This window comes from Vipera ursinii, assembly GCF_947247035.1.
Source record: "Vipera ursinii genome assembly, chromosome: W".
Classification (NCBI taxonomy): domain Eukaryota; kingdom Metazoa; phylum Chordata; class Lepidosauria; order Squamata; family Viperidae; genus Vipera; species Vipera ursinii.
The window spans coordinates 25,681,144-25,736,227 of record NC_139522.1 but is presented as its reverse complement, the minus strand read 5'-3'; the positions used below and the strand labels follow the sequence as shown (position 1 = coordinate 25,736,227).

The 55,084-nt window shown below is 43.7% G+C and overlaps 1 protein-coding gene across 1 annotated transcript; it reads right to left on the bottom strand.

Moving 5' to 3' along the window:
• Positions 1 to 12,003: 12,003 nt before the first annotated feature.
• On the bottom strand, positions 12,004 to 35,563 carry LOC310648291 (NEDD8-conjugating enzyme Ubc12-like). The gene is made up of 6 exons (XM_083376060.1): positions 35,168 to 35,563; positions 33,966 to 34,060; positions 20,173 to 20,211; positions 16,285 to 16,388; positions 14,135 to 14,198; positions 12,004 to 13,618 (listed from the first exon to the last, which is right to left on the bottom strand). Exons 1-6 carry the CDS (start codon positions 35,274 to 35,276, stop codon positions 13,478 to 13,480), a joined length of 552 nt encoding a protein of 183 aa, XP_083232186.1. The 5' UTR covers positions 35,277 to 35,563; the 3' UTR covers positions 12,004 to 13,477.
• Between the last annotated feature and the right edge of the window lie 19,521 nt (positions 35,564 to 55,084).

Below are 55,084 nucleotides of genomic sequence, written 5' to 3'. Positions count from 1 at the left end.
TAGAGCACTTGTACCCCCTCCCTTTGGTGAAGGACCTTTTAGCTCATTTGGCTACGGGCCGGGTGTTCACCAAGTTAGACCTCAGGGAGGCGTACTACCGTGTCCGGATTAAAGCTGGTGATGAATGGAAGACGGCTTTCAACTGCCCGTTGGGGAGCTTTCAGTTTAGGGTCATGCCGTTTGGACTGCAGGGAGCCCCCGCGGTCTTCATGCAGTTGATTAACCAAGTCCTGCATGACCATTTGTACCGGGGGGTCCTAGTCTATCTTGATGATATCCTCATATATACGCCCACGCTGGAGGAGCATGTCGTCTTAGTTCGGAGTGTGCTGACCAAGCTGAGGGACGCCCAGTTATATGTGAAGCTCTCCAAATGTGAGTTTCACAAGCCCCGACTGGACTATTTGGGATATCGGGTGTCCTCCAACGGGGTGGAGATGGACCCGGGGAAGGTGGAGGCCATCCAACAGTGGCAGGCCCCGCGGACCCGGAAACAGCTGCAGAGCTTCCTGGGCTTCGCTAACTTCTATCGACAATTTATTCCACATTTCGCTTCCATTGCCCTGCCGCTCACGGATCTACTGCGGACTAAACAGATGGCAACATTGCCGCGGCCAGGGCAGAAGCTTGCGTGGACCACTACATGCCAGCGGGCCTTTGAGGCGCTCAAGGCGCAATTTGCTAAGGAGCCCGTCCTGCAACACCCGAACCCTGACCTGCCCTACGTAGTACAGGCTGATGCGAGCGACGTGGCTGTTGGAGCTGTCCTTCTGCAACAGCATGCAATGGGAGGATTGCGGCCCTGCGCTTACGCCTCTAAGAAGCTAACGACCGCGGAGAGGGCTTGGGCCATCTGGGAGAAAGAGGCCTTCGCGGTCCGCTGGGCCTTGGGGACTTGGAGACACCTTCTGGAGGGGGCTAGCCAGGAGTTCGAGGTTTGGACGGACCATAAAAACTTGGAAGCCCTGCAAACACCCCGCCGTCTGTCCCCGAAACACGTACGGTGGGCCCAATACTTTCAACGCTTCCGGTTCCGCCTCACGTATGTGCCCGGGGGAAGAAATTTCCTGGCGGACGCCTTGTCTCGGCTACCACAATACGATTGTCGGAAAGAGGAGGCATTGGTACCGCCGCCCCGCCTGGTGGAGGAGACGGAGCACAGGGCCACCGCCGTGACAGACGGTTTCCTGCGGACCTGTAAGGGAGCACTGGCGACTGATGAATGGGTGCAGGCGCACCCCGACACCCTCTCGTTGCGGGACGGCTTAGCCTGGCACGGGGCCAGGCTGTATGTGCCTGCAGCGGCACGGGATCAAGCGCTCTATCAATGCCATGACGCTAGGCAGGCAGGTCATTACGGGTTCGTGAAAACCCTGCATCTGGCCCGCCGCCAGTTCTGGTGGCCGACCATGAGACGAGACATTGAAAGCTACGTGTGGAAGTGCCGCGTTTGCGCAACCACTAAGCCCTCTACTAATAAACCGGCAGGCCTTCTGCAACAGGTGGCAGACCCCGTACGACCATGGCAGGACATTGCCATGGACTTTGTGGTCGAGCTACCGGAAAGCAGGGGATATAACGTTTTGTGGACAGTAGTAGATTTGTTCTCGAAACAAGCCCACTTTATCCCCTGCAAGGGGTTGCCTTCAGCCCGTCGGCTGGCCTGGCTGTTTGTCCAACATATATATCGTCTCCACGGGGTGCCACGACGTATCATCTCCGACCGTGGGGTGCAGTTCACGGCCCGGTTCTGGAGGGATTTCGTGCGTTATATTGGAGCAACACAGGGCCTGAGCTCAGCATACCACCCAAGCACAAATGGAGCTGCGGAACGTGCAAACGCGGCGGTGGAGCGATACCTGCGTTGTTATGTATCATACCAACAGTCCGAATGGGTGGACCTGTTGTCCTTCGCGGAAGTAGCCTACAACAATGCAGTACATAGCAGCACCGGGTTCTCCCCCTTTAAAGTGGTCTCTGGTTACGAGTTCGTTCCTATCGCGGGGTGCGACCAGGGGGCCCCGGCATCCTGCACACCTGGGGAGTGGGTGCACCAGTTGGAGGAGGTGTGGGGGATAGCTAAGAAAGCGTTAGAGCGAGCTGCAGGGTCTTACAAAGAGCAAGCAGACAGGAAGAGACGGCCGTTTGCACCTCCTAAAGTAGGTGATCTTGTCTACCTCTCCACGAAATACCTACGGCTACAAGTGCCATGTAAAAAGCTAGGGCCCAAATATCTCGGACCCTTCCGGGTTATACAGGTAGTAACTCCTGTCACCGTCAGACTTCGGCTACCTCCCCTACTTGGAAAGATACACCCCGTCTTCCACAGTAGCCTGCTGAAGCCTGCTACAACTGCCTCAGTGGCGGCGGGGGAGGGCGGCCCAGGGCCTGTGCACGGCGACCACTATGAGGTACAGGAGATCCTGGACTCCCGGAAACGGAGGGGGCGGGTGCAATACTTGGTGCTCTGGAGGGGGTACCCCATGGAGGAGGCCACCTGGGTACGGGATGAGGATGTGTGTGCACCACGCCTTCTCCGCGCTTTCCACCGGAAACACCCGGGGAAGCCGGGGGAGACCCAGGGGGGAACTGCTGATCATATTACAGACTGCTCACCTCTCTCTCCTTGCATTCCAGGTGGGCCCTTGGTAGAAGGGGCAGCATGTCAGGCCTCGGGAGCCCGACACTCGAGGGGGGGTCCCTCCACCTCCCCAGCAACCCCCGCCTGCCGCCCGCTCGACCTGCCTGCCTCCCCGGCGGACTGCGAGGCTCCTGGGATCGTGCCGGTTGGGGCCGGCTCTGTAGCAGCCCGGGAGACTCCAGGGGCCGCGCCGCCGCTTCGACCGCCCTTGTCCGTCGCCGCACAACAGCTGACTGCGCCTGGCGGCGCGTTGGCGGCCCGGAAGGCTCGGGAGGTCGCGCCGCCGCTTCAGCCGTTCTCCTCCCCCGCCGCACAACAGCTGACTTTGCCTGGCGGCACGGTGGCGGCCCGGAAGGCCCGGGAGGCTGCGCCGCCGCTTCAGCCGTCCTCCTTCCCCGCCGCACAACAGCTGACTTTGCCTGGCGGCGCGTCGGCGGCCCGGAGAGCTCGGGAGGCCGCGCCGCCGCCCCGGTCGTCTTCTTCCACACAGCTGACCGGCGGAGGTTCGGGCCCACTCACGGCGGACTGGGGGGGTTCAGGACCTACGGCGGGTTCGTTGGGAGACAAGCCCCTTCCCGCCGCGGTGCCTGGGTGGCTAGGAGCTGCGGGTGTGGATGACCACAGGGGGTTTCAGAGTTGGGCACGGCAGGGAGGTGGTGAGGGGGTGGAGCACGGTGACGGCAACGCACGGGAGGAGGCTTACCTGGTTGGGCGACGGGCAAAGGGACTTGTAGGGGTGGGGTGGGGAAGTTATAGGGAATGGGAGGGCGTGGGCGTGTTTGGGTGGAGTATGGGTGGGGGTTTCAGGTGTGTATATAATAGCGTTGGCTGCGGATAGCGGCCAACGCTGGCTTTGTTTCTTGTTGCGGCTGTTGCTCTGAAGAATAAAGTGCTTCTAGACTGCAGCAGAAGTCTCTCGTTCCTGTGTTCGGCACCTGCCCTGCTTGTTGCAGGACGAGTTTTGACAGTAAGGTTCTACATTTAGGCAGGAAAAATCAAATGCATATGTATAGTATAGGTGGTACCTTGCTCAATAGTAGTAACTGTGACAGGGATCTCGGAGTCTTAGTAGACAATCACTTCAATATGAGCCAGCAGTGTGCTGCAGCTGCCAAAAAAGCCAACACAGTGCTAGGCTGCATTAACAGAGGGATAGAATCAAGATCAAGTGAAGTACTAATACCACTTTACAATGCTTTGGTAAGGCCACACCTGGAATACTGCATCCAGTTTTGGTCACCACGATGTAAAAAAGATGTCGAGACTCTAGAAAGGGTACAGAGAAGAGCAACAAAGATGATTAGGGGGCTGGAGGCTAAAACATATAGGGAACGGTTGCTGGAATTGGGTATGTGTAGTCTAATGAAGAGAAGGGTGAGGGGGTGACATGATAGCAGTGTTCCAATATCTCAGGGGCTACCACAAAGAAGAGGGAGTCAAGCTATTCTCCAAAGCACCTGAAAGCAGGACAAGAAGCAACGGATGGAAACTAGTCAAGGAGAGAAGCAACCTAGAACTAAGGAGAAACTTCCTGACAGTTAGAACAATTAACCAGTGGAACAACCTGCCTCCAGAAGTGGTGAATGCTCCAACACTGGAGGTTTTTAAGAAGAGACTGGACAGCCATTTGCCTGAAATGGTATAAGGTTTCCTGCCTGAGCAGGGGGTTGGACTAGATGACCTCCAAGGTCCCTTCCAACTTTATTATTATTATTATTATTATTATTATTATTATTATTATTATTATTATTATTATTATTATTATTATTATTATTATTACCCCTACAGGGCAACTTTCAACCCTTTCCAGGGTCCCCAGCGGGACAAAATCAGATGCAAAAGACGGGGCTCGTCTTCCTGCATCCGCGGTGCTGCGATGGCAAACCAAAAGTTGGTTTGTACATAACTTTCAATGTCCTTTTTCATGCCTGGACACCAAAACTGCTGCCGCACCAAATGCAATTTTTAAAAATCCAAAATGACCGGCTTGTTTTGTATCATGACTACGTTGGAGGGCTTGAATTCTGAGGGAGGCTGGAAAGTACAGTTTAGAGCCCTTCCAGGCTAGATCATCTCTATAGGTCAATAGCGATCTAGTGTCGTTGAACCAAGAGTCTGTTTTTAGTTCCTCTTTGAGCTTTCACGTTAACTGACTATCAGGTTCATCGGATCTCCTCTGTTTGATCTCTTGTGGTTACTTGAGAGGCTGACTGGGGCAGAGGAATGATGGTATCAATGACCTCCTCATGGTGGCTCTTATATTGGGGCATTGTAGAAAGACCATCTGCCAGAAAGTTCTCCCCTCCCACCACCCCACCAGGGAGGTATTTGAGAGTGAAATTAAAATGGTTGAAGTACTGTGCCCACCTAACTTGCTTAGGGGATAACGTTTGAGGGGTTTTCAGTGCCTCTAAATTTTTATGATTAGTCCATACTTCAAAAGGCACTCCCTTCCAAGAAATGGCGCCAAGTTAATAAAGCCCATCTCACCATAAAAGCCTCCTTCTCCCAAATGGCCCATCGTCTCTCTGTTTCTGAAAGTTTTTGTGAAGTGTAGGTGCAGGGTTGCAGATCCCCCCCCCGAGGTTTTTTTTTTTGTAGGAGGACCGCGCCCACAGCAACATCACTGGCATCGGCTTGGATAATGAAAGATTCCTCGGGGTTAGGGTGTTTTAAGAACTGGTTCTGCTGCAAATAGTCTCTTTAATTGCTCAAATGCTGCTTGGCATCACCTCGCTTAGGCATCACCTTGACCTGGAAACTCCCTAAGGGGCAATTGAAAGCTGTCTTCCATTTGTCCCCCTCCCTGATTCACACTCGGTAATAAGCTTCCCTCAAGTCCAGTTTCGTGAAAATTTTGCCTTTGGCCAGGTGGGCTACCATGTCTTTCATCAGGGGGAGGGGGCACATATTTTCTACGCTGACAGCGTTTAACCCCTAAAAATCCATGAAGAGCCTCAAAGACCCATCTTTCTTTTCTTTAAACAACACAGGGGCAGCCACACACGATTTTGCAGGTTGAACGAACTCTCTGGCTAGATTTTTGTCAGTATAGTCCCACAGTTCCTCTAACTCCCTAGGCGTCATAGAGCAGGGCTTTTCAACCTTTTCACCCATTGTACCACTTTTAGGATATGGCAACATCCGAGTACCACCAGTCACCAAGTAAGGTGTCAAAAACTTGATGACCAAGAAAAAAAGAAAGGAAAAAAGTGATGAAGTACAGGTAGTCCTCGACTGACAACAGTTCACTTAGTGACTGTTTGAAGTTACAATGGCACTGAAAAAGTGCCCCCCAAGCCACAGCCGAGCAAGACACCTGCCTGCCTGCCCAGCAGGGCTTTTCCTCCTGTCCAAGGTTTTCATTGTTGAGGATTGGCAGCGGGGGTGGGGTAGGGGGGTGTTTGGTTTTTATTCCCCCCGTCTGCTGGGTGGTTGCAGCTGGTTTTGGTCACTTTACATGACCGTGGAACACTGTGACCGTCATAAGAGCCTTGGTGGAGCAGTGGGCTAATGCCTCCTTAAGTAACACCAGCTGCCTGCAATTAGTGCAGGTTCGCATCCCACCAGGCTCAAGGTTGACTCAGCCTTCCATCCTTCCGAGGTAGGTAAAATGAGGACCCAGATTGTTGGGGGCAATTAAGCTGACTTTGTAATAATGCCGCTTGGGGTGTGTGTGAAAGCCCTAATAAGCAGGCATATACATAGAATGAAGGCTACTGCTAAGCTTGTAAGCCGCCCTGAGTCTTCGGAGAAGGGCGGGATATAAATGGAATTAAAATAAAATAAAAAAAATAAAAATAAATATGAATCAGTTGCCAAGCATCTGAATGTAAATCACAAGACCCTGGAGAAGCTGCAACATTCCAGCTAATCGGCGCTTCTTCTGGGCTCAGAAGCACCAGGATCAGTGCCGAGCTCCTGCTGGAGCCTGGCGCTTCCACTGAGCTCTGACAGCCCCCAAGAAGCACTGATCTTGGCGCTTCCGCTGAGCCCTGACAGCCCTGCAGCTCTAGCCATCTCGCTCAGGCTTGTGCAATGCTGCCACCGGTTCAGCTCATTCCCCTCCCCCGCTACTTTTCTAGGATGGTCGCGTACCACCTGCCAGGTGCCAATGTACGACAGGTGGTACCCGTACCACTGGTTGAAAAGCCCTGTCATAGAGTACATTTTGGGCTTTGGGAGCTTGGCTCCTGGCAGTGTCTCAATTCCGCAGTCGGTAGCCCGATGAGGGTGTCACATTCCTTTTCACCAAAAACTTCTGTCAAATCATACTTGATGGGGATAAGTTGGATCCCTGGCAATTGTTCCACGGCAGCTTTTAATGTCTTGATAGGCTCCCCCTGAGCTTCGATGGCAGCAGCCCACTTTATCTCACTGAGGTCGGTTGGTGGGAGAGGTCCCGTGGCTAATCTCAGAGTTCGCACACCGTTCTCCCACCAAATATTGGGACACCACTTGTCAAGCCAAGACTAGAATCACAGTCTCTTTCATCTTAGGGACCACCACAAAGCGAATGATCTCCCAGTGCTGTCCCATTTCCAAATGCAACAGCCCTGTTAGGTGCGTTGCTGGGGAACCTCCGATAAGCGACCCATCTTCCTGTTCAAACTTCATGGCTAGGGGCAACAATTTGACGTGAATCCCCAACTTAAGAACTGTGGGCAAGTTAATTAAGCATCTGGTGCAGCCTGAGTCTTATTAAAACGTCTAAATCGTCTTGATAGGTTCCCCCTGAGCTTCGATGGCAGCAGCCTGCTTTATCTCACTGAGGTCGGTTGGTGTGGGGACGATGAGTCAGACTCTGAGGACTCACAGATGGACGTCATTATAGATGCTTTAGAGCAGGTCAGAGGGAGACAATACTCCAAGGGAGGAGGAGAAGGCATTGAGAAGCCACGCCTTGGGGCTGCTTAATAAAAACGGAAGGTGTGGGCGGTGCTGGTTGCTGAAGGCAACTGTTTGTAAAAAACTTCAAGAGAATCATGGTCTGTTTGTTTTACCAGTGAGATTCTTGTTTTGCTTTTTGAACCAATTATTCGTTGGAAAAGTATTCTGTTGTTTTTGTTTTGAGGAAATAATTATCAGGACTGTATATGAAATAAAAAGGGTTGGTTTTTCCAGCCTACTGATAAAAAAGGGGCTGTTCTTGTGACGCAACAAGAACGGTCGTAGGCTGGGACAGAACAGCGTCACCATCCAAACAGGCGCTTTTCAGGACCTCACCTTGGCTTCGATTTGATGGTAGTTGGTCTCTTGACATAATCCAGTTCGATGTCCAAGGTTACTGTCACGTTATACCACTCTTGCACCTGGCTCGGGATCCCTCGGTAGATGCATGCTTGGAGCAGGTCACGATTCAGCCCTTGTTTGAAATAGTGGATCAGGGACCTCTCTGGCCACTGTCCCAGGCAACCAGAGACTCTCCGGAACTCTTGGACATATTCTTTTGCCGGGTGACCTCTGCTTCACGCAATGGATCTCCTTTTCTGCTTGCAGGGCTTGGGATTCATCCTCAAATCTTGCCATCAGCTGTTCCATGAATACATTCGCATCCAGCAATTCTGGAGCCCCTTCATCATGAAGGTTGATCACCCACTTCGCTGCTTCCCCTTCCAAGTTGACTGTCACTGAATTCACCATTGTGGCATCATCAGGGTAGGCGTAGGCATAACGATCCAGGTGGGCCCACACTTGGTTTAGGAAGAACGGCAACTTCTCAGGGTCTCTATCGAGAAGTGGGCTTGATAGGTGGTGGCTCCAGGTGTTGTGGTGCCAGGTACACTGGTTGCTGAGCAGCTTGCTGATCTTGGGGCCAAGGCTGCACCACTCTCCGGAATCCTCTCTGTTGGGCACCTGGCTTGCAGAGTGAGGTTGCTGCAAAGGGCTTTGCTGGGATTGAGAGCTCAAGCCTGTGGCTGATGTAGGAGTGGGCGAAGCGGCACAGGCACCAGCAACAGGACTGGGACTTCGTCGAGGGGGTGGAAGCGATGGATAAGCCTTCGCCTTACCCCCCTTCGCGCACTCACATTGGGCTGTAGGAACCCCTTTTGACTTCCAGCCGGTCAAATTTCTCCTTTAGCTGCTCGACCAAAGAACTGTGAACTGCAGTCTGGCACTTCCAGTCAGCGGAGTTATCCCATCCAGTCGATCCCTTCCCTTTCTTCTGCACTGCAGAAGAACCCTGGAGCATAATTAACAACAGCTCCTCTTCAGCAGGCTTAGGGGTGCTTCTGCGCTCAGGGATCGGTTCCAATTGATAGAGGTTCACCAGGATGGTGGTTCCTTCTTGAGGCATCAACTTCCCTGACTGGATTATCCGGCTCTTAGGCCAGGCCCATCATCAGGGCCTTTTCGGTGGCCGGAGCAGTCGCTTGTGTTCAGATAGCTGAATCCCCGCTGTGACCAGCGGCAGATTCCTCTTTTTTCTCCATAGCAAGGTCTTCACTGAGTCTTTGTTGTCCTCCCAAAGTGGTGGGTAGGCAGAAAAGATAGCATTTTGAATGAGACTTGGTTTAATGTCAAGGTTCCGACAGACAAGACCAAATAAATCAGAATTCCGAGGCTTGAGATTTCCTCAAAGAACATGTTTATTGGTTACATAGTATCGGGACGGTGAAAAGTGAAACGAAGTCTGAAATCCCCTTCAAAGAGAGACAATATTACAAAGTTGAACTTCCCACCCCAATGCTATGCAATCAGCTACGTTCCCCAATAGAAGAGTTTGGTGGGCTTTCTAACCAGATGCTCATGCACCCCCATCTAACTGACAGAAATGACCTTGGTTTCCACGGGACAGTAAAATGTTTAGACTAGTAAAAATCGTCCACACCCCGTCCCATTCTTGTGGCAACCTAGAACGAGTAAAATGGCTGCAGCTAGGTTCGTTGCAGAGTTGACACTTACTTGGTGGACGGGGCTGCTGCTGCTGCCACCGCCGCAAGGCGAGGCGCGTGGCAGGGTGTGGGTGGCCTGAGGGGGCAGGGCGCAGGGGGCAGCTCCAGCCCCTCCTGCCTCACCTCAACTCTTCCCCCGAAAATAAACCCTAATGGGCCCTTTGTGGGGGACCCCACCCCAAATATAAGACCCTGTCTTATTTTCGGGGAAAGACGGTACGTAAAAGTTGAACGGCCCTCTCTCAATAGAGGGGGAGGGATACGACGTCATCTATCTCCAGTCCTTTCAGCAGATCCAAGAAGGCTGCACACCCATTTGCACCACTCAGGTGTCCTTGAGGACACAGATAAACCTCCAAGTGGCCTCAACGACTCTCTAAAAGAATGTAAATGACCAGCTGTCTGCAAGGAATATAAACCCTTCCATTCTCCACCATCCAGTCAGAGCTTCTTGGATGAGAATCAAAATGTCTTCAAAGAAAAACAAGCCCAGTTGCCTCTTGAAAATGCACCTTTGGGATAGCCATGACGTGGATGACTGAGAATCTCCATAGACGCTGCATTAAAATACACTCTTGTGATATTGCATATGGCTTGGATAGATAACATTTCTGGTTCCATCCTTGTCACTGTCAATTTTCTTTGAAAAGACATTACACTACAAGTCCTAACATATCCAGTCAGCTATATTGATAGCTGTGCTGGCTAGAGATGGTGGGAAATGAAATCTCAACTGCACCAGTCAGTCAGGCCTGGGTTATGCATAAACAAGAATACACATTCATAAGTGTACTGGCCCTGTATGTTTAAATAACACTGTTGGATCAAGCCAAGGGTTCAGGATGCACATAGGCACAGTGATTTCATTAGACAGGGCGAACAGGTACAATAGAGTGTTTTGTATGACTGCAGCGCTAAATGCAAGTATGATAATTAAGAGCTAACCAGAAGCTTTGGGGAATCTTGAAGCAAGGTGGTGAAGACAGCTGACTTTTCGCATTGTCCTCTTGGCTCCCAGCATGTGCCATAAAGAAACATGCCTTATACCGTACCATCACAAAAGGTGATAAGAATGACAACTGAAAGATGGAAAGTGGGGAGGAGACAGAACAGTAGCATTTCTGTTTTACCACCAGCAGTTAAGCAGCATCTTGATAGGGCTTTATTATGGCCATGGCCTATTAGCTACCAAGACATTCCAGGGCTGAATAGACAAGCATATTTTAGTCTCTAAATCATTTTTATAGGTTATAGGTTAGAAAAGTCTTTGCCTTTCTGCAATCCTGAATCCTCAACTATTCCCAGATTATGACACCTCTAGATTAGGTGAACAGAAAGTGCAAGTATGACTACCTCTATTAAAGCTGAAGTTTTAGGAGTTTGCTGGATTCCAACATTGAGGTGTGTGTTAACACAATACCAAAGAGTAAAGACTTCAGCAATAATCCTAGAGAAGCAATTGTTGCTGCCCATCAATCTGGAAAGGCTTATCAGGCCATTTCCAAACAATTTAAAGTCAATCATACTACACTGAGGAAGATTATTCACAAATGGAAAACATTCAAGACAGTTGCCAATCTTCCCAGGAGTGGACATCCCAACAAATTCACCCCAAGGTCAGACCATGCAATGCTCAGAGAAACTGCAAAAAATCCAAGAGTTACATCTCAGACTCTACAGGCCTCAGCATGTTAAATGTTAACGGCCATCTGTCCGACAGCTAAAGCTTGGCCAACATTGGGTCGTGCAACAGGACGATAAACAAATGCCCACAAACCTCAATGAACAGAAGCAATGTTGTAAAGAAGAGCGGGCTAAAATTCCTCCACGATGTGAGGGACTAATAATCATACTGAAAATGATTACTTCCAGTTATTGCTGCTAAAGGTGGTTCTGCAAGCTATTGAATCATAAGGCGACTTAGTTTTTCCCACATGGCTTCTCCATTTTGGCTTTCTTTTTGTAAAATAGATGACATGGTGTAATATGTCATGTGTTGTTGCTCATCTGAGGTTGTATTTACCTACTTTTAACAACTGCTAAAGACCAGGTGATTTTTACTATGTCCCGATATGTAATACCATAGAACTCACAGAGGGTGTACTTTTTCACATGACTGTATATGCTTAGAACCAATAGGCAGTATCACTGTTAGGTAGAGAAGTGCATTTTTCTAGAGGGAGATCGTGAAAGGGATCTTGTAAGCAAAACAGGATATATATTATGGTGGAAAGTCAGCACCTTTGTTAGATCCTACCATAGAACAGTCATACAGGCAGTTGTATTCGAAGGACTACACTGAGTTGTCGATATATGCATAGAGTATTCTGTATCAGTGACTATGCTATCCTGCGACCACAGTTCCAACCAGTACACATCACCTTTCCCTACCCTCTCCACCCATGCACCAACCAAGGAAGATGGAAACAGAAAATGAGAGGCAAAGGGCAAATTGGATATGCTAATATTCCCATTTAATAACCCAACACAGTAGAATTACAGTGGCTTTATGTTGGCCAGTCTTCCAGGAGTCACTGGACAGGCAGAGTACAGTTCATTGTTGGCCAGGCCCTCGTAGAGAACAATGGGATCAGTAGTGTCCGTTACTTTTATTACTACCATTAGCATTGGTGGGATTGGTGGTGTGAAATGGGACAACTCGCTGCCAGCACCTCGCCGTCGGACAGAGATAAAAGTCTCCAAGCTCAGCATGGTGTGGGTGTCTCTGTGTCTGTGGAACAATGATGCTTGCTGAGCCCGCCATTTGTGGAGTGTGCTGGAATGCGAGGCAAGAAAGCCTTCGGAGAAGGATTGCAGGCGGGCTATGCAGAGTCATTGTTCTGGACTGGATGCTTCAGAGGGAAGACGCTTTGCAGCAAAGACTGTTGGGAGCGAGTTGCCCTGTCACCCTCCCTGCTTGCCCCTCTCCCTGCCTGGGAGCCATCAGGGTCCAACGCAGGACACCGAAGGAGAGCTGCCTCTCCCCAAGCCTGGGCATGATTGGCAGCTCACCAGCTTGGGTGCGGATAAAAGTCCCCAAACTCGGAATGGTGTGTGTCTGTTCATGTAACAATGACTCCCACTTAGCCCGCCTTTCACGGGGTGTGTGTGTGCCTGGAAAGCAAGGCGAAGGAAGCCTTCGGAGAAGGAGTGCAGGCAGGTGGGAACTTTCGCCTCCCTTAAGCCAGGCCAGCTTTGGAAACCAGAGCGGAAGGCCCATGCTCGCAGTGAGTTGTCCCAGCGGCGTGTTGTCATAGACCCTTGGTGTTAGTGGTGGCTTTATCAGCTTTTCCTTAAAAACTGGACATACAAGTCAGTTGATCCTAAAAGAAAAGGCCTGATCCAGCCCCTCCCCCTTGAGTTGCAATGCTTGGGGTCTAGTGGAGGGAGAGGAGCATCTTGCTCAAGCCCTCAAGTGCCTCCCACATTTAATAGTTGCAGTCAGAAACCCTGGTGCCCAGCAGGGGAGGAAAGGAGAGGCAAATGGCCTGCAGATCCCACAGCTGAATAACACTGCAGTGCAATCAGGAAATGCCAGAGCACATGGGGAACCTTCTGTTCTTAGCTGCAAAACCACAGCTGTCAGAAAGACTGATGGGCACCAGGAATGGGGTCTCCCACACACAGGAACAGGTAGTTAACCCAACACAGTGGGTGAGACAAAGAAGCAACAGTAACCTCACCCCTTCGCCCCACAGCAGTACAGAGAGAGCAGTGAAGGAGGTACAAGGATCTGGTGAGACAGTGGCTGCTGAAGACCCAGGCTGGCAGGGGGCAGTAGGGTGGTGGGGGGAGAGAAAGATGGAAGGGGGCCTCTACCAATTCCTGACTCCTGTGCCCCCTTGATGGCTGATGAAAGCAGTGTTGGCAGTGTCCCTTAGAAGAACTAGAAGGGAGATGAGGGGAGGGGGAGCAAATTTGTGCCTGGAGCTGGTCAGTTCTATTTGAGGCAGCGCTCAAAGTAGGTGGAACCAATGTAGCCGCCCCGCATTGAGCGCTGGACGTTCTGCTCAAACAGGCGTCTGTTGTTCTGGAGGACTTCAGCAGCCTCTTTGTTCAAGGGGTCTTCAGGGTTTGGCTCCTAGAGAGGGAAGAGAACACCATTAAATGCCAGGGTTTTGTGGCAGTTTAAGGATGAGGACCTTGGATCCTTGGATGAGGACAAGGAGTCCATTTTAATCAGGCTGTAAGAATAAGTGACAGCATCTTACTCCGTAGATTCTTTATCCCCTAAAAAGTCAGTTTTCACCCACTATAATTTTGCCCTGTATTTGCCAACTAGCATAAACACTACTCTGAAAGGAGGGACCCTTCCCAAGTTATTGGGCTGTAAAAGTTAGGTCAGGAAGAATTGTACATTGAGACTTGCAAGACTGATGTCAGCCTCACCCGGTAGATCAGACAGGCAGTAATGACACCAACTTGTTTTTATTTCATTCACTTTCCTTCTAACATAGAACACTAGATTCCTCAGGAGCACACTGTGCTTTGCTTTCTGTATCATTTCTCCCCCAATCTTACATTCATTCTTCCTGCTCAGACTGAGAAGGAAGATAGTGCTCCAGCCTTAATGCCATGGCTTTCCACATATACTTACCAAGAAGAGATACTGCAGGCCATAAATTATAGAGTTTATTGTTAGTACAGGCTTCCAGTCCTCTCTGTGGGCCAGAAAAATAATGAAAAAAATGAGCTCGGGTTCAGGAAAGTTTACCCAACTAAAAAATAACTAATCTTGTTTTAGATTCACATTGTTAAAGAAAAAGCTTTATGAAGATTGATCCAAACTGAAATATGTTTAATATCCCAAATCCTTAAAAAAATGAAGTCAACAGTTCTTAGAATCAGACCTTTGAAATACCGTGTTTCCCTGAAAATAGGACCTACCACAAAAATAAGCCCTAGCCCGATTTTCACGCCTGTGCCAAATATAAGTCCTACCCTGAAAGTAAGCCCTACTTAAGGGCCTTTGCAGCCGGCCACCTGCCCATTCTGTCTGCTTGCTACCGAGATGAGAGGGGGATGCGGCCATGAAGCGAGGCGGGGGGGTTGAGGACAAAGCGAGGCGGGGGTGTGGAGGTGCCCCACACGCCCAGCACGGACTGACAGGGCCCCGCAACCAGACTATCAATGTGCCGACAACTGCCCGGCCTCACAGCGGCGGCTCCAGCAGCCCCATGTAGGATTGCCGGCCTGCTTCTTCTCCTTACTCGCCGCCGTAACGAAGCAGGAGGCTGAGCAATGCACCCGTGCCGTGACCACTAAGTGAGGTGGGGGGTGGGTGGAGGACGAAGCCACCTGGCCTTCAGAGCCAATGCTGGTAGAGTGAGGCAGCGGCGGTGGCCGGAGCAGCCCCTTTCCTGTCTCCCCTCGCTTCCCCAAAGAATCCCTTCACTATTCTGCTTTCCAGCTCGTTCTCCGCCACCGCTTGCAGGGCAACAAAAGAAGCCTGTGAGACTACTGGTAAAAAAAAAGTTCAATCAGACCTTCCAACTTTGCAAGATCTTTTTTGTTTTGCGAGAAGTTGGAAGGTTGGATTGATCTTTTTTTTTTTAGTCCCACAAACTTTTTTTGTTGCCCTGCATGTGGAGAATGGAGCTAGAAAGGTGGTTAGTGAAGGAATGTGGTTGCCCTGGGGTGGGGGTTAGGATTTGGCATTGTGGATGCTCTGGGGTGGGGTGGGGGTTAGCATCTTTACCCCCACCCCACCCCCAGGGCATCCACAGGTGACGGGATGTGGGTTGCCTGTCTGCGGGGGCCCTGAGGTAGCCCCCCAGCTGCCTTGCCTCAACTTGTGGCGGTGGCATCGGTACGATGAGTGCTCTCCTGCCCAGTTGTGGCAGCGAGCAACCAGATGGTGGGATGGAGTGGGCAGGCTCTTTACTAGGGCTTATTTTGGGGGGGGGGTAAGACATATATTAGGCGCACAGGTAAAAATCATAATAGGGCTTATTTTCTGGTTGGGTCTTATTTTCGGGGAAACACAGTAATTAAATTGTGGTAAACTGTAGAATTTACAGTAAAGTTTTATGTCTTTGCCTTAAGATGTTAAGAAACTGTGCCACCAATTTTCAGCAATGGTCAAAGGAGACTCTGGGGGCTAAAGAGAAAGAGTTCATAGGCAAAGGTTTGCCTGCTCCTTATTTCCTATGATCTGTAAATCATGCTTTATTCAGTAAATGTAGTTGAGCAGTCATTGAATACACATTTATACAAGCATTTTGCTCACTTCAAAAAGAAAATATTTCATAAGTTGATACTTTAAGAACAATGTTTGTTCTTAAAACTTGCTCTGATCCTGCAAGGAAGAAGATAATAGGAATGAAAAGAGAATATACAGGTAGTCCTCGACTTACAGTTCATTTAGTGACCGTTCAAAGTTACAACAGCACTGAAAATAGTGACTTATGACCTTTTTTCACACTTACGACTGTTGCAGCATCCCCCTGGTCACGATTAAAATTCAGATGCTTGGCAAGTGGTTCATATTTATGATAGTTGCAGTGTCCTGGGGTCACATGATCCCCTCTTGCAATCTTCTGACTAGCAAAGTAAATGGGGAATCCAGATTCACTTAACGATTACAACTTAACAAATGCAATGATTCACTTAACTGTGTCAAGAAAAGTCATAAAATGGGGGTAAATTCACTTAACAAATGTTTCAGTTAGCAAAATAAATTTTGGGGTCAATTGTGGTCGCAACTCGAGGACTACCTGTATTAGAACAACAGAACATGCTTTGTACCTGAGGATATTTAGGCAAACATTGCCTTCTAAATCTATGTTTGGGTGATATACCATAGTCTCACATTTGACTTTTGGGGGGTCATGCGGGTAACCTTGCCCCACCTGCAAATAAAACATAAAACAGAAAGACACACTGTTAGTTTTTTCATGTTTATTATGGTCCATTCAATATTCCACCCAAAAATATGGGGCCATCCACATAGCGATCTAAGGCTTTCCCATTCTTCACTAATTTCCTGCCAGTAGATTTTGGGTCTTGCCATATCTCAATGGTTGTTACTGTTGTTCAGTCACTAAGTCATGTCCAACTCTTCGGAACCCCATGGACCATAGCACACCAGCCTCCCCCCCCCCCCGTCTTCCACTGCCTCTTGGAGTTTGCCCAAATTCATGTTCATCTCAATGGTACAAAAGATAAATTATATTTTGAAGTATACAATGCCCCAAACTAGAATGGGGAAACAGGCGAGGAGTTCTGTCTTCTCCATCAATGTGTACAATGTAACGCGTCCAGATAATTGATGTCCACTATTCAATCTTGGGAAGATTTCAAAATGCGAAATATTTGTTTGTATTGATGTTTCAATTACTTTGTTTTCTTTAAGAACTTGATTGTAGAGTAGTATGAAAACAGTTGCTACAACTGAGTTGCTGAGATCATGAGCTCCAAGTCCTTATGAGTACAAACACTGACAAGGATCCAAATGATAACCGTAGTGTAAAATAATGAACCATGCATACTACTCTGAAAATTTGGAAGGATGCAATAAAAATGAAATGTTTTAAAGACAGTAGCTTTTTTGCATCACGCCTTAGTGTTAAAGGCAGGAATCTTAAATACAGGTAGTCCTCAAGTTATGAGTGTAATGGAGCTTGCATATTCCACTCGTAACTCAAAAACTCGTGGGAGTGAATCTCGTACCTCGAACGAGAAAACTCCCTGCTCGTTAAAACACATGTGGCTTGTTAAGTGCACATGAAGCATCTCAGGGTGGGGAAGGTCTTGGGGGGGGCTAGTGATGGAACAGGCCCCCAAGGCCTCCCCGACCCACTAAGATACCTCATGCTTCCCCCTCCCTTCTTGCCGTGCCAGACTCACTTACCTTGAAAAGATCTGTCTCCTTTCTGCCGCAGTTCTTGCTTTTGAGGGACAGGAGAGTTGATGGAAGCCCCTGGGTGCCGTAATATCGCACGAGTTCAGGCACCAATCCTCTTTCACAGAGAATGGGTGCCTGAACTCACACTGTTTGCGATGCCTGCCTCCTGCTTCCCTCCAACTCTGGAGCCATGCGGCCACCGCCCCTGGAACAGAGATCAGGGGAGGCTTCTGTATGCCTCCGGAGGTTGGATCCAGGCATCAGAGGACTGCTCTAAGCTGCTGCTGCCTGGAACAGAGCTTCCGGAGGTTGGATCCAGGCCTCAGAGGGGTCCTCCAAGCCGTTTGTGCCCGGAACGGAGATCGGGGGGGCGCTTCTGCATGCCCCCAGAGGTTGGATCCAGGCCTCAGAGGACTTCTCCAAGCTGCTGTCGCTCAGAACAGAGCCTCTGGACCTCTCCTGACCTCTGTTCCGGGTGGCAGCAGCTTGGAGGACCCCTCCGAGGCCTGGATCCAATGTCCTCCATTCCGGGCGGCTTGGAGGAGGCCTCTGAGGCCACTTTCTCCCCCAGCGCAGTGAGCTCTGGTGGGCTGGACGCAGGTGCAAGGGGCCTGGCCTTCTCCCTCAGTTGAAGGCTTCAGGCCTGCCCTCAGGCAGAAAGGAGTTGGGGGCAGGAGCAGGAGACAGGCACCTTTCGCATAGACAATGAAAGTTTCTGAGGTCCGTGATTTGGCGCAACTTCAAACACTCGTGTGAGATCACGGACTCCAGAAACTTCCATTGTCCATGTGAAAACCATTTCAAAGCTGACTCTCCTCTCCCTCAAAGGGAAAGAAACTACGGCAAAGAGGACTTTTACAAGGTGAGTCCGGCACGGCAGGAAGGGAGGGGGAAGCAGTTGTGAGTAGTAATGGGGGGAAATAGGGTGAATGTTGCAGCGCCACTGAAGTCGCTCGTAAGAACGACTGCCGTGGGGCTGCAATATTCGTAATTTTGAGACTTGCTTGTAAACACTAGGGGGAGCTGATCGCGTAACTTCGAACAAGCATTCAAGTGAACGCTTGTAACTCGGGGATTACCTGTACTTTCAATGAATTGAAAGTACTGGGTAGTTTTGAAAACTTTCCAAGACCCTTCTCATAAGAATCCTTCCCTCTAATTACTTTATTTAAAACTTTTTTAATACTTCATTTTTGTCTCTTCTCAGGAAGGAGAGACCTCTCCATGAAATTCTCAGCAGAAACTTGAATATTAGACCTTTTCCTTTCTCTTCTGACAAACAGCCCCGCCCCAAATATCCTAATTTCTACTGATAGTAAAGAACTGCCAAAGACAGAAATGGCAGACTTTGCCACAGCATGAGGTTTTTCTGCTTTCTTAATCTCCAGTTAAAGAGACAGATTTTCTAAAAACCTACACACTGCATTTTTTTCTGTATTAGCATTATTTTAACCCAACTGTCTTGAGCAGGGGGTCTTCAAACTTGGCCCTTTTATGACTTGTGGACTTCAACTCCCAGAATTCCTCAGCCAGTGTGCCTGGCTGAGGAATTCTGGGAGTTGAAGTCCACAAGTCATAAAAGGGCCAAGTTTTGAAGACCCGTGGTCTTGGAGGTTTTCATAAATCACTTTTTCCTTTACACAGTGTATGCATATTCTACCCTAAGCATTTTTATTACAAAGATTGGCAAAAGTTCCAAACAATTTTGGGCTGTCCTGTGCTTTGAGCAACCTGCGTATTCAGACATGTATTAATATTCAATACAACTGGATTTTCTTTACATGAAATCTGAGGCTATTGGGATGTCAATACATATCTATGAAGTACTGTATATACTAAGGATAGACTAACCTGTATGCAACCAAATCATTAGAAGGCTATGGGATAACTAGCAAGCCAGCCAGTCTATATATTTCAGCCATGCAATATATCAAGGAAGCAATTTCTTCAGGTATTTTTTAAGAAAAACATTATAATAATACAATCTGATTTCTAATCTCATAATTTGTGCAGAAAGTTGTGAAATCATACAGCATGGTTGTCACCGAGATGCATCTGCACCTCAGGCCATTTTGGGGACATGTCACTTGAAGCGCAATATTTTAATTGTAGCAAACCACTATCAAATAATCCACAAGCCTTAAGTGTTACATGTAGCTGTATAATATTTATTCCAAACACAGAATGTCCATTTCTTTGATATCTAGTTAACTTACAATTAATTTTAAAACACAGTTCATTTCAAATTTCTGAAAATCCATACATAGAAGCCGTTCCAATGAGCCGCAGACAGTAACCATTAACAGTTGCTTTCTTCCGTAATAGTTCAGTACTATTTCTTATTATTACTCTTTTCAACATTTATATCATTAACACCCTCTAATAGGCAAAATATCTAGGACAAATGTTGTTGACTCCTCCCCATCTTTAATCATACTTCCAAGCATACTTGGGACTCTGCAAAATTTGCTCAGTGAGTAATCAATCTACTGCTTGGAGTCCCAAAAACTTAAGAGAGTTTTCCTAGTTCAGAAGTAAAACCCAACTCAGCTCTAGGTAGAAAACAGTGAAGCACCCAAACACATTTGATTTTTGCAACCTACAGTTCCCAACCTTTGCCCTGAATTGGTCTTATATTAACTCTTATGTTGACACTATTCATCCATATGTTGCTACCCAAATTACACTGAATGGTATTATCCATATCAAGTTACTGTGTGCACCAAGAAAAGCCAGATATATAGTATTGCCCCATTAGATGTCTTAGAGAACAGAGACAGATTGCTTACCTTAAAACTGAACACAAACTTCCCGCCTTTATAGAATCCCTGTAAGGCAAGCATTGTACAGTTTAAGCAAGTATGGCTCCAAACAGAAGGAAACAACTCTCAGAAATATCAGTTGTGGGAAAATGGGAGGTGGGCAGCATTAAAGTTACAACAAAGTAATTCACTTTCCAATCCATCAACACAAACCATCAACTTCCCCACATTTGTCATTTCCACATACATCTACTTCACACTCCCAAATTCTGGAAATACAGTCAGCTACCCAACCTAGAATAGGCTTAAAAGATACAGAAAATGGGAAATTCTTAGCTGCTGGGTGCATCTGTGCAAGCAGATGTAAAAATGGTAGTAGACAGACAGGACATCATGCTCAGAAGAGGAGAGAGTCTTTCCTAATGTTCTGACAAACAAAAAACCCTGGGTATTTGGATCAGGCAAAGCTAGAAAGTTTTCATTGGGAGCCTTGAATGGGATTGTGCTTCAATATTCTGGACTGGAGAGCAATTTGGGAGGGTTTCCTCCCAAGGAAAGCAGTCACAGAGATCCATCTTCTGTACCTTTTGGACTGAGAAGTCCTCCAGACAATTATTCATGTTTGAATATTTCATGTGGATGTACAAAATGTGCTCAACATGACTTTGCTCTTGAAGACTACTCCATTTTGGACATGCCATGGGGTGCCCATGTAACACCTCAGCTCTGTGAGCTGCACTGGACACCAATGGGCTTCCAGATGTTATTCAGGTATATAGGGCCTACCTATCTGAGGAATAACCCTATAGTGTCTGCAGTTCTGTTTGAGCTGAAAAAGTTGGCATGCTTTAGGCCACATTGATTAAACAATGTCATCTGATGGGAACCCGGAAGGCCACCTTCTGTGTTGTAGCACATACCCTCTGGCACAGCATCATCCCAGAGATTCATATTCCTCTTACCCTGGCCTCATTCAAATGAGCCCAGAGCCCTGGTTGCGCAATGGAAGATGTCTGGGGGCACAGTGGCGGCATGGGACAATTTGGTGCAGGCAGCTCACCATTGCCGAGTTGCCTCTGCCAACTCACTGCTGCCAACTCGCTCCAGGGACAACATGCTGTAGATGGCTGGAGGGAGAGCTGGGCAGGAGGGTGGGTGGGCAGAGTGCCGGGCAGTGGCAGCTGACGGGGGCTTCCCATTTTCACTGCCACCAAGCTCCAGGCTGAAGAGGGCAGGGATGGCGGTGGTGGCAGGGCAGGTGGCAGCGGCAATGGATGGGGTGGGCGGTGGGGGCTTCCCATTTTCACACCACCACCACCACTGCTGCTGCCATGCCCCAAGCCGAAGAGGCTAGGGATGGTGGCAGCAGGCAGGGTGGGTAGCCCCATTTTCACACAACCTTGCTGTCGCAGCAAGCTCTGGGCCAAAAAGGCTGGGGATAGCAGTGGCAGCAGTGTGTGAAAATGGGATGTCCCCAGCCATTGCCACCTCCCTGCCCACCACCACCGCCGTCCCTGGCCTCTTCGGCCCACAGCTTGGTAGCAGTGGGTGTGAAAATGGAAAGCTCCCAGACGCTGCCACCATTGTGTGTTCTGCCCACCCGCTCTCTGCCTGACACTTTCCCTCCAGCTGCCCACTGTGAGTTGTCCTGTGGTGACTTGGCGGCAGTGAGCTGGCTGTGCTGAGTTGTCCTACACCCATGAAATGGTTAGAATGCAGTTTTGCAGGCTAACTCTGCCCACAGTCTGGAGTTTGATCCTGATGGGGCGGGAGGTTGACTCAGTCTTCCATCCTTTCAAGGGCAGTAAAATGAGGATCCAGATTGTTAGGGGCAATATGGTGACACTGTAAACTGCTGACTGTGTGCTGTAAAGCACTATGGAGTGGTATATAAGTCTAAGTGCTATTCCTATTGCTATTGCTATCCCTTAAAGCCAGACTCTGCCCCAAGGCCTTGGGTTAGGTTGAGTGGCAGGTCCCTTATGGGTATGCGATATGGTTGAGAAGGTGCTGGTTTTATTTTCTCAGGGTATTTACTAGTTTTGTTCTATTGTTGTTAATTTGTTTTTAATACTGTACTCTTCCCAGAGTCATCATTGAGTCAGGCAACTTTACAAACGTGATAAATATTTCAAGTTTCTAAATTTTACATATGCAGCATGATCAGTAAAAGGAAAACAATGAACTGGTGACTCATCAGTTCAATCTGAATGTACACAAGCCACTGCAAGGCAACTTTCCTCCTATAATATTTAAATAACATGAATCACAATTTGCAGACCTTTTTGGCTCTTGCCTTAAATATTTAAATAAACAAAATAGCAAAAGCCACTTTATAATGAACATATGCCAACAGGTTTATGATTCATGTCACCAAGTGGCAACTGCAAACAGTCTGCTGAGCTTGATTAACCTACTATAAGTTCCTAGATAATATAGGAACTAAATTAGATGTCAGATTCAGTGTTTTATAATTCTAATGGTCAAAAACTCACTTAACTCTCAAGTGGTAAGATGAAAGCTGCTCCCCCAAACATAGTGAATGCAGCAGAAAAACTACTAAATTTAAATTACATATGAATTAAATTTAGTTGATAATGATCACTCTCCAGTGTTGTATTTAATGGTGTCCATTTCTGCCACATTTAAAATTACAACATGGTAACCATTTTTGGAGATCTCAAGGTCTACAGCTAAGACTTTCAGAAGATAAATATAACCTGGTAAATTAGGTTTTGCATCTCTATTTAATGGTCCAAAGAGACCTATGCTGATTGACACTCTTCTTTTTCCCCTAACATCTCACACCTTTGAACCATGACAAGGTAGAATTAAGATACCAATTCACAGACGAATTAATTAAAAATAGAATACGTTAAGGTTCTCCTTACCCTCTTCTAATGCCAACCATCTCCCCATATTAGAATAAGTTACTTTGCAAAGACATTTTTGCCTACCTTCAGAGCTAACTTATGTAAAAAATGGACCACATTGCATTCAAAAAGTGAATTTTAAGCAATAATGATGGACTTAAAGCACAAAAGTAAAAATATCAGACATACTGTATACTGATATGTTAATATCACAGGAGACATTGGCCTAGTGAATCACCCCACTCATGAAGTTTCTCCAAAGTAACCAGTTATGGATATCATGCTACTTAAGACCATGCTTCTGAACAGGTGAAACATTCATGTGGTGTGGCCATAGCCATTTAAATAAAAAAAGCCACACTGACTTCTGAACAAGTAAATTCAAAATTCAAACACAGTAAATAGATGATTTCATAGATGCAATGAACAACATCGAGGGAATATCCCAGGACATTGATCCCTTCAATGTACTACAGGTAGTTCTCGATATATAACAGTTCATTTAGTAACCAAAGTTACAGCACTGAAAAAAGTGACTTATGGGGACTGAGGTCACAGCAGGCAAGCGGGTCCTGGAATATCTCTTCGGATCGCAGCTTGTTTTCCCGATACTGTGCGGCTCTACATAGCCATCGCCAGCTGGGGATCAGCAGGCAAAGAAGAGAGGACGCTCCGCAATTGCAGGGAACTTGCAAAATCCCTGCTTAGCAGTGAGAAATCCTCCCGTGGTGCCGGTATTGAGAGAAGGCACCTGAAGAATGGCTGCCCTGGAGCTGTGACTTAGCAATTTAGAAGGAAGCTACTGACGTCCTAGGCCGAGTTAAGAGTGAACATTATAAGAGAATGAGAATCCCCCCTTTCGTTTGATGATCGTTTGAGAGGTGAGCAGCGTGAAGTATTATCCAGCCTTTGATTATAGCGGCAGACAACAATAGAGGCTTTTAACAATAGCCGCCTTAGAGAGACTCACAGGCTGATTTGAGGATTCCAGTTACTTCCTTGGTGTTTTTCTTCCGTGGATAGACTCTTTCTTTAAATTTTGATAAGTGTTTTTATTTTTTCTCCTTTTGAAATATCTGGGATCTGGATGGTGATTTGTTAATTCGTTAATGCATAACAGCCTGGAGACCCCCTTTTCTATTCGATCTGGCATCGGATTTTTCTTTCTGCTCCTTTCTTGGAGGTTTATTTAGTTGGATTGTAACATCGTAATATTTGTCAGCAGAGAAGAGGAACTGAACTGAACTGGACTGCCACGCCTGCTTGAAGAATAAGGAATTTAAATATACTGAACTAGGTTACATCTTCCCCCCCCTTTTTTTGAATATTGGCTTATCCATATTATTACTTATTCCCTTTTTTGCCATTGATAGGGCCTATTTACTATATTCTCTATATTTTTCCTTTTTATATCTTATATAATAACAACATATTTAACCCCTACTTTAATAAACTTTGCTGTTGTTAGCGGCGAAGTCGTGTCCGACCCATCGTGACCCTATGGACAACGTTCCTCCAGGCCTTCCTGTTCTCTACCATCTTCTGGAGTCCATTTAAGCTCACGCCTACTGCTTCAGTGACTCCATCCAGCCACCTCATTCTCTGTCGTCCCCTTCTTCTATTGCCCTCAATCTTTCCCAGCATTAGGCTCTTCTCATTAGGTGGCCAAAGTATTTGAGTTTTAGCTTCAGGATCTGGCCTTCTAAAGAGCAGTCAGGGTTGATCTCCTCTAGGACTGACCGGTTTGATCCCCTTGCAGTCCAAGGGACTCGCAGGAGTCTTCTCCAGCACCAGAGTTCAAAGGCTTCAATTCTTTGGCGCTCAGCCTTTCTTATGGTCCAGCTTTCACTGCCATACATTGCAACTGGGAAGACCATAGCCTTGACTATACGCACTTTTGTTGACAGGATGTCTCTGCTTTTTAGTGTGCTGTCTAGATTTGCCATGGCTTTCCTCCCCAGGAGCAAGCGTCTTTTAATTTCGTGGCTACAGTCCCCATCTGCAGTGATCTTGGAGCCCAGGAAAATAAAATCTGTCATTACCTCCATTTCTTCCCCATCTATTTGCCAGGAATTGAGAGGGCCAGATGCCATGATCTTGGTTTTCTTAATGTTAAGTTTCAACCCAACTTTTCCACTCTCCTTCTTCACCTGCAACAAGAGGCTCTTTAGTTCCTCTTCACTTTCTGCCATTAGAGTGGTATCATCTGCATATCTTAGGTTGTTGATATTTCTTCCGGCAATCTTAATTCCAACTTTTGATTCATCTAGCCCTGCCTTTCTCATGATGTGCTCTGCATATAAGTTAAATAGGCAGGGCGACAGTATACAGCCTTGCCGGACTCCTTTCCCAATTTTGAACCAATCAGTGGTTCCGTGTCCAGTTCTCACTGTTGCTTCTTGGTCCACATATAGGTTTCTCAAGAGAGAAATAAGATGGTCTGGTACTCCCATCTCTTTAAGAACTTGCCACAGTTTGTTATGATCCACACAATCAAAGGCTTTAGCATAGTCAATGAAGCAGAAGTAGATGTTTTTCTGGAACTCCCTAGCTTTCTCCATGATCCAGCGTATGTTGGCAATTTGATCTCTAGTTCCTCTGCCTCTTTGAAATCCTGCCTGTACTTCTGGTAGTTCTCAATCCACATACTGCTGAAGTCTAGCTTGTAGGATTTTAAGCATGACTTTACTAGCATGAGAAATGAGTGCAATGGTGCGATAGTTTGAACATTATTTGGCACTGCCTTTCTTTGGAATTGGAATGTAAACTGATCTTTTCCAATCCTGTGGCCACTGTTGAGTTTTCCAAATTTGCTGGCAAATTGAGTGTAGCAATTTTACTGCATCGTCTTTTAAGATTTTGAATAGCTCAGCTGGAATACTGTCATCTCCAGTAGCTTTGTTGTTGCTCACCTTTTCTAAGGCCCACTTCACTTCACATTTTAGGATGTCTGGCTCGAGGTCAGTGACCACCTCATTGTGATTATCAGGGACATTAAGCTCATTCTTGTATAGTTCCTCTGTGTAATTTTGCCACCTCTTCTTAATCTCTTCTGCCTCTGTTAGGTCCCTGCCATTTTGGTCCTTTATCATGCCCATTTTTGCATGAAACGTTCCCTTCATCTCTCCAATTTTCTTGAAGAGATCTCTGGTCCTCCCTATTCTATTGTTTTCTTCTATTTCTTTGCACTGTTCATTTAAGAAGACATTCTTATCTCTTCTAGCTATTATCTGGAATTCTGCATTCAATTGGGCGTATCTTTCTTTGTCTCCCTTGCCTTTCACTTCCCTCCTTTCCTCAGCTATTTGCAAAGCTTCCTCAGACAGCCATTTTGCTTTCTTGCATTTCTTTTTCTTTGGGATGGTTTTGGTTGCTACCTGTTGTACAATGTTGCGAACCTCTGTCCATAGTTCTTCAGGCACTCTGTCTATCAGATCTAATTCCTTAAATCTATTTGTCACCTCTACTGTATATTCAACAGGGATATGATTTAATTCATACCTGAGTGGCCTCGTGCTTTTCCCTACTTTCTTCAGTTTAAGCCTAAACTTTGCAATGAGAATCTCATGGTCTGAGCCACAGTCAGCTCCTGGTCATTTTTACTGACTGTATAGAGCTTCTCCATCTTTGGCTGCAGAGCATATAGTCAATCTGATTTCTGTGTTAACCGTCTGGTGATGTCCATGTGTAGAGCCGTCTCTTGGGTTGTTGGAAAAGAGTGTTTGCTATGACCATCGTATTCTCTTGACAAAATTCTATCAGCCTGTGCCCTGCTTCATTTTGCACTCCAAGGCCAAACCTGCCTGTTATTCCGGTTATCTTTTGGCTTCCTACTTTAGCATTCCAATCCCCCATGATAAGAACATCATTTTTTGGTTTTAGTTCTATAAGGTGCTGTAGGGCTTCATAGAACCGGTCAATTTCATCCTCTTCAGCACTCGTGGTTGGGGCATAGACTTGGACTACTGTGATATTGAATGGTTTGCCTTGGATTCGAACTGAGATCATTCTGTCATTTTGAGGATTCGTACTCTTTTATTGACTATGAAGGCTACTCCATTTCTTCTCAGGGATTCTTGCCCACAGTAGTATACTTGATGGTCATCTGAATTAAATTCACCCATTCCTGTCCATTTTAGTTCGCTGATACCTAAGATGTCAATGTTCAGTCTTGTCATCTCTTGTTTGACCACGTCCAGCTTTCCTTGATTCATGGATCTTACATTCCAGGTTCCTATGGAGAAAAAATCTTTACAGCATCGGACTTTCCTTTCACCACCAGACATATCCACAGCTGAGCGTCCTTTTGGCTTTGACCCAGTCGCTTCATTCTTTCTGGCGCTACTAGTACTAGCCCTCTGCTCTTCCCCAGTAGCATATTGGATGCCTTCCGACCTGAGGGGCTCATCTTCCAGCGTCATATTGTTTTGCCTTTTGGTACTGTCCATAGGGTTTTCATGGCAAAGATACTGGAGTGGGTTGCCATTTCCTTCTCCAGTGGATCACGTTTTGTCAGAACACTCTGCTATGACCTTTCCGTCTTGGGTGGCCCTGCACGGCATAGCTCATAGCTTCATTGAATTACACAAGCCCCTTCGCCACGACAAGGCAGTAATCCATGAAGGGGATTAATAAACTTAGATTTGATTATTTATTTTTATAAAGGAAATAATTCTTCCATAAATTTATAAATTAAGTGATTAAAAATAATTAATTTACTAATATATTAATCAATTTTTGATTGGTATTATGGTTGAGATTTAGTATTGAATTGTGTGTATGGATAATTAATTGATTAATTGGCATAATTTGATAAGTTTTGATATAACTGTTTACAGTAATGTTTATAAGTGAATATTGGTTAAATATTAGGGGTTTAAAAAGAAATTGGGTGATTAGGATAATATTGAGAGTACGAGGTGCTTGGGGAGGAGTCTTGGAGATTGGGTAAGTGTAGGCTATTTTGGAAGAGCACCAAATAATAACGGAAATGGCGACCATAACAACTTTTGCCAAGAAGACGACCATAGTGCCTGTGCCCACACAATCCCCATCAATTACACCCGACAGCTCGCAAATTTCCGGATGAGACAGTGACAGGGAATAAAGACGCTTTATCTATACAGGGAGTTCAGGATATGTTCAAGTCACTTGAAGACTTAATGTTGAAAAATCAGGAAACTACAGCTATAGGATTTGAAGAGTTAAAGCGGGAAATGAAGGCTTAGATGGGTAACCAGATGGAAGGTTTAAAGGGAGAAATAAGGAGTATACATACGAAGCTCCAGGAAATGCAGACAATGGTAGTGAGTCAAGAGGAACGGATCCAGGTGGTGGAAACGAGAATGGATAAGACAGATGTAAAAGTGGAAAGTATGGAACACCGGCTGGTGATAGCTAACAAACGCCTGGAGGATGAAATAATTGCCCTTGGATAAATCTGCCTTCTTCCTATGTTTACAAAACATTGAAGAGGACTGAGAGGAGCAGTTGGAAACTATTGTGACAGAGATTTTGGCTGGAGTGCTTGAGGTGTTGAGGGATATAGATGACGTATTTCGGGTTTACACTAGTTATGCACATCGAAACAAACTCCCGAGATACATGTCCGACTGAATAAAACATCAGTGCGGGAGCAGGTCCTAAGGAAAGCAAGAGAGAAGACTATATCCTTTAAAGGAAGATTGGTAATTATTCTTAAGCAGCTACCAAGAAGAGTAAGAGATCAGAGGAAAAATATGATTTCCTAACAAGTCAGTTTAGGAAATTTGACATTCGCTACCGATGGCTGATTCCAGAAGGATTGGCTTTTATATGGCAGGACAAGAGATATCGTATTGATAACTTACAGGATGCCCATGGTTTTTTTGAATCTCAGTTCAATCAGGAGAGTGAGGAGGAGTTAGAAGGCAAAAGCCAGGAAGAAGTCCAATTGGATTTCAAGGGGAGAAGTGGAGGATTAAAAGAAAAGAAGACTATAGATAAGGAAGATGCTGGGGAATTGGGAGGCTCGGGCCCTCAAATGGAGACACGGTTAGCGAAAAAAATAAAGAATACAGTGAAGCAGTGACATTCAGGAAGAGGTTTGCCTTTTTCTGTCAATATTAACGGTCTTAATGCTCCTATTAAGAGGAAAAAAACTTGGTCCAAACTTTGTAAATTAAAATATGATATAATTTGTATCCAGGAAGTCCATATCATTAAAAGTCAACAGAATGTACTAGTGTGCCCAAAATTGGGGGAAGTTTTTGTGTCCCTGGCAGAACAAAAGAAAAGGGGAGTAATGATTTACGTCCGGCGAAATATTGAGGCCCACTGGGTGTATTCAGATACAGAAGGTAGAGTAGTGATGGTAGAACTTCGATTGGCTCAGAAGAAGATCTTATTGGTGAATGTGTATGCACCAAATTGTAATCAGAGTGCCTTTTTTCAAGGTTTATATAAAGTAATAGCAGGGTTAGAATACAAGCATATATGCATTGTAGGAGACTTCAATGCAATAGTAGATGTTGATAAAGACTATACCCCGGAGCAACATTTACTTAAAGGGGTAAAAATAACATTGCCTAAGGTGTGGGAATCAAGTGAGGGAGGAGTTAGGTATATGTGATATATGGCGAGATTTTCACAGGGAAGAGAGGCAATATACTTATTTCTCCCCCAGGCATCAAACATGGACTCGAATAGATATGATATGGGCATCCCATGAATTGAAAGAGATGGTTAGGGAAATAGAGATTACAACTAATGACTGGGCAGATCACAGCCCGTTAGTTTTGGTTTGGAAAGGAGAAAAGAAGAGGTATAGATGGACAATGAGAGCAGCTCTTTTAAAAGAAGAACAATTCAAAAACTTGTTGAACCAGGAAATGGGATACTTTTTTGAGGAGAATAGAAGGGAAGATACACCAATTCAAATTATATGGGACACTGCGAAAGCAGTGATTCGAGGGATAGCAATTAAGTATTCGGCACATAAGTGGAAGAAAGAGAGGGTTAAGAGATTGGAGTTGATGGGAATGTTGACAGAGGCCGAGGAGGCTCTTCAGAAAGACCCATCCTCAGTAATAGCGAGGGAGAGAAAAGATATTACGCGACACGAGATTTCCCTCCTGGATCAACGTGAATTAGCATAGAAAATTCAAAGGAATAAACAATTTTTTTTGAACATGCCAACAAGGCTGGAAAATGGTTGTCCTATAGGCTTAGGAAGCGAGCTATTGTGAGAAAAATAGAATGGTTACAGGATGGGATGGGAAATATGGTGGGATCAAATGAACAAAAGAAAAAGGTGATTCAGGAATTCTTTACTGCATTGTATAAGAAAGACCCAATTTTAGAAAAAAGGATTGGAAGTTACTTAGAAAGGGTGGACTTACAGGAGGTTCCTGAGAATGTAAAACAAATTTTGAATTCAGAAATCTCAGAAGGGGAAATAAAGGAGGCAATTAAGAAACAATCAAATGGGAAAACCCCGGGAACGGATGGACTCCCGGCGGAATTATATAAAGAGATGTTGGGAACGTTTAGTGGCCATTTAAAAGATTTATTTAATGAGGTTTTGAGTGAAGGGAAAATACCCCAGTCATGGACAGAGGCTTATATATCTTTGATCCCAAAGGATGATTCAGATCGTACCTTGGTTAAAAATTATAGACCCATTTCGCTATTGAATGCAGATTATAAATTTTTTTCCTCAATTCTGGCGGGCAGGCTTAAAGTATTCTTAAGAGAATTTATACATTCAGATCATAATGGGTTTCTTCCAAATCGGCAAATAAGAGATAATTTTAGAATAGTGATGAATACGTTGGAATACTATGAGATGCACCCTAGTAAACAGTTGGCAATGATGTTTCTTGACGCTCAGAAAGCATTTGACATGGTTAGTTGGGAATTTTTAATATGTCAGATGATTAAAATGGGATTTGGACCAAATTTTGTAAGAGCTATACAAACAATTTACACTACGCAATCTGCCCGAGTATTATTCAATGGTGAAATGACTGGGAAAATTGATATACAAAAAGGTACGAGACAGGGATGCCCCCTTTCACCTCTGCTGTTTATTCTGACTTTAGAACCACTATTGATTATAATTAGGCAAAATAATAATATTAAAGGATTAAAAATAAATGATCAGCAATATAAGCTTCAAGCTTTCGCTGATGACTTAGTTTTTATTTTGGAAGACCCATTGGAATCAGGCCCTAAATTACTGGAGGAAATTAGTGCCTTTGGAGAAGTAGCAGGTTTAAAGATTAATCGAGATAAAACTAAATTTTTGGTAAAGAATATCGGAACTGAATCCAAGGTACAATTACAAGAGGTGATGGGGATCCAAATAGTTAAAAAAGTTAAATATTTAGGTATTTGGCTATCTTCAAGGTGTCCATCTATAAAGGAGTTAAATTATCAAAAATTGATGACCGAGATGGAGAAGAAATTAGACAGCTGGAAAAACATTCAACTCTCAATCCTAGGACGAATCGCAGTGATTAAGACTCATATTTTGCCAAAGTGGTTATACCTATTCCAAACTGCTCCTGCAAAACTAGGTAAGAAATTTTTTTAAAAACTAGAAAAGATAGTTGGTAAATTCATATGGAATAATCGAAAGCCGCATATTAAAAGGAGAACGCTGCAGGAGCACAAAACAAGGGGAGGACTGGGGCTCCCACATTGGGAGCTGTATTACCATGCCTCTACCTTGGCTTGGATTAGGGACTGGGTTGTGTTATCTAGAAGGAGGGTGTTAACTATTGAAGGATATAACTTAACGCAGGTATGGCATGCCTATCTTTGGCCAAGGAAGGATAGTCAATATAAAGTTTTCTCTAATCATTATATTAGGGATGTATTGATAAACTCATGGCGTATGGTGAGAGGGTGGATCTATACCACAGGTCTGCAACCCGCGGCTCTGGAGCCGCATGCGGCTCTTTCAGCCGTCTCCTGTGGCTCCCAGTCCTCTGCCATGTGCAGTCCAAAAAAAAAAAAAAAGTGGGACTAAAAAAGTTCAACCAAACAATTCAAATATGCAGGGTAGGTGCATATCTCACCTTGGCTCCACTCTTCCGTCAAACCCCGTTCTGCGCATGCGCGCATGTACGCGCATGTGCACACATTTTTTGCGGCTCCCAGTTTTTCCTTTTGTGAGGGAACCGGTTCCGAGTGGCTCTTTCACTGTTTCAGGTTGCTGACCCCTGATCTATACAAAGATACTTGGCTGGTTTACTCCTTTGGAAGCTGTAACTTATTCGACGTTACACAATCCAGACAGAAATTATAGGTATAAAGATCTCATAGATCTGAGAGGCAATCTTAAATCCAGGGAGGAGTTACATTCTGGGTATAGAGTTGGATTGGTGGTCGTATTCTCAAATGAGCTCAAGGTTTAATAGGGATAAGCAGGAATTTGGAATCGATATAATCCCACAAGAATTAGACAAGATTTTATGGGTTAGTGATGTTAAATTTTTATCTAAGACCTATAATCTCCTTTTGTTTTATGGGATGGAAGGGGGAACAATAAATGATGTAATGATTGCCTGGGGGAGAAATATTGATCGCACTATAGAATTAGAGGAGTGGGAACAAATTTGGAAGAAAAATATAAAATTAACGTTAGCAACGGCATTTAAAGAAAATATGTACAAAATGTTGTATAGATGGTACTTAGCTCCCGCACGAATTTCAAAAATGTTTCCCAATGCAAATGACAAATGTTGGAAATGTGATTCTGCCAGGGGCACTTTCTACCATCAATGGCGGACTTGTCCAAAGGTTAGGCGTTACTGGACCAATATAAAAAAATGGTTATTTCAAATAACAGGATATGATTTTCAATTGGACCCAGCTATTTTCCTCTTGGGGATGAAGCCACAAGTACCAAAAAATGTTTGGTATCTATTAATACATATTACAACAGCGGCGCATATGACTTATGCGCAATATTGGAAGACGAAGGAAATCCCAACGGACTATCAAGTAATAGAGAAAGTATTACTAGGCGCAGAGTCAGATCGAATGACATATATTCTCAAAGGGAAAAGTGAATCACTTTTTAATAAAAGTTGGGACTCCTGGTATTCATGGTTACAAAATAGAATATTTAACTTCAACGGGGGAAATACCAGATGATTGTGTATTATTATTTGAGGTATAGAATCTGGATATATATATAATTATAGATTTCTAATATTTGGTAATTAAAGGTTACTTAGCCTGGGATGTACGAGAAAAAGAAAATTAGGGATAGTATTACACTCCCCGGTCTTGTTTAATGTTGTTTTTGTTTTTTGGTGTATAGGGTGTTTTGGTGTTTTTCTATTTGACGCACTTTTCAGTATTTTGTAATAATGTTCTTGTTGTTTTTATTTAAAACTTGTTTAATAAAGTATATTTTTTTTAAAAAGTGACTTATGACCATTTTCACACTTATGACCGTTGCAACATCCCCCTGGGTCACATGATCAAAATTCAGATGCTTGGTAAGTGGTTCATATTTATGACGGTTGCAGTGTCCTGGGGTCACATGGGGAATCCAGATTCACTTAACAACCATGTTATTAACTTAAGAAATGCAATGATTCACTTAACTGTGGCAAGAAAAGTCGTAAAATGGGGCAAATTCACTTAACAAATGTTTCACTTAGCAACATAAATTTTGGTCTCAATTGTGGTCGTAACTTGAGGACTACCTGTACTCTCTACAATTTCAACTACAAGAGCCCTAATGATTAAAGCTATTTTCAATAAGTATTATTACCCAAACCAAGTTCTATCAATCATCCCTTATACAGAGAAAAACACAAAAGGGGAGGTGGGAAAAACTCAGCCAGCACTGGGCACAGCCTAACGCACTGATTACGGGGCTCAGAGATTCAAACAGCACAGTATGCAGTGCCATGTTAAACATTTCCTTCCTATGCCTACATCACTCACCTCATCAGGGCAGATAAGTAGCTTGAAGTTGAGAAGATTGTCCTGGTCTGAAAAGTCTATTTCACATGTTTTTGGCAAATTAAGTTCGTTTATATCTGGCAGGAAAAGAAGAAATTGTCAGTTTAGAGAAGGCAGCTTGTTACAGGTTTGTGACCAAATCAATAGAAAAGCCTCTATTTCAAAACCAAAATATATAATTGCTCTTTATTTTGATCATTAGCTCAACACTGATACATTTCTTTGAAAAGTTTTAGAAAAGGGAAAAAACCCTAAGTCAACAGTTTCTTGACTACAAGACAGGAAACTAAACTGGCAAATTTGATCCAATCTCATGATGTTCTAATCTTCCTAAAATGGCTCCAGGATAGCTTGTTGGAAATTTTGGTTCACTGTATATCCTACAAAAATGAAACAAAATATGTGCAGGTGCACAAGAACTGACAACTATTAAGGGACAATCAAATTACTGTAATATAATGAAAATGCAAGTTATAGGCATGGATTATTCTGAATGAGGAGTTATTTTAAACAGGATATTTGAAATTACAAAAAACTGCATGTGTCCAAGATTAATAGAAAACACTTCATAGCCTAGTAGTCTAACTCCAATAGTTTATAATAAAGCATAGCCAAAACTTTGTTTAGGAAGGACAAGAAAAAAAATCAGCAATATACAGTTTGAGGTTTTCATGTACCCACAAGTTACTTTAACCTATTATAGTGTTTATAACTTCATCCTATGAAGAAAATCAGACTACCATAGCTTTGTGAGTTTGAAAAGCCAGACTCCTAATATCCAAGAATTCTGGAAGTAAAAGAAATTAGGACCTGCCTAGTTCAATGATTTGACATGAACTCATCAAGCAGCCACTAGCAGGAAGGGCTTTTCCAGTCACACTTACCAAAGCTTGGCTGCTATGATCATCACTAAATATATTGAGAAAAATCGAAGCACTAAGGCACCACACGAAAATGAAAAAAACCACCCGTGATGGTCATCAACGGGAGCAACTGAGAAAGCAAGCCCTCGGTGGGCGAAGTCTTAATCCTGTTGTCGACAGGAGGTACCTACAATAATCCTAGCTGATCCTTGCGGCACGGAAGAAAAAACAGGAGCACCACTGCCCTCAACGGCCTGGCTTTGTTTCTTTCTCCTAGAAATAAATGCAGGTACCCATCTGTCTCTCGACCTTCCCTCTAACCTTTCTGGATGCGGAGCTGCGCGGCAGACGCTTTCTTGCTGGAGCCTTTGGTACCGCCAGCCGATTCCTCCTCCTTCTTCTGCTGTTTCAGCGAGAATAGCTTGATCATATTGGCTGGCTCCTGGTGGCTTGCTAACTGTTCTTTGGCCCTTCCGGCCCCGACCTCGACCTCTCCCAGTGGTTACCGCAGCCAGGCCCAACACAATACTGCCCGCCTCTTAAGAAAAGAGGGAGCCGGGGGGGGGCAGCGACTCCCGCGGCCTGGCCCCGCTTGGCCGGCCGACAGAGACGGGACGAGGAGGGCGAGGAGGCCGAGCAAGGGAAAGGACCAAGCAACCGGGGGAGTCCCACCTCAGAGAACTGCCGCTTCTCCTATTGCTTGCTCCGTGTGTAAGTCTGAATGCAACACACAGTCTCCTTCGGCCCTTCCCGGAAGAACGTCGACAACTTCCGCCATACAAGCTCCGCCTACTTGCCAACTCCCTCTTGGTTACTTTCGGTGGAGACAAGTGAAGCTTATTGAAGTTCTCGGCCTTTCCAGTGCAGGGCTCGGTCCTCCTTGACGAGTCAAAGGAGCTGTAGGGGCTTTCCGATTCGGCTTTGTTTTCGGTTCCGGCTGACGAATCTGTGGCAGGAATTTCTGGCTCTCAAGTTAGAATTATGGGACTCCCAAGAGTTACAGGCGTCATGGAGCTTTTCTAAGATGTCAGGTTCCCAATTGAATATGGCAATATGCAGGGCAAGCAATGTGGAGAAAAAAATATATCTTAGTTTCATTTCAGTGTAGTTGTTTAAAATCTCGTCTCAGTAAATGTCCTATGAATTCTGGAAGAGGAGTAAAGATACTTCTCTGAGCCCCCTTTCGCACAGGGCGTTTCCCCCCCCCCCCCCGCATAGAAAAGGCGTCCACGTGCATAACTGAAATAAGGGTTTCCGGGAAACCTCTTGCTTTGTCTCTTTACATTCAATGTGCTCACGCCGCAGTTACCAGAAAATGTTTCTGTTTCAACTGGATAAACATTTGGATCTGGCAGACGCAGCGGAAACAAGTTTCCACAGAAATCCGTGTACAGGTTTCGTTTTTCTGCAAATCAGCTTCCCCAATTAAAACAATGTTATCACGGTGTGAGATTTAAAAACCCAAAATTTGATACAACTCAAAGACAAGTCTGGTTAACAAAAACAAAGGTTTATTGAAAAGAAATTGAAAATAATAAAGAAAATAATAAAGAAAGAAAGCGTTTGCAAACGCGGCCTCTTAGACCCTTCCCAAGTTGGATTGGGTTCAAAGAGCGCGCCCAGCAAGTTTCAAAGCAAGCATTTATACTTTCTTTTCTCAATACATGCCCCCCCCAAGAAACTTAAGTTAGTCTTTGAAGTCATTTACATTTCTAAAAGATCTTCTTTGAACCTTTACTTCCAAAAGACTTATTGTAACAACTTCCTTACATTCGTCACTACACTATCTTGTTTTACTCACCTTGTTGAGGTGAGTATCCTTTTTAACATTTCAAAAGAACTTTGTTGATTACCATGTGTGAATTCTCTGTCTAAGTAGGAAATAGATGGCCCCCCACATCTTAGTGTTACATTTGATACAATTCATTGGTGTTACATTTGGTGTTACATTTGGTACCATTTATAAAAGAATAACCTTTATTTTCCTTTAGCGGGTACTTAAGTTATACGGTCGTCCATGAGCGTCCACTAGTTCAAATATATTTAAATAGCAACTTTATTTTCAAGGCTTTTTCTGCTGCTTTCTTGCAATTTTCTACATGTCTTCAACAGCTTTAATGAGCCTTCCACTATTAGTGTAAGCATTTTGGAACTACTGTGAGATTTAAAAACCCAAAATTTGATACAACTCAAAGACAAGTCTGGTTAACAAAAACAAAGATTTATTGAAAAGAAATTGAAAATAATAAAGAAAGCGTTTGCAAACGCGGCCTCTTTGACCCTTCCAAAGTTGGATTGGGTTCAAAGAGCGCGCTGAGCAAGTTTCAAAGCAGGCATTTATACTTTCTTTTCTTGATACATGCCCCCCTAAGAAACTTAAAGTTAGTCTTTGAAGTCATTTACATTTCTAAAAGATCTTCTTTGAACTTTTACATCCAAAAGACTTATTGTATCAACTTCCTTACATCCTTTACTACATTATCTTGTTTTACTCACCACCTTGAGATGTTCCTATCCTTTTTAACATTTCAAAAGAGCTTTGTTGATTTGTTGTTGTTAGTTGCGAAGTCGTGTCCGACCCATCGCGACCCTATGGACAATGTTCCTCCAGGCCTTCCTGTCCTCTACCATCTTCTGGAGTCCATCTAGGCTCACGCCTACTGCTTCAGTGACTCCATCCAGCCACCTCATTCTCTGTCGTCCCCTTCTTCTATTGCCCTCAATCTTTCCCAGCATTAGGCTCTTCTCCAGTGAGTCCTTCCTTCTCATTAGGTGGCCAAAGTATTTGAGTTTTAGCTTCAGGATCTGGCCTTCTAAAGAGCAGTCAGGGTTGATCTCCTCTAGGACTGACCGGTTTGATCGCCTTGCAGTCCAAGGAACTCGCAGGAGTCTTCTCCAGCACCAGAGTTCAAAGGCTTCAATTCTTTGGCGCTCAGCCTTTCTTATGGTCCAGCTTTCACTGCCATACATTGCAACTGGGAAGACCATAGCCTTGACTATACGCACTTTTGTTGACATGGTGATGTCTCTGCTTTTTAGTGTGCTGTCTAGATTTGCCATGGCTTTCCTCCCAAGGAGCAAGCATCTTTTAATTTCTTGGCTACAGTCCCCATCTGCAGTGATCTTGGAGCCCAGGAAAATAAAATCTGTCACTACCTCCATTTCTTCCCCATCTATTTGCCAGGAATTGAGAGGGCCAGATGCCATGATCTTGGTTTTCTTAATGTTAAGTTTCAACCCAGGTTTTGCACTCTCCTTCTTCATCCGCAACAAGAGGCTCTTTAGTTCTTCTTCACTTTCTGCCATTAGAGTGGTATCATCTGCATATCTTAGGTTGTTGATGTTTCTTCCGGCAATCTTAATTCCAACTTTTGATTCATCTAGCCCTGCCTTTCTCATGATGTGCTCTGCATATAAGTTAAATAGGCAAGGCGACAGTATACAGCCTTGCCGGACTCCTTTCCCAATTTTGAACCAATCAGTGGTTCTGTGTCCAGTTCTCACTGTTGCTTCTTGGCCCACATATAGGTTTCTCAAGAGAGAAATAAGATGGTCTGGTATGCCCATCTCTTTAAGGACTTGCCAGAGTTTGTTATGATCCACACAATCAAAGGCTTTAGCATAGTCAATGATTTGTTGATTACCATGTGTGAATTCTCTGTCTAAGCAGGAAATAGATGGCTTCACATCTTAGTGTTACATTTGGTGTGACATTTGGTACCATTTATAAAAGAATAACCTTTATTTATTTTCCTTTACTACTGTACTGTAAGGTTTTACACTTTGCCTCACAATTGCCCCAGCATTACTCAGGAATTTAAAAGAGCCAAAAGAAACTCCTGAGCCGAGGTTTCAGCAAGCAAACAACTTTTATTTTGATCAAAATAGAGTTGGGTGGCCACATCTCTCTTCGTGGCTGATAGAGAGATGAAGGCAACAACCAGGAAAGATGTCTTCCACCTTTTATACCTTTCCAGAACAAAGAGATCTGGTCTTGGTACTAGGAACCAAAAGGTACAGAAAAATAATTCCTAGATGATGACTCATACACAACAACCCAGGTTCCACCATAACTCCTTTTCCCCCTCCCCTTACCATGCTCTTTTCATGTAAGCAATCACCTGTACCTAAAGCATGAAACATTTGCTTTTATATAACTAACTTCTCAACACAAAGCACCTACAAAGCTGCTTGCACATAAACAAAGATATACTGTATATATGATTACAAAGTATCACTACCAATATCAATATTACTAACATCAAGTTTAAGTATAATAAAATCCCTTCATTCCTCCCTTTTTAATATAAAAGCCAAATAGGCTTAGGGACCTGAAGAGGGGAATAGTCAGAAGGTAAAGGGTTCAAAATCATTGCTTTAGCTGGTTTATCATTATAGATATGAGTGGCAGCAAAAGTTGGTCTGGATAGAGTGGATCTAACAATTCATTAAATAAATGGGATAAGCCATGATAAACACAACAACCCTCCTAAGGCCAAAAACAAAATGAACAATATTCTTTTCCAATTATCAAACATTCCCAAAAACCATCCTCCAACATCCAGTGTTCCTGTCCATGTCTGGACAGGGACATGAGCCAACTTGCGCATTCTGTCAGTGACTTCTTTGACATATTCCTTATGTGTAATGTCGGACTGGGGTCTAATTATACAATGTAGGGCCACAATGATGAAATAGAGGACCCATTTGGTTGGAGAGTCCTTTTCTTTCCAAGTCAAATGAAAATAAGAAGTGATGTTCTCTCAAGCTTCACATTTAAAAATGAAACAATTCTTTTGGGCCAGATCAATAAAAAGAAGTCTTTGATACTGAGGGAATCTCATTTGTGGTTTCCAGTTCAGGAAGATCAACTTGGACCCATATTTGTATCTGGTTCAATTGATAGCAAGTTCAAATGATGCTGAAAAATCCATTGGTCTGGTTATCTTGAAGCACACCAGGTTGCAGGAATGCTTTGATTATGCCAGGTTGGGTAGGATGTGCAAACATATTTGGCATTTAATGAGTAGGCCTGCCTCCACACTTAGTCCATTTAGCTTATTAGTCAATAGCTTTACATGCATAAAAAAAATTTCTGGCACTTGTCCATAAATCTCATGTTATTCTTCCCCCAAAGGTAATGTCTGTATGTTCCTCCATATGTCCAAATTTAAAGTTTTTGGTAAAGCTGCACTATATTGATAGGAGCATAACAAGTGACCTTGTTGCCCCTTTGCAAGTGGAATACGTAGTCTTGTTATAAACACAACTCCCTTTTTCCGCCATAAAGTTTTGTGCCCATGGTCCTTCCTTCTACCAAAGAAGGTACGAGGGAAACAACAGTAGCAGAAGAAAAATATTGCAATACATAGTGCAGGTTCCCGGAACATGATTTCCAGGGTAGTCCAATCCATTGATGTTTTTCTCGTACTTAGATGGAAACAGTTCAACAGGCGAGGCAGGTTGAAATTTCATTTTCAGGCCATCCAGCTGCGGAGCTTGTTGCTGGAGAGGGAATGATGGGACTTTCCATGGACTCACGCCTTGATTCCTTAAATCAGGAAGACTTGGCATGGTTGAGACAACTCAGGACTGGTATTTCTAGGTGACAGTTCTTTTCACCAGAACCCTGTCAGAAGAGTAAAAAACTCAGAGAGTGATGAATCGTGGTTCATTTTGATGCGTGGTAAACAAAGAAAACCCGAAGCATATATTCTACTATTAACCTTTTAATTACAAAGAAACTTGTAAAAACACAGAAAGACTCATGGCTACATATCTATCTCCCCAGGGAGCACAAAGAAGAGGAAAAAGAAAGTAACTTTTGTTTTAGGCATGCGCACACAGTAGTAAACTGGCTGAACATGTGACACTCACCATGGTTACAATTTATTTATTTATTTATTTATTTATTTTATTTTATTAAATTTATATACCGCCCTATTCCCAGAGGACTCAGGGCGGTGTACAGGGAAGATTAAAACAAACATACAAAAATTAAAATCAGATTAAAACAATTAATTAAATAAAGTCCCCGAAATTTAAAACTAAAGCCTAATAAAAATTAAAACCCCTCAGCCTGGGCCAGACAGCTCAAAGATCCAAACCTCTTGCGAAATCTGGCATCTTCTTCAGAACACGGAAACTGGCATGACCCAATCTTCTATGCCACTTATGAATACACCTGTAATGCAAAGGTTTATCTGTTAGTGAATTCTAAACGTTACCATGTTTATTAGGAACCTCAGGCTTGCCGTGAGCAACCTGTATCTTATTTGTCTTCCTGTTAGCTTTAGGAGCCTTTGAAATGGCAACAGGATCTCTCTCTGGAACATCTCTCACCGGGCCTGCACTCCCCCTTTTTGGAGCTTGTATACTTGCCTGCTCTTGCTGCTTAGACTTTGGCTTTAAGTAATAAACACCACCAATCAACATGGTTTCAGCAACAATATCTCCATCTTTAACTACATAACTTGCTTTTTCAAGATGATGAACCTGGAATTTTGATACCCTAGACAAGTGACTCTGACGAAGCAAATTACTATTAGCTGATGGTACATAATAAACATCAGGAATGTATGCATCAAGCTCTTCAATACAGGGAGTGCAGAATTATTAGGCAAATGAGTATTTTGACCACATCATCCTCTTTATGCATGTTGTCTTACTCCAAGCTGTATAGGCTCGAAAGCCTACTACCAATTAAGCATATTAGGTGATGTGCATCTCTGTAATGAGAAGGGGTGTGGTCTAATGACATCAACACCCTGTATCAGGTGTGCATAATTATTAGGCAACTTCCTTTCCTTTGGCAAAATGGGTCAAAAGAAGGACTTGACAGGCTCAGAAAAGTCAAAAATAGTGAGATATCTTGCAGAGGGATGCAGCACTCTTAAAATTGCAAAGCTTCTGAAGCGTGATCATCGAACAATCAAGCGTTTCATTCAAAATAGTCAACAGGGTCGCAAGAAGCGTGTGGAGGAACCAAGGCGCAAAATAACTGCCCATGAACTGAGAAAAGTCAAGCGTGCAGCTGCCAAGATGCCACTTGCCACCAGTTTGGCCATATTTCAGAGCTGCAACATCACTGGAGTGCCCAAAAGCACAAGGTGTGCAATACTCAGAGACATGGCCAAGGTAAGAAAGGTTGAAAGACGACCACCACTGAACAAGACACACAAGCTGAAACGTCAAGACTGGGCCAAGAAATATCTCAAGACTGATTTTTCTAAGGTTTTGTGGACTGATGAAATGAGAGTGAGTCTTGATGGGCCAGATGGATGGGCCCGTGGCTGGATTGGTAAAGGGCAGAGAGCTCCAGTCCGACTCAGATGCCAGCAAGGTGGAGGTGGAGTACTGGTTTGGGCTGGTATCATCAAAGATGAGCTTGTGGGGCCTTTTCGGGTTGAGGATGGAGTCAAGCTCAACTCCCAGTCCTACTGCCAGTTTCTGGAAGACACCTTCTTCAAGCAGTGGTACAGGAAGAAGTCTGCATCCTTCAAGAAAAACATGATTTTCATGCAGGACAATGCTCCATCACACGCGTCCAAGTACTCCACAGCGTGGCTGGCAAGAAAGGGTATAAAAGCAGGAAATCTAATGACATGGCCTCCTTGTTCACCTGATCTGAACCCCATTGAGAACCTGTGGTCCATCATCAAATGTGAGATTTACAAGGAGGGAAAACAGTACACCTCTCTGAACAGTGTCTGGGAGGCTGTGGTTGCTGCTGCACGCAATGTTGATGGTGAACAGATCAAAACACTGACAGAATCCATGGATGGCAGGCTTTTGAGTGTCCTTGCAAAGAAAGGTGGCTATATTGGTCACTGATTTGTTTTTGTTATGTTTTTGAATGTCAGAAATGTATATTTGTGAATGTTGAGATGTTATATTGGTTTCACTGGTAAAAATAAATAATTGAAATGGGTATATATTTGTTTTTTGTTAAGTTGCCTAATAATTATGCACAGTAATAGTCACCTGCACACACAGATATCCCCCTAAAATAGCTATAACTAAAAACAAACTAAAAACTACTTCCAAAAATATTCAGCTTTGATATTAATGAGTTTTTTGGGTTCATTGAGAACATGGTTGTTGTTCAATAATAAAATTAATCCTCAAAAATACAACTTGCCTAATAATTCTGCACTCCCTGTATAAACAGTTCCTTTTTCCATGACCCGAACAGGATGATTTGAAAAAGAGTAAAGTTCACAAAGTTCAGGTTCAGGCTTGTGCATCTCTGTATAAAGCTATTTTCTATAGATAACATGTAATGCTGCTCCACTGTCCAAAGTCCAAAGAAGTCGTCTGTCGTACTCTGGTTGAGATTGTGGATCGTTGGTTAAAGCCAATGTGGCAAGTGGAGCTTGTGGATCACGCCTGGGACCACGGCCACGACCTTGTCATCTGCCTCTACCTCTGCCTCCTCTGGAATCTGTTCCTCTGGGCTGGTATGTGGCGGGCGCTGAAAATCGTTGGGGACAATCCTGGGTGGCATGTCCCACATGATTGCAGATGTAACATCTTGGCATCCTTGGAATGTAGGCTCTTTCACGGAAGAAACACCTCGCTGGAGCTCTTGATACAGGTGGTCCTCTCAAATGTGGCGCGGCTTGCATAAGTGCCTCTTCGGTTAAAATTCTGCATACATGATCCACTGTGCGTTGAGCAATGGGCACTTGATTAATCTTGGTAATAGCACCTTTCCATTCATAGTTCAATGAGTTAATAATAATGCTGATCATTTGAAAGTCATCAATAGGATAGCCATTTTCACCCAGTTCTCTTCTTATTCCTTTAATTTTAGTTAAGTGTTCTCCAATATGTTCACCATGTTTTTGTCTAGAGCCATGGAACTTGGACAAAAGCAAACATGTAGACTCAATTGATGTAGGCCGATAACATGCTTCTAACTGAGTCCAAATTTGTTGAGCAGTTGCATCTTGTGAAAACGTAAGCTGCAATTCAGTGTCCATTGACATCAATAATGTTGTACATGCTTTATTATTCAAGTTCCATATATCAGGAGTCCATGGCTGGTCAGGAGGATTAAATACCATGTGATGAGTACCTTCTCTGCGGAGCAGAAGTCCAACTTCACTGACCCATGCCCTGTAATTTTGTCCTGACCGTTTCAATTTCAAGTCACCAGCCAGTGGTACAATAGGAGATGCCTGTTGAGGAACATGCATTTGAGGTACAGGCTGTGCAGGCTGTGCCATTCGGACTTGACCTGCAGGAGGCACCGGTGGCGCCTGTGCCAAGAATTGGGGCAGATGCATTGGGACTGCCGCTGGTACCGGTGCTGGCTGTGGTTGCACTTGAGCCGCAATTCCACTCTGGCCAGCAGGAGGCACTGGCTCTTGAGCTGCAACATTAAGTTGGCCTGCAGTTGGCACTGGCCTTCGAATTTGAGAACCCAGTGGTAACTGCACTTGGGCTGACTGTTTCTGTGCTCTATCTGGGACAGGAACCTGGCTAGTAGCAGTATTAATAGGAATTCTAGCACCATCAGCTTGGAGCAATGATTGATGAAAACGCATTTTGCATTCTCTTAATTTGCTCTTGCATTCCATGTAATAAGTAATTTCTATCTTGTAAAACAAATTCACCAGCAGATGGTGCTATAACATTAGATTCAGGCATCACTGTAGCCTTGCGTGCCATTTGATCTTTCTGTTCCCCTTCGTCTAACATAACAGCCACTGGTGGGTGTGGCTTTGGCTTGGGAGAAGAAGGCAATATGGCCGACTCTGGGCTTTGAATAAAAGCAGATTCCCTCTCATGCTGCGTAAACATTGAGGCATATGCTTTAGCCTGTTGTAGCCTTTGCTCAAAAACCTCAATTTGTTCAAAATAACTTTTAACAGCCTTCTCAGGCAGAGTTTGTTCAGGGGTACAAGGAGAATAAAAAATTACATCCTGCCCACGTTTCACTGGTCTGGCACGGAAACACTCATATTCAGCATGAGCTCCTTGAGTGTGAAAACTTTCTGAGACGGCTGCATTAGAGCTTGTAAAAATAGAAGATGGTGTAACTGACCTTAAATCTTCTCCAAGACGCGTGGCAGAAGCAAGTAAAATCTGTTCTTCATCAGACTCCTCTCTGTCTTCCTTTGGCATCGGCATTTTCAGTAAATTGAGGACAGCATAAATCAGCTGAACTAACTAACTTATCAGCATCAAAAATAAACAAACCAAACGCTGCTACCATGTCAGAAGAGTAAAAAAACTCTATCAGAGAGTGATGAATCGTGGTTCATTTTGATGCATGATAAAGACAACCCGAAGCATATATTCTACTATTAACCTTTTAATTACAAAGAAACTTGTAAAAACACAGAAAGACTCATGGCTACATATCTATTTCTCCAGAGAGCACAAAGAAGAGGAAAAAGAAAGTAACTTTTGTTTTAGGCATGCGCACACAGTAGTAAACTGGCTGAACATGTGACACTCACCATGGTTACAATGATAAGATAACAAGACAGCTTGCAAAGTACAAACTATAACTTGCTTTGCTGAAAAACAGCAAAAACACAGTGACAAACCCACTCTCCAGGAACAACAATGGGCAGAGACAGGTGGTAGGGCAGCCTGGGCCTGTACTGAGATAAGAGACAAAACCTGCGCCAGATTAAATATTGAGTAACTTTTGTTCTCTTCCTCATTGACATTCTTGAACCTTCATGTAACAAAAGCCTCGCATATATCATTTGAAAGGGACAAAGACAGCTTTCCAATTGAGGCCTATATTGAAATGGCCTCACCACCAAATTTTGCAAAGCTTTTAATTTACTTGTATTTATCACAGATTTGTTTAACTAAAATATAAATACAACCATTTTTTATCTGTAAATATTTTTTAATGATTGCATCACAGTTTCTATTGTAGGAATGAGAGAAACTGTGAATGAAGAATGGAATAACAAATATCATACAGATGTTTCCACTTTTTCAACACAATTTGAAATTCACATTCTTCATGGCAAAAATCCTAGAAGTTTCTGATAAAGCAAACCAGTCTTTCATTTAATACACATCCTATGAGGTGTTGAGTGTTCACTGCTTAGTATCAACAGCATTTATCCCTTGTGACCCCCTTTTAGTGGCTGCTTCTGTGTTCTAGCTATTGCTGTCTTTTTTTCTTTCTTTTCTTTGTCTTTTCAACATCCGTCTCCCATCATGCAACATCCACCTCTCACTTTCTTCTACTTACCATGTTTCTCTCTTTCCATATTTCTATAGTACATTCTTGTTCCTTCAACATTCTAAGGCTTGTGTTAAGGCATACAATTCACATGTTTGAGCTGATCCTGTTAGTGGCAGTCTCCCTGCTGCCAACAATTTTAATGCATGCAATTCACAAGTCTGTGCAAACCAACTTAAAAACAACTTTCCTGTTTCTTCCTCCTATTATCCATTCCTTCCCTTCTCTTTTGCCACTCTGGCCTAACTTCTGTCTGTTCTTCATCTTCTATCAACTTTATATAAGCCAACTGTGTCCCTTTACCAGTAATCTTTTCTTTCTTTCTTTTCTCCAAAAGTATTCAAGACTCCATAAGCATACTTGGAGTCAGTGTATATATTCTGCTTCTTCCTTATTAACAACCTCAGAGCCTGCTGTAAGGCATAAAATCCACAGGTTAGTGCTGACCAAGGGAGGGAAATTCTCCCAGCTACCACTCACATTTTCTTCTTCCCATCTACTATCGCTCCTTCATTATGTCACTCTTTTTCTTTTCTTTCCCAACTACTTTGCTATGAACAAGTGGTTACCTCCTTTCGGCTTTCTGATTTAAAATTACCCACACTGAGACAAAAATGTCACTGGCTGCCTCTTTTCCTAACAGTTTTGCATACAAATCATTAGTCAAAACAACATAGCCATTCACAATCCTAAAAATCTTCTCAACTCCTTCCCTGTTCCAAACAAGGACCGAACCACAAGTCCCTCAATTCTCCCAGATATCACCCTCCATCAATGTGTCCTGCACACAGACACAAAAACATAAAAAACCAAAACAACAAAAAAACAACTCCACAAAAAGACAAACCAGCTTAATGAGATATTCTGAGTTACTGAAATAGTTTTATATCAAACTTTAGTATTGCTTTTAATATAAAGTGAGTCAAATTCCAATTTAATCAGATTCTATTCAGATGGAAACAAATTTCCATTAAGTAGGTTAAAACTTACAAATCTAAGCAAAACAACTCAGAGTAATTTTGTCAAAGCCGTCCGCGCTGGAAAGAAGACGACGACAACGTGGCACGGTTGACGGCAAGGACCTCTTTACTCCAGAAATGTCCAAGCAGTTACAAAGTCAGCGTTGGGAACTAGTCATCCCAACGTGCCATTTAAACACTGAGGGTAATCGGCCACATCCTCCCTGGGCAGACCAGCATCCGGCTGAGCCTGCTTGAAAACCCGCCCCCTTCCCATCTCGTGCGGTGTCCCGCCCTCTGCTCCGGAGCCCCACACGGATTGCAGGTAAGTGTGTGCCCTAAATCCTCCTGCCACGCTCCCCTGAGACCCTATTGTGCTCCCCTCCACCGTCCAGTGTCTCAGTGCTGCAACCCCCCACAATGCCCTGCCAGCCGAGCGTGGTTCCGGCCCGCTTGGCGCCGCCGCCAAAGAGCAGGCAGCTGAGAAGCCCCAGAACGAATTGTGGCTGTCTTTCTGATTGCCTGCGGGTCTTTTCAGCAGCTCCGTCGGCGCAGACGCGCCACAAGGCCTCAGAGCAGCTGGACTTCGGGGATGTGGCTGTGGCCTCTGTGCGGCAGCCCATGGTGGCTGGCAGCTGCTCCACTGCTGATTGTGCTGCTTCTGGGTAGCTTCCGCCATGAGGCTTGGGTGGGCGGTGTGCGCGGTGTTCCCCCAGCTCCCCTTGTGATGTCGAGCCCACGGGGCTTGACAAATTTCTTTTAAACTCAAAGATTTCCAAAAAAATATAATTGTCCAACAATTACTGTCTCCTCTTGTTAGAAATGCGTTTAAAACACTAACAAAATTGGATTGGTAAGAAAAGAGTTTATTCTGCAGAAAATAGAAAAAACAGTTTGCAAATGCGGTGGATCTCTAAGAGATACTTCAACAGGAAGCATCTAAAAACAGAGACCACACTCAAATGTTTAAATCCATAGCATTATATACATCCCTATCGTGACGCCTTCCCTTTCCCCTCCCTTTCATTCCATTTGAAAGACTTCAAAGGTTACATTCTTCTCCCATCACCTAACCAGAGTACATCAACCCCCCCCCTTTTTTTGGTTTACATTTGTTTTGCTAAGTACTTCCTAAGAATTAACATCAGTCTCTATCTCTCAGCGGATACTGTTAGGCATATGGTGTTAGCCTACAATGTTGGGTTGAAAATATATTAACCATAATGCTATGTCTTTAAGTTGTTAATTGGCCAATGGGTGTGTAAGTGTTCTCATGGCCATAAGAGGAAGCTAGGAACGTAGCTTCTCTCTCTCTCTGAATTCACTGATCTCTACTGTTACTGTTTTTGCTCTGCTGTTAGTTTACTACTGTTGTAAACTAAACTGTGTATTGACCTCTGGACCGGTAAGAAGACTTTGTAGCTTTGGACTGTTGCTATTGTGTATGATCTTGGACTGTTTATTTTTTGACTGTGCATTTTTGTTCTTACACCACCTCAAAAGTAAACTACTTTTTGTTTTTATAACTCAGTGTATTCTTGTGTGACTTTACTGCTCTCAGTACCATTCCTTGTCTGTGCAACTCTTTGGTAGCACAAGGAGACCTCTGCACAACAAATTCCTTAACACTGGTTATGGGCCCAGGCCTGTACTGAGAGTTAGTACACACAGTATTCCTAGCTGAGTTTGTGTTAGCTATTTGGTGTAAAATGGCACAAGAACAGTTGTCAGGCATCTCCTGGATAACCCGGTTGGATGGGACAAACTATGTTTCCTGGTCCACGAAATGCTGCTTGCTTTTGCGCAAGGAAGGACTATGGTCTGTTGTAAATAACCCACCTGATACTACTGCTTGGGATCCAGATGACGAAGAGGATGCAAAGAAGTTAGACGACTTTAAACGTAGCAATGAGAAAGCTCTTTGCATTATTGGACTAACACTGAATGACCAGCAGCTTGTCCATATTCGTGGTGAGGAGTCTGCTGCTAGGTGTTGGGATGTTTTGCGAAGGCTTTATGTTCGAGACAGTGTGGGTGCACATATACACCTTACACGTAAACTGTTTAGGGCTCGTCTGCAGAAGAATGGAGATATGCTGACCCATTTAAATTACATGAAGGCAACTTTTCAAGAGCTTCATGAAAAGCAGCTGATTTTTTTCAGAGTTGCATCAGGTCTACATTATTCTGTCATCTTTGGATGAGAGTTATGATGGGTATGTTTCTTCTTTGGAAGTCCTGACCAGAGAGGAACTGACATTGACCAACATTACTGGGAGACTGCTGGAAGAGTCCAGAAGGAGGCGTGACAGAGACCAGCTGAGAGAGACACAGCCACAAGAGGAGCAGCCATTTACCACTGCTTACATCGTCAAGAAATGTTATTCTTGTGGGGCTAGAGGGCATATAGCCAAATTCTGTAGAAAGGGTAAAAAACAGAATGTAAATAGCTGTGGAAAGGCTAAGAAGAGCATTGGTTTGGCTGTTTCTGGTGAACCAACATCCAGAAATAATGAATTGTGGGTTGTTGATAGTGGGGCTTCACAATGCATTACTAAAGTGAAAGAGGTTTGTTAATATGAAAAACAGCAACCAATATGTTTCACTAGCCAACGGTTGGAGGATGAAGGCCTCTGGTGAAGGTAATTCCTATTGTCCATGCATTGATGAACAGTTACCTATGTTATATATACCTAAGCTAAGATTCAACCTGTTATCTGTAAGGGAATTGGTTAAAGTTGGGTTTGTGGTAACATTCAGAGGGGAGCAATGCACTATTGAGAGGAATGGAACCTGTGTAACCGCTAATTTAAAAAATGGTTTATTCTTTCTCACAAGTAACCAGGTTAGTACAGTTAGAGCTAACTCAATATGTGAGAACAAGAAGCCACATGATGAATGTATACATTTATTGCATAGGCGGTTAGGGCATGTAAATTTCAACTCACTACGTAAAACAGTTGAGTTAGTAGAAGGAATTAAACTGAAGCCATGTAGTAAGTATTTGAATTGCAATGCCTGTAATCAGGAAAAGAGTAAGGCAACTCCTGCAAACAGGTTAAACAGCTTCAAAACAACTGTTCCTTTGGAAATTGTGTTTGCTGATTTAATTGGACCCATGAAACCAAGTTTAGGAGGATCTTGCTATATTTTAAGTATACTTGACCATTACTCTCGTTATGGTTTTTGTTATCTGCTTAAGTCAAAGGCAGACACTTTCCAACAATTTGCAAACTGGCTGAAGTTCGTGGAGAGAAAAACAAAGAGAAAGGTTCAGTGCATAATTACTGATAATGGTACTGAATTTACAAATAAGCGTTTTGTTGATATGTTAGAATCTGCTGGCATTGAGCATAAACGTTCAGCGCCTTATAGGCCTCAACATAATGCTTTTGTTGAGAGACGTGGGCAAATGTTACAAGCCATGATGAGAACTATGTTAAAAGATTCTGGCTTAACAGATAGACTGTGGGGGGAGGCAGCAAAATGTGCAAACCATGTTCTGAATATAGTTGTTAATACTTCTACTGGTAAAATACCATATACAATATGGCATGGTAGAAGACCAAACCTTGATTACCTGCACACGTTTGGCACTCCAGCTTGGGTCCACATTCCTGCACAACTCAGGAGTAAAGGTCAACATAGGGCTAGGCAATTATACTTTGTAGGTTATGAAGCTAACCATAGATCCTATCGTTTCTGGGAACGAGGCACAACTAATGTATATAACAGTGCGAGTGCAAAATTCCTTGAGCACGTTGGTTGGGATAGGTTAGAGCAAGTAACTGTTAATACTGATCCTCTAGTGTTTGAGGACTCCTCTGATAACGTAACTAGTAATGATAATATATCTCCTGTAAATATAAAAGATGAAGAGGAGATAGGGGAGATAAAAGAGGAATCAGAGGAAGGAAAGGAGACAGAAATTCAAAGCCCTGTAATTCCTTGGCGTTCAACGCGCATCAGACATCCACCTGATCGCTATGAAGCTAGTATATGTCAAGTTAGTTCAGTACCTTCTAACTATGATGAGATCAGGATGTATCCTGAAAAGGAACAAGTATCATGGAAAACTGCAATGAACAGGGAGTTGAAGTCTTTGCAGGATCTTAAAGTTTATGTGGAAGCAAAACTGCCACCTGGTGAGCAAGCTATGGGTTGCAAATGGATATATAAGATAAAGAAGGGTGTAGATGGAACTATAACCCATAAGGCACGTTTGGTTGCACAAGGTTTTGCCCAAACTACTGAGGATTATGACGAAGTGTTTGCACCCAGTCTAAGGGCAACTACTTTAAGAGCAGCTTTAGTATGGGCGGCTAAAAATCAATATATAGTTAACCATGTAGATGTTGAAACTGCATATTTACATGCTCCATTGCAACATACTATTTATTTAAGAATACCACCAGGATTGACCTATGATAGAGACCATGATTGTTGGGAGTTAAAGAAAAGCCTCTATGGATTGAAACAATCAGGCTATGAGTGGAACAAATGTATAGTTAATAAGTTAAGTGCAATAGGTTTTGTAGCCAGTAATGCTGATCCTTGTTTGTTTAGAAGAGAACACAACGGAGCATTATCTTTTCTTTTATTATTCACAGATGATATTGCAATAATAACAAAAACTGAGTTAGAAGCACAAACTATCATTTCAAGATTGCAAAATAAATTCACAATTAGAAATCTTGGGAAAATTAGCCACTATTTGGGGTTAGATATTGTGAAAACAAATAGGGGTTTTAAGGTGTTGCAAGCCAGTAAAATATCTCAGTTATTAAAGAGATACAACATGGAAATGTGTAAACCAGCAAAAACTCCAATGGCTATGGATTTTAAGGACACTAATGTTGAGAGTCCTGTATTTGATAAGACTATGTACCAATCTTTGATAGGAAGTCTTATGTATCTGAGTAATTGGACTAGACCTGATATTTCTTACTGTGTAAATCAATTAGCTAGGTACAACAATAATCCTACTGTTAGACACTGGCAATCAGCTAAACGAGTATTAAGGTATTTGAAGCAAACTATTCACTACTCGTTATATCTAGAGCCAAATCGTGAGTTAATCCTCACAGCATATGCAGATGCGAGTTTTGCCTCTGATACAAACACTCGTAAATCTACTTCAGGGTTGGCTATAATGTTGGGTGATTCTTTAATTGGATGGAAATCTATTAGACAAAAACACATAAGCTTATCTACAATGGAGGCTGAATTTTCATGTTTATCAGTGTTATGTACAGAACTGCTAGTGTACAAACAATTATTGTTAGATATGGGTTTAAATGTAAATGATCCATTCATTGTGTATGAGGACAATCAGGCTGCAATAAAGATGGCAAATAATGCTGCAGTAAGAACAAGATCTAAACATACTGATCTTCGTTATTTGAATGTCAGACAATTTGTCAAAGATAAATTAATACAGCTAGAGTATTGCCCATCTGATGTAAATATTGCAGACCATTTTACAAAGGTACAAAGTGCTGTGAAACACAATGCTAATTGTGAAAGAATGTGCATAAGATTGTAAGAGTTATATATTATTCTACCCAAAGGGGAGAATGTTAGGCATATGGTGTTAGCCTACAATGTTGGGTTGAAAATATATTAACCATAATGCTATGTCTTTAAGTTGTTAATTGGCCAATGGGTGTGTAAGTGTTCTCATGGCCATAAGAGGAAGCTAGGAACGTAGCTTCTCTCTCTCTCTAAATTCACTGATCTCTACTGTTACTGTTTTTGCTCTGCTGTTAGTTTACTACTGTTGTAACCTAAACTGTGTATTGACCTCTGGACCGGTAAGAAGACTTTGTAGCTTTGGACTGTTGCTATTGTGTATGATCTTGGACTGTTTATTTTTTGACTGTGCATTTTTGTTCTTACACCACCTCAAAAGTAAACTACTTTTTGTTTTTATAACTCAGTGTATTCTTGTGTGACTTTACTGCTCTCAGTACCATTCCTTGTCTGTGCAACTCTTTGGTAGCACAAGGAGACCTCTGCACAACAAATTTCTTAACAGATACAATGGTGAGAAAACAGATGAAAGAGCAATAAACAATAGTAGAAAGGTTATACATATCAAAGAGCAATAAACAATAGTTTACATAGGAGGCAATACATTCTTCCTCTTTCTCCTCCAGGAAACATAGGATAGGAATGGGTTTAAAGAACTATTTTATTTTTAAACTAATGTATTTTTATCAAATTCACCCTTTTCTATTTTTACACTAATTTTAAAAATAAAAATTTTGTTTTTCAAATGATTTTAAACTTTCCCGGATCTCCTCAGCATTCTCAAAATCAATTTTTGCAGTATGTTCAGTTCCATTGTGTAACACCATCATTTGCTTGTCACTTTTGCTAATGGTATTCACCATTCCTTCCACAGTGTTTTGTACAATACTTCGTATTATAAGAATCAAGCAGGGTAAGCACATTAATCCTATTAATATTACTATTAACATAAATAAGGCTTGTTTCCAATTCCGAAAAATTCCTCCCGTGAATCCCTCATCATCAAGTATTCCAGTCCAGGTTTGGACTGGTACATGGGCTATTTTTCTTATTTTATTTGCTATTTCCTCAATGGCTTTTCCTTCATCGTCTATTTGTAGACAACAATTTCTGAGATTAAATTTTCCACAGACTCCCCCTTATTCTGCCAATAAATAATCCAATGCTAACCTATTTTGATAAATTGCAGTTCTCATTTATTTTATTTTTTATTTTTTTATTTTAATTCCATTTATATCCCGCCCTTCTCCGAAGACTCAGGGCGGCTTACAAGCTTAGCAGTAGCCTTCATTCTATGTATATGCCTGCTTATTAGGGCTTTCACACACACACCTGTTGCGCTGAGCGACTGATCAGGGTTCTGGCCTCAACTCTTAGAGCCCCGTGACAGGGGTGAGAATTTAGAGGGACCCTCGCAAGGGTGAACACCTTGAATATGGAAGGATTTTGCCCTTTGCCACCGACCCAGTGTGCCGGACGTTCCAACGGTCACACTTGGGAACTGCGATAGCTCAGGAACAGGATCCTAGGACAAACTGAGGCACCAACACAAGTTTGTTCAAGGTGAGAGAGCACAGAGTGCCCGGGGTGGATGTTGTTGCCCCTGAACAGCTCTGCACAGTCCTCTTTTATTGGGCATTTTCATCAGGGCGGGGGGAAGTACATACATGAGGAATTAACATATGGAAGGTCATAGAACATAGCTCATTGCATACAACTGCTAATGAAGAGAGCAAAGGTCATCACAGGAAACAATAAAGCATAGCTATCTTATACAAATGTTAACAAAGAAGACAAGGATTATCATAGGAAGACATAACTTAAAAGACATAATCTTGAAGCAGAGACAGTTGCAGGAGACAGGAAGCCATATCTTGAGGCATGGGCAATTACATGAAACAAGTCTTGTTAAATACAATTGTAAATGAAGAATCACCAGAGGCAGGAATGTGATTGTAAATGAAGAAAGAGTTTTATCACCAGAGGCAGGAATGGAATGCAGGAATGTGACCTTACAATTGCAAATGGGGGGAAGGCAGAAGTGTTAAAACTTTTAATATGGGAATCAAAAAGGTCTTTTGCAGGCTGAGGAAAGCAGATTTTACAATTGCAGAATTGTTATCACTAGAGACAGGAAGGGAGAACTTTGTAACTTTTAATATAGGAATCAAAAAGGTCTTTTGGGAGTCTGGGATATCTACACACACCCAAGCGGCATTATTACAAAGTCAGCTTAATTGCCCCCAACAATCTGGGTCCTCATTTTACCTACCTCGGAAGGATGGAAGGCTGAGTCAACCTTGAGCCTGGTGGGATGCGAACCTGCACTAATTGCAGGCAGCTGGTGTTACTTAAGGAGGCATTAGCCCACTGCTCCACCAAGGCTCTTGGGTACTTTGTTTAGCCAACTTATTTAATGCTAGCGCTGTTTCGTTAGTGATAATTTTCAAAACCGCTTGTAGCCTAATAATGCGATTCAGCATATAAATTGGAGTTCTATATCCCCATGATCCATCCTCAGCCCATGTG

What these genes read in the sequence shown, in the direction of transcription:
- LOC310648291 (XM_083376060.1), bottom strand. Translation starts at nt 35,276, where the DNA reads ATGATCAAGCTATTCTCGCTGAAACAGCAGAAGAAGGAGGAGGAATCG. An exon ending in TACTTATCTGCCCTGATGAG is followed by an intron (nt 20,212 to 33,965) that starts GTGAGTGATGTA and finishes CTTGCCTTACAG; the next exon opens with GGATTCTATAAAGGCGGGAA. An exon ending in GTTTGCCTAAATATCCTCAG is followed by an intron (nt 14,199 to 16,284) that starts GTACAAAGCATG and finishes TCTGGCCCACAG; the next exon opens with AGAGGACTGGAAGCCTGTAC.